At 51.0% G+C, this 53,881-nt stretch overlaps 2 protein-coding genes across 2 annotated transcripts; both read right to left on the bottom strand.

Moving 5' to 3' along the window:
• Positions 1-5,998: 5,998 nt before the first annotated feature.
• KNSTRN (kinetochore localized astrin (SPAG5) binding protein) lies at positions 5,999-16,097 on the bottom strand. The gene is made up of 9 exons (XM_028119386.2): positions 15,874-16,097; positions 15,591-15,685; positions 12,865-12,994; positions 11,538-11,585; positions 10,065-10,170; positions 9,745-9,838; positions 8,220-8,281; positions 7,407-7,481; positions 5,999-6,699 (listed from the first exon to the last, which is right to left on the bottom strand). Exons 1-9 carry the CDS (start codon positions 16,080-16,082, stop codon positions 6,568-6,570), a joined length of 951 nt encoding a protein of 316 aa, XP_027975187.1. The 5' UTR covers positions 16,083-16,097; the 3' UTR covers positions 5,999-6,567.
• A 9,088-nt stretch (positions 16,098-25,185) lies between these two features.
• DISP2 (dispatched RND transporter family member 2) lies at positions 25,186-38,969 on the bottom strand. Its single transcript, XM_028119415.2, has 8 exons — positions 38,857-38,969; positions 31,937-32,260; positions 31,625-31,654; positions 31,357-31,480; positions 30,958-31,073; positions 30,651-30,778; positions 30,205-30,302; positions 25,186-28,446 (listed from the first exon to the last, which is right to left on the bottom strand). Exons 1-8 carry the CDS (start codon positions 38,967-38,969, stop codon positions 25,186-25,188), a joined length of 4,194 nt encoding a protein of 1,397 aa, XP_027975216.2.
• Between the last annotated feature and the right edge of the window lie 14,912 nt (positions 38,970-53,881).

Below are 53,881 nucleotides of genomic sequence, written 5' to 3'. Positions count from 1 at the left end.
AGTCTGGGAAAAAGATGCCCAGTGCTTGTAAATAGTTAAAGCAGATCTGGGGTATCTAAGATTGGGTAAGTGGCGCTGGCTCTGGTGTGCACACTGTTAGAAACCAGGAAAACTTGCTTTATTACATAACAGGGTGTAGTGATTTTGGAGTTTTATGCGAGAGTTGCTGTCTTCCAAATTATTTAATGTTCAAGAAGAACATCAGGACTTTTTTAAAAACAGGGTTGGGGGTGGTGTGAAGATATAGAAAAGGAAAAGTAGTGTGTTACGAGTATTAAAAAGAAAGCCACCGAGCCATGGTGGAGCCACTTAAGGCTCGGAATCAGTAAACCAAGACTTAACTACCTAACTGTAGTTTTCACCGCCCCAGGAATGTAACCTCTAACCACTCGACATGGGAATTTCCTATCAGCACTGGGAAATTTATAGACACCGCCCTTGTGTTCCCCTTAGGATAGACCTTACCTGAAACAATCCTTTGCCTATAATTTCCTTTTTCTATTCTTTTGCTACCTTTTTTTTTTTTTTAAGATTTTCTTTATTTGACAGAGAGAGACAGCGAGAGAGGGAACACAAGCAGGGGGAGTGGGAGAGGGAGAAGCAGGCTTCCCACTGGGCAGGGAGCCCGATGAGGGGCTCCATCCCAGGACCCTGGGACCATGACCTGAGCCGAAGGCAGACGTTTAACGACTGAGTCACCCAGGTGCCCCCAGAGTAGAATTTTAAACCAATCATTTTGGAATTTTGTGGTCAGCACCAATGAGGTAATCTGTCACATGGGTCCTCTCATCCCCCCCCCCCAATAAGTAATCCATGCCTTTCCCCCTAAAGAAAGATGACCTTGCCTGGAACAAACTTTTCTTTTGTTAGTGACTTCCTTGCCCCACCTTCCTTCCTACAAAAACCTTGTATTTCCAACAACTCTTTGGCGCTCCCCTCTACATGCTAGGTGGGATGCTGCCTGATTCATGAATTGATTTAATAAAGCCAATTAGATCTTCAGGTTTACTCTGTTGAATTTTGTTTAATGAGGAATAAAAGAGATAGCATACTTGGTGATAATGATTTCTGTTTCTTCTTACAGCACCCCACTAGTCCAAGGTCTGAAACACAGCTAAGACAAAAGCCAGGCTTTGTGAGCTTGTCCAGACTGAAATGTTGTCACCCCACATATGATGGGTCTCCCCTAAGTGGAGAACAGGTTTCCCCTCCAAACCCCAAATAGAGGTTCTCCTTCTAGACCCCAAGCAGGGTCTTGGCCCCTACCTCATCCTGTTTTCAAGGGCCACAGCTCAGCCAAAGGGGTAGAATGTCTCTCCCCAAGACTTCAGGCCACCAACACAGTGAGAGCCAAGATCCCAAACTCCAAGGAGGTAGTTAATAGTGTCCTCAGCTACTTTGAGTCAAAACAAAGACTGAAAACAGATTTGCCTACAGGCAAGTCATTGGTAACCTTAGTAAAACTATTTTGGTAGAGAAATGAGAAAAAAAGCCAGATTAGCCATAGGCGAAATAAATTATTTGAAAATATTTTGAATGGAAACATAATGCAAATATGACAAAGCAAAACCAGTGGGATGCAGCTATCTAGCCCTTAGAGATGTTAAAACGAAACAATAGATCCTGAATGGAGTCACTTTTTTTTTTTTTAAAGATATTATTTCTTTATTTGACAGAGACACAGCGAGAGAGGGAACGCAAGCAGGGGGAGTGGGAGAGGGAGAAGCAGGCTTCCCGCGGAGCAGGGAGCCGGATGCGGGGCTGGATGCGGGGCTGGATGCGGGGCTGGATGCGGGGCTGGATGCGGGGCTGGATGCGGGGCTCGATGCGGGGCTCGATGCGGGGCTCGATGCGGGGCTCGATCCCAGGACCCTGGGATTATGACCTGAGCTGAAGGCAGATGCTTAATGACTGAGCCACCCAGGCGCCCCCTAAATGGAGTCACTTTTGCTAAGCCCCTTAATAGAGGGAAACTTATAGTTTTAAGGCATATACTGGAAAAGAGAAAAACTGAAATGAAGTTATTCCTATTTTAAGAAAGCAGAAAAAGAACAGTAAATTAAAACCCCAAATATAGAGGGAAACGAATATGAATAGAAATTATGAGCTAGAGATGTACAACAGAGAAAAATCAACATAAAATTGATAAACCACTAACAAGACTGATTAAAAAGAAACTGCAAATCGCTGATACCAAGAATGAAAAAGAAGTCAGCCTTCAGATCCTATAGATAGAAAAAAGACAAGAGGATATTTTGGGCAAATCCATTTATATAAAGTTCAAGAAAAGACAATACCCACAGATGGTGATTTTCTGTCAGAATGGGGGGCAGTAATTTATTGACATGTACATTTAAGGTTACTATACTTCGTGAAGCCTCAAATACATTTTCTTCAAAAAGTAAAATATACATAACAATTTGCCATTTTAACCATGTTTAAGCCTACAATTCAGTGGCATTAAGTATATGCACAGTGCTGTGCCATTATCATCACCACTATCCATTTTCAAAATTTTTTCATCATGCCAGTGTACCCATCAAACCATAATTCCCCTGCTCTTCCCCCTCCCAGCCCCTGGTAACCTGTATTCTACATTCTGTCTGTGAAGGAGAGTACCTCACTCAGGTACTTTAGGTATCTCATATGACAGTTTTTGTCTTCAAGCCAGATTGAAAGCAGAAGAGGACAGACAGTGAAAACTCAGAAATTTGACTGTGGGAGCGCCTGGCTGGCTCAGTCAGTGGAGCATGTGACCTTGATATGGGCATTGTGAGTTTGAGCCCCACGTTGGGTGTAGAGATTACTTAAAAATAAAATCTTCAACAACAACAACAAAAGAGGGGCGCCTGGGTGGCTCAGTTGGTTAAGCATCTGACTCTTGATTTTCACTCAGGTCATGATCTCAGGGTCGTGGGATTGTGCCCTGCCTCAGGCTCTGAGGGGAGGAGTGTCTCCTGGAGAGTCTCACCTTCCCTCTGCCCCCCAACCTCCCTCAAATAAATCTTAAAAAAAAGTAATCTTTTGAGCTTTTACAAGACATAAAAAAGGATAACACCATAAAAACTGTTCGTTCTTGGGGCACCTGGGTGGCTCAGCCAGTGAAGCGACTGCCTTCAGATCAGGTCGTGATCCTGGGGTCCTGGTATGGAACCCCACGTTGGCTCCCTGGCTCAGTGGGGAGTCTGTTTCTCCGTCTTGCTCTGACTGTCCCCCCTTCCCTGGCCTGTGCTCTTGCGCTCTCTCTAATGAATAAATAAAAAATCTTTAAGGCACCTGGCTGGCTCAGCTGGTTAAGCAACTGCCTTCGGCTCAGGTCATGATCCCGGAGTCTAGGATCGAGTCCCACATTGGGCTCCCGGCTCAGTGGGGAGCCTGCTTCTCCCTCTTACCCTCTCCCCTCTCATGCTGTTTCTCTCTCTCTTGCTCTCTAATAAATAAATAAATAAATAAAATCTTTAAAAAACAAACAAACCTGTTCATTCTCCAGAGCACTTTCTTCTTTGTGAAGAGCATGTTTCCCCAGACAGCTGTCCTAATTTGGGCCCTAATAAAACTCCTTACTTTTTTTTAGCAGAGATGGTGGGGGGTGGTGGAGGCACAGATGGGGAAGGAGAGGGACAAGCAGATTACGCTGAGCACACAGCCCAAGGCAAAACTTGATCCCACGACCCTGAGATCATGACCTGAGCTGGCTGCTTAACCTGCTGAGCCACCCAGGCGCCCCTCCTTCTTACTTTTAGCGATTCTAAAAAGTTTGTTCATTTTGTGTGGATTAGTGAATAATTGTAGTTATTTAAAAACGAAATAAAAAATACTTTTTCAAATACCTGCTAAGTTGTTGGATCTGATCACTTAAAATAGAACCACTGATATTTCTTTGGGTGTCATAAATATTACTAGGACATTAACTAGGGGCATCATGAACTGAGAGAGTTTGGAAACCTCTGGCCTAGATGATAAAAATCCACACTTCTTAGCCTGGCATTCAAGGATCAAGACTTCTACTAACACCAAGTACCTCCCACCCCACTCTTCCCTGGCTCAAATTTTTCTCCAATATTTGCTTGTTGACCTTGGGTAAATCAACCTAACATCTCTGAGCGTTATTTCCCCAGCTGTAAAAAGAGGTAATAGTGCTTACCTTGCGATGGTAATGAGGACTACCTGAGAAGTGCAGCAAGGGGTTATGTGTATCTGGCAGAGTACAAGTGCTCAATTAAGTGTCAGACATAATCCCCTCACCTTGAACCTCTGAACAAGCCCAGTTCCCCAACTCACTTCCCCAAGACTCATCCAGATATCCCTTCAGCTCTATTCTTTCCTTCAGCATTTCATGATTTTATTTTCTCCCTGGAGGTTCCAATGGCACCCCCCGCCTCCTTGGGTTTATCATTTGCTAGAGCAGTTCACAGACTTAGAGAAACCTTTTATTTACTAGGTAATCAGTTTACCACACAGGCTGTAACTCAGGAAGAGCCTGGCACAAGAGATGCAGAGGGCGAGGTGTGGGGAAGGGAAGTGGGGCTACCGAGCTTGCTCCTCTCCCCAAACCTCCACGTGCTCACCGACCTGCAAGGTCCTCCACTTTCCAGCTAGCCTCTCCAACTGTTACTCTTCCTTCAGTCTCCAGTCTATGTCTTTCATCAAGCCCTCTGCAACCAAACTAGCCCATAGTGAACTACTAGAGCACACAACTATGCCACACAGCCCATAGTTAGTAAAGTGTTGGTGTTTGTTATTTCACTTATATGTCACCTGCACATGTAAGTTTTACCAAATAGATTGCAAGCACCTTTGAGGTTAAGAATGCCATGCTACATTAAAGTTTCCTAGAGCATCTGGCAAAGTGGAGGGTACAGGTCACTATTTGCTGAGTTTCTCTAACATGGGTTCATCCAGCCTGCAGAACAGATGAAGCACCCACAACACCTCCACATGTACCAAAGGCAGATGGAGCAACAGAGGTCGGAGGAATCAAGAGAAAAGGCAAAGGTGCACCAGTGCCGGCTGGTGCTACAAAGAACTGTGAGGTGAAGGCCCCTTGGGAGCCCAGGCCGCCAGCCACCAGGGTTTCGGCACTGGGCGAGAGGAGTCACAGGCACTGAGAGTTACATTCCTAGGTGTTAACTAGGGAGGCCAGACAAGGAGGTGAGGATCCCACAGCTGGGTTCTCCCCCTCTCCTGCCAAGAAGGAAGTAGAACTTTTTTTGCGGGAGGGCAGAAATGCCAATTACAAATTCATTTGGGTAAACAATCTTTTAAAGTATAAACATGCTGAAAATGGGTACAGGAAAATATTCAGCTCTTCTCACGGGTGAGAGTTATGTAACTGGGTTTCCCCCCTTCCTAATTTTTGGGACATAACCAACTGTGTGAATGTCTGCGTGGAAGGCAAAGAAACAGCCCTGAAAAGTTAGGTTGGGGGTGTTCCTTGGCCTGACTGGGTGGTAGCAAGAGTGGAGGGGGGAGGTTGGTGAAGAAATTGGGAGATGCAGAAAAACATGGAAGAGAGTCAAAGCCAAAGCCAAAGCCTGCCTAGATCAACTAAGAAAGGAAATAGAGCTGTGCCTTTGGTAAACCCAGGGGGAAGCCTACCACGGACCTCAGCTACCGAGGGATCCATGGGGCCAGGCCTAGGATTGGCTGTGCAAAGAGCAGTAGATCAGCAGGCTCAGGAATATAGGGAGAGCACAGGCAGCTAGTGGCACAAAGCTGGGGGATGGAGTCGGGCACCCACTGCCACAAACAGGGGACACCCTCAGAAGACCAGCTACCGCTCCTGGAAGACAGCAGGGCTAGCCACAGAGCACTGAAGTGGAAGAAAAATATTCTGGGTTACATTGGAGTCTTGAACTTGTTCACTGGATTAGGTCAAGAGTATTTGGTGGACATACTTCAGTTAAAAGGTTTCTTTTCATTTCTCAGTGTTGTAGTCTGGATAGTCACAGAAATATTTATTTTAAAAGTAGCACTTAATAAAAAATAAAAGAAGTGATTTAGATTAAAAGCTCCAAAGTGTATTATTTCAGGTAGGTGTTATTGCTATCTATACCTTCACCCCATTTATTAAGCCATTTCAATAACTTCACGTTCATTAATTTACAATGAGGTCTAGAGCCCAACCAGGATGAGACGGAATGTGTTCCAAGTTAGAAGGGGACAGCATCGCTTCTGATGTCTCCCGTGGAGCCTCTGCACTCCAAATGCACAATTAAGGTTTTCTTCCTACACATCTGAATGTGACCTTTGGGATCCTCTGGCTGTGGCTGGTTTAGTCTCCTGATTCTAATAGCCTGCCGCTTTGTTGCCCAGAAGGTCGATCCAAGCTTCTGCACCCCCCACTCCCTTGTCGGCCTCGATTATGTGTGTGTGAGGTCGGGGGAACCCACCAGTCCGAGGGTGGCGTTCGCTTGCCTGAAGGAGGAAGCGCCATTCTATCTGTCCTTAATCCTACTGCAGCAAATGTCTCCATTCTGGGGACGGTGAGTTCTAGAAGGTCATGGCCAAGAAGCAGATGTCCTGAGTGGCTTCCCCTGTGGGAGCCATCTGGTCACTTGCTTTTTATCACATTTCTAATAGCTGCTCCATTTCCTCCAGGGCTGCCGTAAAATCATTTACTTGATTGTTACATAATGTCTGCTGTTCTAGGAACCGGGCCCTCTCTTCTTCTTTCATCTTCAACTTGACTTTTAAGGCCTGCGTGGAAAGACATTCAAAAAGAAAGAAACAAACAAACGAACACCTACAAAACTGATTCACATGAAAGGCAATACCATCTCAGGACATTATGCTTCTCCTTCCTTCAGGAAGACCACTGGAATACTGACACGTGATTTTCTATCTTAGATCTGTATATCTGTGCTGGTTTTAGGAATGGTCTCTCTCTACTACAGACTCCTATCTCTAAACTGGAGCCATGAAATCCTCTAGGATTCAGTGTACTGTCCCCTGATTCTTCCAAGCAATCCAAAGCAGTCCAGACTCAAGAATCTGGGTTTCCTGTTACAGTTTCCTTGAGATATCAAGTTTCCAAAGCATGGCTCTCACATTGAGCAACCTAGTGTTTTGCACATTGCCTCAAGCCCTGTAGATGTGAACACTTCTGAGTCTTTGGAATAGAACATCAGTTGAAAAAAAAATGGTGAGCAGTCTTGCAATTTAGTGAATAGTAATGCATCAGTGTTGGTTTTTTAATTTTGACAAATATACTATGATAATCTATGATGTTAATATTAAGGGCACTAAATTCTCTGTATTTATCTTTGCAACTTTCCTATAAATCTATTATTACAAAGCAGTTTATTAAAAAGAAATAAATTGATAAATAAGAAAGAGTCCTCCAGAGCCCCACCCACTGTGGCAGGAAATGGTAATCTTGCCGCAAGGTGATGCCTGCCTCTCACCTGTAACTCTTCCATCTGCTTTTTGGCCGTTTCGTTAAAAAACTTCAGCTCATCCTGCAAAGTTTCTAACAGCAACTAAGAGGAAAGTACAATGTAGTAACAAATCTTTACTGATATGTGAAAACTTTCTTTATATAAACTAATGTCTTCATATAAAATGAAAGTTGATTAGATGATTGCTAACAACCCTTCCATTCATTCAGGCATTTACTGAGCATCCCCCATGGGCCGGGCCTTCTCCCGGGCACCCCTGGAGGAACACAGTCCACAGGATGGACAGATCACCCCACTTCCATGTGCTCTACGTTACACTGGCAATGTGGACAAACAGAGTAGCCATCAAAGAGGTGACTACTAGCCTGGGGGGCGGAGGAAGGCTTCCACAGCTAGCATTCTATGATTCTAAGGTGACAACTGATCTTTCCGGGGAAGAGGGTATAGAAGCTCAAAGACTTAATCCCAAACGACTACCTTCCTACTTTGGGGAGGGAACCAAAGAGAAGCCAAATTTAGTTCAGGCTGGACCTTTCTTTCATACAGTTCTCGGTAAACAGACAAGGGGAGAAATATGGTAAAATGGAGAACAGAGAAACCAGAAAGTTCTCTCTACAGGTCCACTGTAACATGTGTCTTAAAGTAGCATATTTTCAACTCCAACTCACTCACATCTGTAAGCACAAAGTCGCCTTCCAAGTAGAATATGCTATTTTGAGTACACATCCACTGTTCTCTTCCACTATCATGGAAAACAAAGGCGGCTTCCTGGGGTTTGCTGAGCACTTGGCCCTCGCCCACTCACACCCATGCCCTCACCATAGAGTCCGTGTGATCTGCGGCGGATTCCCGCTGTGATGCCAGGGTCTCACAGCCTAAAACTGACACAAATGACAAAGTCAGCCTTGCTTAGGGAACTGCACCTAAAGCAAAAACTAAAAACCCCTCCCCGGACAAGTACAGGAATATTCATGAGGGAAATTTCTCAAAGAGCCTGGTCCCTGACTTTCTCCTGAGTTTTTACCTTGGCAGGGCCACCCACACCTACCCTCAGAGCTTTATTTTACCTCCCTCCTCTCTAGCTTTGGATATGGTTAAAAGTTCATTCTGCTTTCTCTTCAGCTTAGCAGAAAATTTGTCCAAAGGAAATGTATCGGTTGGATTTTTTTGTTTATAATACAAAAAATTATTTTTATTTGAAAAAAAATTTTAAAGATTTGTTTATTTATTTTAGAGAGGAGAGAGACCACGCGTGAGTGTGGAATGAGGTGAGGGGCAGGGGGAGAGGGAGAGAGAATCTCAAGCCAACTTCCTGCTGAGTGCAAAGCCTGACAGAGAGCTGGATCCCATGACCGTGAGATCATGACCTGAGCCGAAATCAAGAGTCCGACGCTTAACTGACTGAACCACCCAGGTGCCCCACAAAAAGGTATTTTTTAAAGTTTTTTGGGCCTAAAAAATTATTATTTTTGGTAAAAGTAGTGCTTGTGCATTATAAATTAAAATCATACAAAAACATATATGGTGACTATAAAGAATATATCCTAAAATGCACAGGTTAATCAGCAGCGTTCAGAGTCAGTGTTCCTGAATTCAAAGAAGCCTGGGCCCCTTCACTGGGTATTCTCAGGCTCAACTCAGTCTGAAGCTCTTGTACAGTCTTTGGGCAATTCCTTCTTCTACTCCCCTCCTTGCTACAGACTCTGCTCTCTAGGGACAGGGTCAGAACAGAAATCACATTTAACCATTGTGATTCTGCTGATGAGCCGGGTTTAGAAGCCCTTGAAACAGTATCACCTCTGTCTTTTCCCACCTGGGAAAGTTACCGTGTTTGTTATCTGCCTTGGAAGAAATAAAATACTTCTGGTCTATTTGCAAGGTCATAATTGTTGGTACCAAATGAATGGCATAAAAGTGTTCAGATAGGAGATAATCCTCTCTCCACAACCATCTGAAATTCTGTTGGTTAAAGTCAACACCACAAGGGAACACAGAAAAGCTCCTCCAGGGCACCTGGCTAGCTCAGTCTGTACAGCATGTGACTCTTGATCTCGGTGTTGTGAGTTCGAGCCCCACATTGGGTGTAGAGATTACTTAAAAATAAAAAAATCTTGAAAAAGAAAGGAAGGAAGGAAGAGAGAAAGAAAGAGAGAGAGAGAGAGAGAGAGAAAGAGAGAAAGAAAGAAAGAAAGGATCATCCCAATCTTTATTGCTTTGCTAAGCAACCCAACACTGAACGGGCCGGCTGATGCTATGCTGGACTCTTGGCACACAGTCCACAATCCCCCCCAGGAAGGGGCACGTGCATTGACTCCTCTGAAGGCAACCGTGTACTGTCTCTTACCTGGGTTGAGGCCCTTGCTCTCCAAAATTGCCAAGCAGTTGTCCTGAAACTTCTCCAGCAGCTCCACCTTTTGGGTCAGGTCCTTCAGTTCTCCCTATGGAGGTGCCATGAGGACAGATCAGGCCTGTTCCCCTGTGTGTGTGTGTGGGGGGGGTCCTCTCCCGCCCCTGCTCTGACGGTGCCAAAAGCACAAGCCTGGCATCTTCTCTTCCTCCCCTCAGGCCCCCGGGCATACAAGCTTCTCCCCACCCAGGGGCCATCCCTTAGGTGTCCACACATTGCCTAGTGCAGTGACGACAGAGGTCTGGTGGGTCTCCCACCTGAGTTTCAGTCAACTTCTGGTGCAGCTGCTTGTTGATGGCCTCTAAGAGCTGGTTCTTATCCTTGAGCTCTTCCTCTGGTTTCTGCTTACCCGGCGGTTTGCAGCTGTAATGATAATTGTGCTCAGCTGCAGAGGTGGAGGTGTTAAGAAAATGGGCTATAGAGTCATACGAGCAGGGGTTCAAATCTGGGGGTCATTACATAGTGGTATATGACACTCAGTAAGTTACATAACCTCTTTGGGGCTTTGTTTCCTCATTTCTACAATTAGGATAATACCCACATCTCATAATATAATTATTGTGAAAAATAAAGGGAGAGAATACATGTAGAATTCTTGGCACAGCTAGTGACACATAGTAAATACTTAATAAATAATAGCCATTATCATCACTTCTTTTCAGTGCTCTCAGAGTCCTTCGTGAATAGTATTTTATCTTCAGAACTTTTTTTTTTTTTTAATTTTATTTATGTATTTGACAGAGAGAGACACAGCGAGAGAGGGAACACAAGCAGGGGGAGTGGAAGAGGGAGAAGCAAGCTTCCCACGGAGCAGGGAGCCCGATGCGGGGCTCGATCCCAGGACCCCGGGATCATGACCTGAGCCGAAGGCAGATGCTTAACAACTGAGCCACCCAGGTGCCCCAGAACTTTTTTTTTTTATTTTTATTTTTTAAGTCATCTCTACACCCAAAGTGGGTCTTCGAACTCACAGCCCCGAGATTAAGAGCTGCATGCTTGGGGCATCTGGGTGGCTCAGTCAGTTAAGTGTCTAACTCTTGATTTCCGCTCAGAGTCATGAGATCCAGCCCCACATTGGGGTTCCACACTCAGTGGGGAGTCCGCTTGAGTCTCTCTCCCTCTCCTGTACCCCTCCCCAGCTTGCACACACTCTCTTTAAAATAAATAAATAAATCTAAGGGAAAAAAAAAAAAAAGAGTGGCATGCTCTATCGACTGGGCCAGCCAGGGCCCCTATCTTCAGAACTTTTAAGACATGCCCAAATAATAGACTTGGAATTAGAACCTATTTGTATACACTTTCCAGCTTGTATTATTTCTGTCTTCAGAAGCAAAACATCTAAGCCAGCCTCAAACAGAGAGATGGATCCTTCCCTGGGATGTCTACCACCACCGTCTCGAAGTCGCTAACCCACGCGGTGCCTCCTATCCTGAAGGCTCACCCTCCTGTCGATGGGCTATAGCTGGGTTTGAGTTCCAACCAGCAGGGGGCCTGGCATGGAGCCCAGAAAGCTCTTGTCTGCTTCTCAAGATGGGAGCATCGCAGATCCTTGCCCTGCCAGTGGTTCTCCAACCAGGCTGTGCCTCACTCCGGAAATTCCACTCAGATTTCTGGGGTGGCACCCAGGCTGTCAGACACTAAACGAACCCACGAGTGATTCTGAGGCACAACCAGGACTGAGATCCACCACCTTAAAATGGCGGCCAACTTTCGCTTACCCTGATGCTTACCTCTTTCTGATGTTCCTCCTCATGGCAGTGTCTGCAGCTTTTACCTGCCTAGGGAAGCAAAAACAAAGAAATCAGGATGTTCGCTCGTCTTATTGTGATCATTTTGCACTATATACAAATATCTAAGCGTTATGTTGTACATCTGAAACTAATATAATATTGTGTGTTAATAGACCTCAATTAAAAAAACAAACAACAAAGAAATCAGAGACCAGTACCATTGCTATTCTGTGTGTTGTGAACAAGGCAGAACAAAGAGCCTGGTTTTCTGGGGAACCTGGGTGGCTCAGTCATTAAGCATCTGCCTTGGGCTCAGGTCACGATCCCAGGGTCCTGAGATCGAGCCCTGCATCCGGCTCCCTGCTCCACGGGAGGCCCGCTTCTCCCTCTTCCACTCTCCCTGCTTGTGTTCCCTCTCTCGCTGTCTCTCTGTCAAATAAATAAATAAAACCTTTAAAACTGTATATGTATATTTAAAAAAAAAAAAAAAAAAGAGCCTGGTTTTCTGAGGAAAAAACCAGAGACTGCATACAATGCGAACAGCTTCAGAAGCTCTGAAGGCCCGTGCGCTTTTGTTTCAGCCTAGACTATTGGAAAAGGCTTATGAGTAGGGAATGGGCTCCTCTCCTGACCCACCTCAACATTCCAACAGGCCTGCGGCCGCTCAAAATGGTGTGGCTACCTCATGTCAAGCTGGCTTCCATGGGAACTGAGCAGAGGGAAACACTACCCTGGGCGGGACTATGCTCAGACCAGCACCTAGGCTAACAATCAGCCCCACCCACTCTGACCACCACCTGGGGCGGTGTCTGGCCCCGGTACTGCTGTTTGCACACTCAGAGCAAGTGGTGAGATAACAAAGTACCTCTTATCCTAACCCTTGCTGGGCCTCTTCAGAACTGCTCAACACAGAATCTTGATTCTGAGCAATTTCCAGCAAGATGTTCTCATCAGGGCGCCTGGGTGGCTCAGCTGTTAAGCATCTGCCTTCGGCTCAGGTCATGATCCCAGAGTCCTGGGATCGAGTCCCACATTAGGCTCCCTGCTCGACAGGAAGCCTGCTTCTCCCTCTCCCACTCCTCCTGCTTGTGTTCCCTCCCTCACTGTATCTCTCTCTCTCTGTGTCAAATAAATAAATTAAAAAAAAAATCTAAAAAAAAGATATTCTCATCAGCATATTGAATGGAGCACTGGGTGTTATATGCAAACAATGAATCCTGGAACACTACATCAAAAAGTAATGATGTAATGTATGGTGATTAACATAATAAAATAAAAATTAAAAAAAAAAGATGTTCTCATCGGATACCAATGATTGGACTCTCACCCATTCTCTCGTCTTGGTTTGGTGATTTTTGTAACATCATTCTCTGAACCTCCTGAATGAAGTCTGGAAACATCCACTTCTTTGGACTTAACGGGTAATAGACTCTTAGAAGTGGCTCGAGTTTGTGTGTCTGCAAAGGAAGACAAGCGGGTGAAACCTCAAGCATAGTGACCCAACAGCTACAACTCTGTAACAGCTCTGTTCCAGGTTGTCAGAGCCCTGTATTTTCCAGTTCCAGAGCCCTGTATTTTTTTTTTTATATTTATTTATTTGACAGAGAGAGAGACAGCGAGAGAAGGAACACAAGCGGGGGGAGTGGGAGAGGGAGGAGCAGGCTTCCCGCCGAGCAGGGAGCCCGATGCGGGGCTCGATCCCAGGACCCTGGGATCATGACCTGAGCTGAAGGCAGACGCTTAACGACCGAACCACCCAGGTGCCCCCAGAGCCCTGTATTTTCATTCGGGCCCATCTCAATTTGCGAAGATTAATTCAGAAGAATCCGACTTCTAGACTAACTGGGGATGGAAACCAAAATCCTTTGAAGGTGACAGTGCAATGTATTTGAGGATCGCCAAAAGCCTGATGATAGGGCAAACCGAACAGTCAGAGGGTACGGGTGTGAAAGTGGATGTTGATACAAGCGAAGAGCAAAATGACAGGTAGTGTGGTGGTCTGCAGGGCGGCCCACAGTTGGAGCCTTCCTCCAGGACCAGTGGAAGCCGACCACCTTGTGAAGCTCCTCCGCCCTCTGCCCGTTCTCCCAAGGCTATGCTCAACTGCTGCAAGGTTCTCTTTCAACCATTGCATAGTTGTTGCTATCTCTTTATTCATTTTTATTTATTTTTTTAAAGTAGGCTCCATGCTCTACGTGGGGCTTGAACTCACAACCCCGAGCTCAAGAGTCACATGCTTTACCAAGTGAGCCAGCCAGGTGCCCTAGGTCTCTGTCTGAAGTAAAAGGTAACCTTGGGGGAAAATATTTACCTCCTCTTTCAAGTATTAGTAAGTCATACACAGTAACACATCCACCCCCAGGTGAAAAGGTGTTAATAATAAATTGATAAAAAATTAACACTCTTCATTGACTGGAATCAGTTCTTAATCTGTACTTGCTAGAGCCTAAGGACTGCACTTGGGAAAAATTTAGCAGGACTTAACAAAGACTGTCTTCTTGAAATGAGAGACACGGGGCACCTGGGTGGCTCCGTCGGTTAAGCATCTGCCTTCGGCTCAGGTCATAATCCCAGGGTCCCAGGGTTGAGCCCCGCAACAGGCTCTCTGCTCAGCAGGGTGTCTGCTTCTTCCCCCCCCTCCCCAAATAAATAAATAAGACCTTTAAAAAAAAATGAGATTCGCTAAGGAGGGGAATTGGTTGGCTGGTCAAAGAAGGGAAAGAGACTTGTTCTTCACTGCATAATGTTTTCTAACTTTGAATTCTTTTTTACATGTATATGTGATGTAGGCAAAAAACCTAGAGATAGCCTTAAAATGTTAAACTATTGAGGTTATATATGATCATAAAGCTGGGACAGAGATAGAAAGCTGAGATAAAAATTTCCAACTTGGCTGGGGGAGCCAGTCACTCTCCACTCAAGGAGAGGGCACTGCTCTCCAAGGCAAAGACAGTGCAAGGGGCGTGCACCCCCCCCAGCCCCAACTCCTAGGTCCTGCTGATGCCAGATTACCATTTCGGTGTTCTGAGGCCAGGTAAGACAAACAAAAAACCCCTTAAGCCTTTAGAGAAAAGCCTGTTTACTTCACAGATCAATCCGGCTGCTGCTCATCAACCAACTGCACAGAGTCCCCTGGGAAGGAGTCTTAAATAGCTACTTCAAAATCTCCCACCACAGGTTCTGATTTTTGAAGCTTATTTTGTGCCCTGCTCTAGAGATTAGGCAACTTGACAACTGCAGAGCGTAGGAGATGACTTTCAACCACAAGCCCAGTAACACAAAGCAAGATGGCAAAGCAATAAAGGTTATGGAAAACTCTGGCTGGGCCTGGCCCCTCTCTCTCACTTCACCCAACAATTTATTGAGAACTTACTATATAAGAGAAACGGTGCAGAAACAACTGTGAACTAGACATAGTGTGAACTCCAGTGCCTCCCTCTAGGAATCACGCTTCTGAAATGACTCCTCCCTTTTCCCTGAGGACAAACCCAGTCCCTCCAGATAGCCCAGATCTGGAAATCAAACTGGCAATTGTTTAAAAAGGGATTCCTGGGGCGCCTGGGTGGCTCAGTCGGTTGTGTCTGCCTTGAGCTCAGGTCATGATCCCAGGGGCCTGGGATCCAGTCCCACATCCGGCTCCCTGCTCAATAGAGAGCCTGCTCCTCCCTCTCCCTCTGCACCTCCCCCTGCTTGCGCTCTCTCTCTCTCTCCCTGTCAAATAAATAAATAAAATCTAAAAAAAGGGGGGATTCCTAGCTTGAGGCAATAATATTGTGAAACAATAAGCAACTTAAATCTAATTAGTGAATGCAATACGATTAGGTTTGGGAAGAGGAAGGGGGGAGGGCAGGTCTACAATCCTACCACAGGGCCCTTGCCCCAACTCCCATCATAAACCTAGACAGCCCAGTTCTAGGGGAGGTAGCAGGTTGTCAGAACCGATGAATTGCCCTTCCCCTGGCCGCGCCCCCCTTTCCTGGCCACTGATCTGTGCCCTCTTACTCCTCGGTCTGACCACCCTCCTCGGGTCCGTAGGGCTGTGTGGATGCCCACCTGCCGGCAGGCCGCCGCTCTGCACAGCGGGGGGTTGCAGAGTGTATACCGTCTTAACCACGCTGGTCATCGTAACGAGGCGGCACGGCTGGTCCCTGGAAGGTGCAAGGTGAACGTTACCGTGACGGGTCTGGGGGCCCGAGTAGGTGGAGGGCCCCCGGAGAGTGCGACCTGGCCTGTCCCGGCCCGGGGAAGAAGTCTGGAAAAAGAAAATTCTCCATTCCCAGCCCATCCCGCCCGCCCCCGACATCCACCCCCGTCCATCGCCCCGGGAGAGTCGAACCCAGGCTCCTGCAGCTCCTGCCCGCAGCCGTCGTTGCCCTGGTTCAAAGGAGGCTCCTCGGCAACTGCCGCACCAGCTACCGGGTCTGCCGCCCGGCTTTCAAACGGAAACTTCCGGTGATTGGGCGTGAGGGGGAGCGGTTCGCGCTCTGTAGGCGGCCATGTTGTACGGCTAGCAGTGTCGTGGGCCACGCCCTTAGGGGCTGCCATGCTGTACGGCAGGTCAGAGCTGAGCCGAGTGCCTGAGCTTCTAGGCCTTGGGTGTCAGAGGCCCCAGGTATGGGCGGGGGAGGGGAATGGTGAACTTTGCCTGCCTGAAAGGAGCTATGAGCCGCCAGCGTCGTATTCCGGACTTGAGACACAAACGCGGTCATCCTTAGAGTCTGTCACAATCTTCTTTATTTGGTCCGCGATTGTTAGGGATTTTGCATGATGCCTGATTGGCAAGAGCATAAGAGTATTTGGATGGGCAGGGTGGAGAGTAGCAGGTGAGGTTTAAAAAAGGGTCTGTGGGCGGAAATACGGCCTCACCTATGACAAACGAGGGGCTTGGACTCACAACGGAGAGATCAAGTGTCCCACCCTCTACCAACTGAACCAGCCAGGTGCCCCAACACTTATCCAGATTTTAAGCAGAGATTTAGAGTTATTCCTAGAGAACAGGCCAGGGTTCTCAAGCACTTAAGGCACTCATTCATTTTACTTAATGAGTATTTATTGAGCACCAGCTGTGTGCCAGACCATTCTTCTAAGAGGACGGATGGGGGCGGAGCAACAAACAAAGTCTGAACTGACTTTGGCTCTGCCCTGCTGGAGTTTACAATCTAGAAAATGGAAACAAAAAAATCACACAAACTTATTAGTTACATCTCAGTTAAGTGGGAAAAAAACTCAAATAAATATACATTTACCAACTGTAGTAAAACTATGAAGGAAAAGCACAATGTGCTATGAGAAGAGAAAATTGGGGAAACAGTTGAAATTGGATAGTGAGGGAAGACATCTAAGGTGATGTTTGATTAATGAAAGATGAATGGGAGTTTGGGGAGCCTGCGTGGTTCAGTCAGTTAAGTGTCTGCCTTCGGCTAAGGTCATGATCCCAGGGTCCTGGGATGGAGCCCCACGTGGGACTCCCTGCTCAGTGGGGAGTCTGCTTCCATCTCCCTCTGCCCCTCCCCCCTGCTTGTGCCCTCTCTCGCTCTCTCTCAAATAAATAAAACCCTTAAAAAAAGAAAAAAAAAAGGTGAGTGGGAGTTATTCAGTTGAACAATGGGGGAGAGAGGAAAAATGCAAAGTCCCAAAGCTGGTATGACTAGCCGGGAATGAAAGATGGGAAGAGAGATGGGAGGAAAGCGATACAGATAAAGCTGGAGAAATAAGTCAAATGGCAAGCTTTGCAGACCAGAGGTAAAGAGATTCGATTTTATCTTAAGAGTAATGGGAAGTCATTGAAATACTAGAGCAGGAGAGTGTTATACAATTTATATTTTAAGAAACTCATTCTGACTACTTCATGAAGGATTGAAGGGGGGTAAGGGCAAAACTAGGGTGGTAGTTGGGAGGCTACTGTAATGATTCATATGAGAGATGATGGTGGCTTGGCCATGAGGGTGCTGGTAGTACTGAGAGTGTAGAGGCCGCTTTTAAGCAAACAGGCTAGAGTGATAGAATACAGAAAGAGCCTACAGCAACCACCTGGCTGAATACAGATGGACCCAACAGGTGACCCACGTCAAAATCTCCATAGGTCCTAACTGACCAATGGGCTACTACAACTAGGCACAGTTACCGGAAAAGGGAAGATTCCATATGTTGCCATACCCCTTCACCTTCCCTCTTTAAAAACAGCCCCCACCCACTGTCTCGTGGCAGACAGCCTCTCCTTTGTTGTCCTGCCCGCGGCTCCCTTGTGTATTCAATAAACTTCTATCTCTTTTACCACCCATGCCACCGGCTTCCACCTGATCATTGTCCCACATTTTGGGGATTGGACACACACCCCATTTAGACACCACAAGGATGGAAGAGAAGCAGAGACATTTAAGACAGCTTTTGGACATAGAATCTCCGGACTCAGGGTTGGACTGGATGTGGGAGGAGGGCAAAGGGAGAAGGAAAATTTTTTTTAAAAGATTATTTTAAGATTTAAAAAAAATTTATTTACTTGACAGAGAGAGAGAGAGAGAGCACAATCAAGGACAAGCAGGGTGAGTGGCAGGGCGAGGGTGGGAAGAGGCAGAGGGAGAAGCAGGCTCCCTGCTGAGCAGAGAGCCCAATGTAGGGCTCGATCCCAGGACCCTGGGATCATGACCTGAGTTGAAGGCAGATGCTTAACGGACTGAGCCACCTAGGCGCCCCTAAAAGATTATTTATTTTAGAGACAGCACAAATGAGGGGAGGGGCAGAGGGAGAGAATCTCCAAGGAGGCTCCCCACTGAGCGTGGAGCCCAAAGCTAAAGTGGGGCTCGGTCCCACAACCCCTGAGATCATGACCCCAGCTGAAACCCAGAGTTGAATGCTGAGCCACCCAGGCGCCCCAAGAAGGAACTCTTAAGGAGAATTCCCAGGCTTGAATAACTGTGTGGATAGAGTCACTATTTTATGTTGCTGGGAGATTCAGAGCTTAGTGTGGAACACAGTAAACTTGAAATGCCTCTCAGACATTCAAGTGGAGTGGTCAAGTAGACAGTTTGAAATACAGGCTTTGAGCCCAGAGGAGAGTCTGGGTTGGAGATCTACTCTTGAGAGTCATGGGTGTATGGATCTATTAAAAAAAAAAAAAAGCTGCGATACTGGATGAGATCACCAAGGGAAGAAGTGTACAGAGTGTACAGAGAGCATGGGTAGGGATAGCAGCTTTTAGAAGTTGCAGTGATAGGGTGCCAGCCAAGAAACCTGATAAAGAGGTGCTGGAGAAGTGAGAAGACAACAAAGGGCGGTGCTTTAGAAGCCGAGGAGGAGGAAGTGGTAAACTGCAGAAGGAGGGAGTGGTAAACTATTGAAAATAACTGGTAAAGAAGTCATTGGCAAATATAGCAAAAGGGAATTGTGGGGGAGAGGTAGGTCTGAGTGGAAGCCACACTGGAGTGGGTTAAAGAGTACGTGAGAGATGAGGAAGCAGTGATGGCCGATTCAGACATTAGGAACTTTGTGGATGGAGTAGAGCAACTGGGCAGTAACTGTGGAGATGGGTTGTGGGGGTCAAGGCAGGGTTTTCTCAAAGATGGCAGCCGCTAATGGATACATGTGCTCAGGGGAATGAGCCAGCTGAGGGGAAGGAAAGGATACTTCAGGGGGAGAGGGGATGATCAGAGGAGTAAAGTCATACACCGACAGGGAAGGAAGATGGAATCTGGAGTAGCATTTGCAAAATCTGCTCTTTTTTTGTTCACATACCTCTACCGATAATTGAACAAAAACAAAAGCAATGTGCCCTCTCATCCGTTTTTACTTGATGCCTACCTTTCTTCATAATTTTAAATATTTGTAAAGGGTCAACTTTCTTCCTATTATATGTTGTGTACCTCTTTATTCATTTCTAAAATTCTTTTCTTTTGGTGTTTCATTTTGGACAATTTCTATTGCCATGTCTTCAAGTTCACTAATCTTTTTTTCTGCAGTGTCTAAACTATTGTTAATTCCATCCAGTGGTTTTTCATCTCAGACATTTGTTTTCATCTCCGCAAGTTCAATTTGTGTATTTTTAAAAAGATCTTCCAAGTCTCTACTTAGCTGTATGAACATATGGAATACAGCTATAATAATGTCTGCTAATTCTCACATCAGTGTCAGTTCTGGGTTGGTGTCAATTTGTTTTCCTCCTCACTATGGTTCATATTTTTCTGCTTATTTGCATGAACGGTAATATTTTTATTAGACCTCAGACACTGTAAATTTTGTGTTTTTGCGTGCTGGTTATTTTTGTATTCCTGTTAATATTCTTAAGGTTTGTTCTGAGATGCAGTGATATTACTTAGAAACAGTTTGATCCCTTCAGGTCTTGCTTTTAAAATTTATTAGATGGGATGAATAACTAGGGCTAATTAAAAAAAAAAACAAACTGGGGCTAATATGTCCCCACTGCTAAGGCAAGACCCTTCTGAGAACTCCAACCAATGCTACATAAATTATGAGGTTTTCCAGTCTGGCTGATGGGAACAGACATACTCCAGTCCTCTATGAATACTGGCTACTGTTCTCTCTAATCATTTTGGATGATTCTTTCCTTAGTCTCAAGTATTTCCTCACATTTACATGATGAGTAGTGCTCGGCTGAGGGGTGGGGGCCTCTACAGATATCTAGAATTCTCTTTCTATGTACCTTTTTTCTCACCAACAATCTGTTCTGAGCGCTTTAGTTTGGATTGCCACAAACTCTAGCTATCTTCTCAGCTCACGGAGCCTGCATGGCCCTGCCTTGGTTCTCCCTCCCTGCAATATGTCCTGGAAACTCTCTCAAGCAATAAGCTGAGGCAATCATAGGGCTCACCTCATTTGTTTCTTGTCTCTCAAGGATCACTGTCCTTTTTTGTCTGATGTCCACCATCTTGAAAACTGTTGTTTCATAGTTTTTATGTTTAGTTGATTGTTTCAGGAAGGAGGGCAAATCTGTTCCCTGCTACTCCATCTTGTCTGAAAGGGGAAGTTGTATATGTACTCTAAATGTATTTTTGTTCAAACCATGGAGCTGCAGATTTAAATCATTCCATTTTTGGAAAATGCCTACCATATATCCTATGTGCAAAGCTAGACCTCTGTACCTATCAGCCAAATCAGATTGGCTTTCTTTTTTTTTTTAAAGATTTATTTATTTTAGAGAGAGAGAGAGACAGAAAGAGAGAGAGTAAGGGGAGGGGCAGAAGGAGCGGGAGAGAGAAAAAATTCTTTTTTTTTTTAAATATTTTATTTATTTATTTGAGAGAGAGAGAGAATGAGAGATAGAGAGCACGAGAGGGAAGAGGGTCAGAGGGAGAAGCAGACTCCCCCCTGAGCAGGGAGCCCGATGTGGGACTCGATCCCGGGACTCCAGGATCATGACCTGAGCCGAAGACAGTCGCTTAACCAACTGAGCCACCCAGGCGCCCCAAGAAAAAATTCTTAAGCAGACTTCCCACTGGCCATGGAGCCCTATGCGGGCCGATCCCATGACCCCGAGATCACGACCCCAGTAGAAATCAAGAGTCGGATGCTCAACCGACTGAACTACCCAGATGCCCCCAGACTGACTTTCTATCAGAAAAATCTAATACTGTCTTTCAGTCCAAACAAATGTGGTTAATATGCATCCTTTATCAACCTTTCACTCTTGAATTTAAATTCTTAAATGAAGAAGGCACAGAACTGAATAACCACACAGAGGCCTCATAATGATTATAACTTTATCAAGGTCCTTCCAGGGCTTTTCAGCACAGAGTGGCTTTGGACAACCAATCATTTACATATAGCACATAATGGCTTTCTTTTGTTTCTCATCTTCCCATCGAACTGAGTTACAATTTCTTCTCTTAAGCATAAACACCTCCAGACCTTGAGTTATAGTTGTCCCTGGGATCAAGAGTGTGGGTGGAAAGGGTGAGGAATGCCTGTTTTTTCTATCCCCAAGCAAATGGGATCTTGATGGATGGGATGGGGTGTCAGAGAGCTTGTCATTGCCTACATGTATTATCAAAGGCTGAGATAAGGCCACCATGGAAGAAAAGATCAGAAACTCTCCAGATAAATGGGTGAAGGTTGTAAACCAATGAATCTTCTTTCCTGATACCTCTCACCTGCCTCCCTGTCCTGTCATGCAATGGGAGAAGAATGGAATGAGTTAGACGGGGCCAAGGAAATTTGGCTTATAAATCTCTTGCAAGATGTTCTTTCAGAATCAGGCTGAAGCTGGGCTATTGCCTAAATATCATGGTATCACTTATGCCTTGTGCCAGTAAAATCTAAGAGTGCTAGTCAAATCAGTCTTTTGTCAACAAAGCACCACAGCCATGGAAGGATGGGTTTTCCCATAGTAACAAAGTAGACCAAGTTACAATTTAAAAACATACAGCACACTTACTCATACTCTGAGTGTGAGTTCAAGGATCTGTGGCACAAATAGGAGAAATGACCTTAAGTCCCAGATGGGTGTCAACATAGTTCTATTTTAAAGTGTCTCAGTGTTAAGAAAACTTTTCTTGAATTTTTCAGAGCAAACACGAATGCTTTAGCCGGTTTTCCCCTGCTGCAGCATGCTTCTAAGCCATATACTCATTGTAACCACCGATAATAATAATGAAGTGAATAGGTCTGCTGAAACTCACAGGACATTGGAAATGCTTTAAATACTGCTTCCCAAAGTTGGGGCTGGAGAGGCAGCCTGGATTATCCATTCATGTGGGTTGCCTGCTGTTGGTATGGGCCACTCTAGGTGAGAGGTGATGTTTTAGATTACCACTGGGTTCTTCCAGTCTTTGGGTGCCAGCAGTATAAAGAACAAATCCAGTCAGTACCTCAGCTACTCTGGTTCATCTGCCTTCCTGTAGGGTTTTGTGGCTGTGGCCTGCAAGAATGGGACCCAGAAATCTCCGAGTAGGATCCTCAGCTGTGCCCACAGCCCTGATGCCCACCCTACCCACCCCTCCGTATTCTGACATTTCAGTGGTTGTGTTCAGGCAAAGTTTTGAAGCTCCAGTCCCAGACACCATGTCTCCCTTTGCAAGACACAAAAGAGGATGTGGAGGAGCGGGTTCTTTTGGTCCAGGTCCCTGCTGCCCCTCCACAATACAAGGCAGAAGAGCCTTGGTGAGCTGCTCAGAAGCAACTAAGACGCTGGTCTCTCTTTTGAGTCAAGGCCAGACTTCTGCTCATGCTCAGGAGGAAGGGCTCACCTTGTCCTCCCTCTGGCTGATTGTCCCAGATGAGACCAGGGCTCTCAAGTCATGGCTGTGTGATACAGAAGGGCATATGGTCCACGGTGTAGAGAAGCCAAGACCCTGATGAGCAGCCCCAGGCCAGAAAGGTGGAATTCCACTTGGACATGAGGATAGAGTGGTCCCCACAGACCTCCCAGAGGACAGGTCTAGTCCCTGCCTCCTCTTCCAGGTGTCAGGGGTCAAATGGCTTTGATTTTCTTATCTTGCAAAGGAGCCGAGGTATCCTGTCATTCCCACCATGGTCTTCCCTCTCTCCCACAACTCCTGCGTGTCATTTGGGTTTCTGCTCCACTTCTCATGGGCTGCTTGTGGCGGGAGGTAGGTCTCAACAATATAGGGAAAAAAACCAAAATGAAACACCTCTTGATTTGCCTCCAGCTCGATCACAGACTGTCTGTTTGGCCCTAGAAGAATCCCTTTCCCTCTGTGATACTCATCTGTAAAACGGCCTGGATCAGTGGTTTTCATACCACATTCTGTGGAGCTGCCAGGAGCTTGAGGGGGCCCCGAGAGGCACAGTAGAAAGGGAGGCTGAGCTGACTCTGTACACCCCCCCACTCAGCACCCACCAGAGTAGCTGCTTTTTATCTGTTTTACGTACTGTGTTTTCACACAAGGATTCTTTGAAGAAAGGATTCTGAGGCTGCAAAGTTTGAAAACTGCTGGAACAAATGGTCATTAAGGTCCCTTCCAGTCTGAGATACTTGGACTTCTGAAGTCCAGCTCAAGTTGTCTCCCCTCTGGGAAGCCTTCCTGGTTACCCGATCTTGGGTACTTGACCCCTAGCAGTATGAATGGTGACAGTCATGGTACCATCAGTGACCCATTCGTGCCAGCTTATGTGTGTGAGCTGCTCCCCCAGCTAGCACGTGAGCTCCTCGAGGGCAGATGTTCAATTTCCCCTCCATGCTTCTGTCTCCTTGTGGTTCCACATGACAGTAGGTATTCAAGTAAATTTGCTCCAAGCGCCAGGAGCTCTCACATGGCGTAAACCCTTGCAGAGAGACTCTTTGCTTTGGGGACAGGGAGTCACCTTCTGGTCTCCTGAGTGCCCCCAGACAGACTTGTCCATAGGAAGCTGGGGACCCTGACCCGGGGAACAGTTTTGGACTCACACACTCCCAAAAAGGGCCGGCCTGAGTTCTCGCCTTAGCTGAATTCTCTAGTACCCTCTGTGCCTCTCCTGGCAGGGACTCTCCACACACTGTGGCCATGGAAGAAGCATGCCCCTGAACCTGGGAATTGGCTCAGCCAGGAAGCCCCAGAGCTGGTAGGTTCTCAGTGGATCTGGAGGGAAGCACTGGGCTGGAGCAACTGCGGGCTTGCTCAGAGTATCGCTCTGTCTGGAGATGGAGGTCTGAAGAGGGGAAGGCCGGGAGTGTCCTCAGAGACACCTGCTAGGTGAACCAGCAAGTTAGCCACAGGCCAATGCCCTGGGGCAGGTAGCCAGGAGTGTGGGAGTTCTAGTGGTGGAGTGAGCCAGGAAGCCTGCTCTCGCACTTATGAGCTCTGTGACTGTGGGTCAGTCACTTAACCTTACTTATTCTCAATGACTTTAACTATAAATCAGGGGGCAAAAGGACCCAGCTAATTGCAGGCTACCCCAGAATAAAATGGTGAGATTCCAGGGAGACATGGGTATGCAAGTTAAGTATTGTGTAAAGGAAGAGATGCAGGATGTAAAGCATTCTTATTGTTTGTTTACAGGGGAGAGCACTCTTCCTATGCCAGAGCAGCTCCCCACGAGGGACCATCCTGCGACTTAGAGACACTCTAGGACTGACCAGCCCTCCTCCCCCTGCTTCGTTCCCAGCAGCCGTCTTTGCCCGGCCTTGACAAATTGCTGGTCAGACTGGGGAGTGTGAGGGTGTAGCGCCATTCAGGAAAGAGGCCTCAGCCTAATTCTGGCCCAGAGAAGCTCCCCAAAGAGAAGGAAGTGTCCTGATAAAGAGCCCCTGAAAGGTGTGAGGTCCCGGAGGCTGCTGAGGTTCCCCAGGGCTCTTTTGGTTGGTGAGACGCCGTGCAGGGTCCCAAGGACTTGACCCTCATGCCCACTTAGCGTGGGGGCCAGGTCAGCCTCTCCCTGATACCTGGGGCTACACATCTGGCCTTCCCTCTTCCAGAGGTCCTGGTTGGCACTACACAGGGCAGATGAGAGCTCAGCAAGTCACAGGACATGAGCTTGCGACTTTTCACTCCAAAGATCCATCCCACTGAATCCTCCAGATGTGGGGAGTAAGCAGCAGCCTGGACCAAGGCTGACACATGTGGCAGAGTTTAAAATCCACAGCTGGGCGGTGAAACCTGTCCATGCTGAGGTGGGGAGACACCATCAGGCTCCATCTGGGGCTGCCTCGTCACCTCTGACAGGCTCTGCACCATAGTCCGGCCTCCCGGGGCCTCCCTCAGCTACTGTAGCCGGAAGTGTGGGTGCTGGGCCTGCGGAGCCAAACATCTGGCAGGTCTGGCTGGCTGTTGGGCAGCACCACAGGGCTGCCATCCCCCGGGGCCCCACGGCCCTTCCAGGACGAGCTGCTCTGGTGGGAGGCAGGCAGTGATGGATCGTACGCCGTCTCCCTCAGTGCCAGCCACAGGGTGTCCCGCTTCCCATTCAGCTGGCCCCGCTCAGGTACTGTTGGCTCGGTTTCATCCAGGTCGTCTGGGGAGGCACCTGCAGAATCTGGTACTCGGGCACTGGGCTCTGACGTGCTCAGGCAGGTCTCATCAGAGACGCTGAGCCCCTCCAGGGTGCTGGCTGAGGAGGAGAGGCAATCGGGAGGCTCCACAGCCCTGGCTTTGGGAGAGTGGGCAGGGGCTTCTGCTGAGGCCTGCACAGGCTCAGCCTTCTGCCCTGGGGAGTCCTGCCTGCCTTGGGTCTTGGGGCTGGGGCCAGCCTGCTTATAGGGGGAGGAGGTCTGCAGGGCTGGGCACTGGCTGAAGACAGCCTGGTGGTCCAGGAACAGCTCCCTCGGGGATGCAGGGGCCGGTGGGGGCCGGGAGCAGTAGGGGCCATCGTGCAGCTGGAGATCCTCAGAGAGCACTGAGGGCCGGTGGGACAGTTTGCTCGTGGCTGTGCTGGTGTCAAAGCTGGGGCTCCGGCGCCGTGCCAGGGGCTGGAGCTCGTACTGTTCCGAGCAGGATCCGGGTGCCCCTCCTACCGGCCCTGCTCGTGGGCGGCCTGCCTTCTCCCCAGTTGGCTCCCCGGTTCCAGCGTCCCACGGCAGGTGGGCACAAGGCCAGAGGATCTGCCCACAGTTCTTCTCTGGCCCAAAGAAACAGCATAGAGATTGGAAAAAGAAGCTGGCAAAGCCGCAGCTGACACACTTGACCATCATCAGGACGATGCCCAGCTTGCGATACAGCAGCACTGTTGCAGGTAGCATGAGCACACCGGCCGCAAACAGGGCCGCAGCCCCCACTGCCGTGGCACAGCTGGTCTGGCGCAGGGAGAAGGCCACGCGGCTCAGGCGGTCAGGGTGTGGGCACAGGTGATAGGAGATACAGTAGTTGACGGTGAAGTCCACCGAGAGGCCCACAGAGGCAGAGAGAAAGAGGGCTTCGGCAGTATTGAGCTGCCATTCGAGGAGAACCAGGAGCCCCACGGTGAGCAGGACGGTGCCTGCCACAGCTGCCACGGAGAACAGGCTAAGCGGAACGTTCCAGGTGCCCAGCAGCAGCGTGGCGAAGGCCAGCGCCAGCGCCAGGCCCAGCACCACAGCAGGTTCTGTGCTCAGGCTGTGCTGCAGGCTGTAGAGCTCCAGATGGCTGGTAAACCAGCCCCGGTGGAGGCCGGTGGGTGCCCGGCCCAGCTCAGCCGCCAGCCAGTGGCTGACCTCAGTGTAGAAGCGGTGGGCCTCGCTGTAGTCCGGACTATACTGGAAGTTGGTCTGGAACTGCAGAACCAGGGCGGCCAGGCTGCCGTGGGCATTGAAGCGGGGTCCTAGATCGCGGGTGCTGTTGGGGCCTTGCTCCAGAGCCATCATCTTGAGGCAGTGCAGGAAAAGCTGCGGTGCCCAAGGGAAACCTGAGTGGCCACAGCAGAGGCCCGGCCCCAGGCGGCCACAAGCAGGGCTCTGCACCCAGCGCTGGAGGGCCTCCACGAAGCACAGTGTGGGCCAGCCCTCTGGCTGGGCTCCAAAGAAGCTCTGATTCCGAGCTCTGTGGCAGAGGGCCAGCAGCCAGCGCTGGGCCTCGGGCCCGCCAGCCGAGAAGGCAGGGTCGCTCACCAGCGAGCTGGCGCTGCGGGGGTCCAGCGGGTCGCCGGTGTCCACGGGCAGGATGCCCCACACCAAAACCACGGGCATGTGGCCGCCCTCGCCCTGAGGCAGCCGCTCGAACAGGAACTGCTGGCGGTACTCGGCGTCAAAGCGCTCGAAGGGGTGGCTAGGCCGGAAGACCTGGCCGCGGGCTGGCGGCAGGGTGGGCAGCCGCAGGCGGGGACTGACGCCCGCGATGTAGGCGCCCCCGGCCGCCAGCGCGGCAAACCAGCAGATCCAGATGTAGCGGAACTTGATGACCCCACAGGGCAGGAGGCGCTGGAAGAGCAGGCGCGAGGTGCCGGCCGCCGCCCTGCGTAGGCCGCGGAGCCGCCGGTGCAGCGCCAGTGCCAGTCGCCGGGGCGCACTGCCGCCCCGTGGGCCCTGTGCCCGGGCCGCACAGCCGCGCGCCAGGTAGCGCTCATGGAGCACGGCGGAGGAGGGCAGCCAGGCCAGCGTGAGCGCCAGGTGCGCCAGCACGGCCGTGCCCAGGTAGAGGGCGAAGCAGCGCACGGCCGGCAGGCGGCTCAGGTAGCTGGCATAGAAGGTGGCGGCTGTGGTTAGGCCCGAGACCAGCAGCAGGTAGCCGAAGTGGTGCATGGTGCGGCCCACGCGCTGTGCCAGCCCCGCGGACGGCAGCTGGCTCTTGCTGAGGCGCCACAGGTCGAAGAAGATGAGGGTGTGGTTGGCACAGACGCTGCTGAGCAGGACGAAGGCTGCCAGATTGACGAACGGGAAGTAGGCCATGCGGAAGGCCACTCGGTAAAGAAAGAAGGCGACCAGTAGGGAGCCCAGCACCCCCAGCAGCACCATGAGGGTGAGGAAGAGGGAACGTAGGTAGAGGGCGATGCCAAGGAAGATGGCAGCCAGGGCCAGCAAGGGGTACACGGTGTCCTGGGCCAGGTAGTGCCTCAGCAGCTCCTGCTTGAGGCCCAGGTCCATGCCAGTGATGGATGTGTAGTTGTCAGAGAGCTCCCAGGGCGTGGCTAGGCGGTCCAGGTAGATGCCCATCATGGAGGCCCCCTTTGGAGTGGGCAGGAAGAGCAGGCTGTACTTGAGGGAGGGCACCTGGTAGTCAGCAGTCTGAGGACTCAGAAAGTCCCTGTCCAGCACGAAGTGGAGCAGTTGGTAGATGGCGCTACTCCCGGAGCACTTGGTGGGAACCTGGGCGCAGTGTGCGGGCTTGTCCTGTCCAGGGCCCAGACAGGAGGGCACCAGGGCACCACGGTGGTAGTAGATGGCGCAGGCCCGCAGAAGGGCCAGCGTTCGGGCTGCATCGGCTTGAGTAGTGTCCAGGCAGGAGGAGCGGTTGGAGAGCACGGCCACGTAGTTGCCCAGGGACCAGCTGGGGCAGCACCTGTTGGCTTCCGTACGCTGGCACAGAGCCCCAAAGTGGCTATGGGAGCGGATCTGTACGGCACACAGGGCAGGAGAGAGCTCAGGGGCAAGGCAGGGGCCCAGGTTCCCCCGGCCCTGTCCAGGGCCCTCTCACCTCCCGTTAGGCTCAAGGGCAGAGGTGGAGAGGTATCCTGACAGCCCAGCAGCCGAGGCTTGTCTCAGAGCTGCATTTGGATCCTGGCCATGTCTTGACTCCACCAAAGGGAGGGGGAGTGGGGCTCAGGAATGCTGCCTGAGGCCTCAGCCTGAGAGGTCCTGCCCTAAGGTCCCCTGCAGGTCACACACCCCAGTTCTGCCCTGCCTCATCCGGGAGTGGAAGGGGCAGTGTCGGCCACAGATGGGTCAAGGGTCCAGGGAACTGGAAGCCAGCAGTGGGAAAAGTGGGGGCCAAAACATTCCAGGGTCAGGGTCAGCCCCCTACCTCTGTCCACTGGGCTGCTTAAACCGTCTTAGGGACAGGGCTATTTCTTTTTCAGACCTCACGCCTCCTTTTTTCTCCCACCTGCTGTTGACATGACACATCACAACAGCAGGTGTAGCTCTGGAGGGCACTGGCCTGGGGATCTGAGGCCCTGTTTTGCTACCAACTGGCGGTATGGCCTTGGGCCTGAGATCATGGTGACAACAGCAGCATTTATTGAGAGATTTCTATTGCCAGTCTTTATGGCAAATTCTATCTTGTTTAATTGTCACAACATCCTTATGAGAAAAGTAACATTATTTGCCCCATTTTCTATATACAAAGCCCGAGGCACTAAGAGGTTTAGAAAGGTGCCTGCAAGTCACACAGCTAGGGAGTATTAGAATTGGCCTTGGGGCACCTGAGTGGCTCATTTGGTTGAGTGCCCAACTCTTGATTTTGGCTCAGGTTGTTATCTCGGGGTCATGGGATGCAGCCCCATGTGGGGCTCTGTGCTCAGCGTGGAGTCTCCTTGTCCCTCTCCTTCTGCTCCTCCCCCTGCTCTCTCTCTCTCTCAGATAAAAAATAAATAAAATCTTAAAAAAAAAAAGAAAGAAAGAAAGAAAGAAAGAATAGACCTTGAATTCAGGAATCTGACTCCAGGGCACATGTTCCTTACCAGTGTCTTTTGGTACTCGAGATATGCTTGTGTGGAGTGCCTTGGGCTACTCAGTGGTGTTTACACTGTTTTTAGCAGCAAACCTTTCTTTCTTTCTTTTTTTTTTTAAGATTTTATTTATTTAGTAGGGAGAGAGAGAGAAGAAGCACAAGCAGGGGGAGTGGCAGGCAGAAGGAGGAGCAGACGCCTCGCTGAGCAGGGAGCCCGATGTGGGACTCGATCCCAGGACCCTGAGATCATGACCTGAGCCGAAGGCAGACACTTAACCAACTGAGCCACTCAGGTGTCCCAGCAGCAAACCTTTCTTCAGATGTTATGGTATAAGGCTCTCCAATTAGCATGACTGGATTGGCACTGCTTGGGTTGATGGAGGTGGGGGCCTTGGGCTGGGGCCTGCTTAACAGCTCTTGAGACTCCTTTTCAGGACCTTTTGAAAATCCTCAGACTCTGCATAGTCTCTGTTGTCTTGGCTGTGTTTGGCTTTTCTAAAAACAGCTAACTCTTCTTTCCCCACCCCAATATGGAACCTTTCAACAGGGGTTGGAATACTTTTCTAAGCAAGGAGTACTCTTCCCCAGTCCACCCTGGCAGTCCTGGCTTGCTGTATTTCCTGGGGATTGGGTCCCTCATGTTCCTGGCCCGCCCCCCATCCCCAACCTCCCAAACCCTGGCACCTCCCCAGTCGGCTCACCTGGTCCTGTTCCATGCGACACATGGAATGGATGGCGTGCAGGTTCCACAGGCTGCCCGCTGAGGTGGACATGAACACCAGCTGTGCATAGCTCTTCTCTGCAACACACGCCCCAGAGCTCAGCTCTTTGGCATCAGGTCCTGGGCCCACTGGAGGGAAGACGCTTGCCCAGGGCCATATGAGGTTCAGAGTCTCAGGAGTCTGAGACCTGTGCCTGGCTGCCTGATCCGGTGTCCCGCCGCCCCCACCCAGCCTGACTTTGTGTGGCTGGAGCACCTGAGACCTACCTCAGCCTCCCAACTATAACCCAACTTCCTTGGCTTGAACGTGGCCAGCCAGCCTCCTTCCTTTCTGTCTGCCCTGATTTGTTCTCCTGCGCCCTCCTGTTCTAGTAGGTACAATGGGGACCATCATTAAAGGCAGGAACTGGCCAGGATGCTGCTTACCAGGCGGGCCACAGAAGAAGTTCTCCCGCCCTCTGTCCTCCAGGGGCTCCACCATCCTTCGAGGCCGGACTAAGCCCTCCTGGGCACTGCTCCAGGGTGTAGGGCTCAGAGTGGTGTGGGCGTTTGAGCTGAGGTAGAGAGAAAAATCTATGCCAGTCACCATCAGGGGGTGGGGGCTCAGAGGAGGCCAGACACCACTTCCCAGGGGACCCCAGCAAGTCCCTCTGACCTGCATTTGGGGAGGTCACCCGATGCCCTCTCACTTTCCCCCATTCCCTTCAACAGTGGAAAGAGGGAAACCCACTACCTGTTCTGCTCAAGGTCTGGGGAAAGAGAAAGCAGCTTCCTGGGGCCCGTGAGGGCTTGCAGTGTTCTCCAGACCACTAGCTTGCGCCCAATGTCTGTGTCTCGAGGCTCAAAGCCCTGAAGGGAGGGAGACAGAGAAGATCAGGTAAGCAGAAGGAGGAGTGCTCCTTCTGGCCCTTCTTGGCTCTGCCCCTTTGGGTCCCTGGAGCGGGGAAGGCCAGCCCGCCTTTCTGGATTGTTGGACGAGAGTATCACCTCTGTGCCATCTCCCCAACTCGCTCTAGGGGTCAAGAGCCCACCACTGCCATCCCACTGCCAGCTGGGTCGCTTCAACTTTCTGCCCCAGACTGAGCTGAGTTGGCCAGGCCGGGGGTCCCTGTCCCTCCTCTTAGCCTCTTACCAGCAAGGGCTTGGAGAAGTCAGGCAGCTGGTCCCCCAGCAGGGCGGCCAGGGTGCAGAGGAGGGTGACAGCCAGACACAGCAGGAGCACAGCCACTGGCCACTCGGCGATCAGCTGGGAATAGCTGGGGAAGAGGAAGAGAAGCCACTGGAACGGTGTTGGGCGTGGTAGCAGGGCACGGTGAGCTTAGGAGTCACCAGGAAGGGGTGGTAGGGCCAGACTCGGCACCAACCTAGTCACCCCTAGGGGGCCAGAGGCCCAGGCCTACCTCTTTGGCATCCGGAAGGTCCGCTCCTGCCTGTGGAAGAGAAGAAAAGACACTTGCTTGTCAGAGCCGTCTTGTAGGGTGGGACGTAGGGTGTGGCGACAGGGCAATATGGTACTAACCATTTCAGGCTGTTCTACTCCCAAGCTCCAACCCTTACTTCCTCCTCCATCCAGGCTGCCTCCTCCATCAGAGACAGGGGACATCCTGGGCTGCTTCTTAATGAAGGAATCCAGAGCCCGGGGGGCTCACCCCACTTTTAAGCCCTGCCCCATCTTCCAACGGAAGCTTGCAGGCTGCTGGCCCCTTCCTTACCTGACGCTGACCACATGGTGCTGCACAGATGGCGGCTTCCAGGCCCCATCTCGCTGTGAGGGGGCTGGAGAAGGGCTGAGGCTAGAGCCATGGGAGCATAGAGCTGCCCGGTCCCCAAGCCCTGGCAGGGAACTGTCCCCCCGGTATTCCTGTGGTGCCCGGGGATAGGTGAAGTGTGCAGGGGCTAGGGGGCTGGACGGGCCCACAGGCTGGAGGGTGGAAGTTGCTGGTGGGGGTCCTGAAGAACTGGAAGGGTCTTCCAAGGGGCCGCTGTGGAGGCAGCAGCTTTTCTCTGGGCTTGCCTCAGGGGCCTTGCTCTGGGCCCTGGGGAGAGAAGAGACAAGGGTGATGGGGTGGGGGGATGGTGTTGGGCTACCCCATGCCCCAGCATTGTTCAGTAGTCTGAGACAAGGAGACGAGGGCCTGGAGTTGTTCTTATTAGTCCTGGGGGAGAGGTGAAGAGGGTGCAGCCTCTAGCTGTACATCCCCATCCTACCTCTTGGGTACATTGTCTCATTCACTAATCTGTCCATGCACTCAAAAAACATTATTGGCAGCCTGCTACATGCCAGACACTGTGCTTTTACATATATGATCTTGTGTACTTCTCACAAAACCCTACAGGGGAAATACTTTCCTTGTTCTATATTTGAAAATAGGTTCAGGGAGATATGAAGAGCTGAGCCTTAATCCCATTCTGACTTGTAGTCCTGCGCTCGCTCTTTCTTTCTTTTTCTTTCTTTCTTTCTTTCTTTCTTTCTTTCTTTCTTTCTTTCTTTCTTTCTTTCTCTTTTTTTCTTCCTTCCTTCCTTCCTTCCTTTTTCTTTCTTTCTTTCTTTCTTTCTTTCTTTCTTTCTTTCTTTCTTTCTTTCTTTCTTTCCTTTCTTTCTTTCTTTCTTTCTTTCTTTCTTTCTTTCTTTCTTTCTTTCTTTCTTTCTTTCTTTCTTTCTGATTTTATTTATTTGTTTGAGAGAGAGAGAGAGCACGAGCAGGGGGAGCAGCAGGCAGAGGGAGAAGCAGGCTCCCCACTGAGCAAGGAGCCCGATGTGGGGCTGGATCCCAGGACCCTGGGATCATGACCTGAGCTGAAGGCAAATGCTTAACTGACTGAGCCACCAGGTGCCCCTTAAGATTTTATTTATTTATTTATTTATTTATTAAAAAGATTTTATTTATTTATTTGACAGAGGGAGAAACAGCAAGAGAGGGAACACAAGCAGGGGGAATGGGAGAGGGAGAAGCAGGCTCCCTGCTCGGCAGGGAGCCCGATGTGGGCTGGATCCCAGAACCGTGGGATCATGAGCTGAGCCGAAAGCAGATGCTTAACCGACTGAGCCACCCAGGAGCCCCAGTCCTGTGCTCTTTCTGCTGCAGCCACCTGTTTATTCTCTTGGCAGACACTCATTGAGCACCTACTGCAATCTTCTTCCCACCTTAGAGCCTTTGAACTTTCTCCTCCCTCGGCTTGGGGTCTCCTCCCCAAGATAACTACATGGCTCACAGCTTCTCTTTAGTCTCAGTTCAACTATTACCTTCTTAGAGAAGCCTTCCCTGACTACCCTTTCTAAATAACCACCTGCCAGCTCTCTATCCCCCTACCCTGCTTTATGTTTCTTCACAGCATTTGATGCAAAGGGACATTGTACAGTTGTCATGTTTCTTGCCTGCCTCTCCTATGGAATGTGAGCTCTGGGAGAGCAGGGTCTTGTGCCTTTGTTCATCTCTGTAGCCCGAGGGCCTTGAACAGTGCCTTGAACTCAGAAGGAGCTCGGGAAATGCTTGTTGAGTGAATACTGAGCCCTAGACAGGCTACTAATGGTGGTGCTCGGATGAATAACGCCCATCTTTGTCTTCCAGGCACTCATAGTAGGTGGGAGATGTTGACAAGAGTCCAACATGTTGAGTGCTGTGAGAGAGGAAGTCACAGGGCTTCCTCCGACGGCTTCCCGGAGGAAGGCCCAACTTTGACAGGGGTGGGGGTAGTCAGGGAAGGTTTGGCAGAGGCAAGTGCTGCCCTTCCACTGCCCTTGGGCCATGGGGCAAAAGGTTTGCTTTGCAAGAGTGTGCACAGTTGGGAGAGGGAGTTGGGACCCCCAAAGAACTTGCCAAGGTGGAGTCAGCAATAGATTCTTCTTTCAAAATTACTCATGAGGGGGGCGCCTGGGTGGCTTGGTTGGTTAAGCGTCTGCCTTCGGTACAGGTCATGATCCTGGGGTCCTGGGATTGAGCCCCGCATTGGGCTCCCTGCTCAGCAGGGAGCCTGCTTCTCTTTCTCCTCCCCACTCATGTTCTCGCTTGCTATCTCTGTCTCTCTCTCAAATAAATAAATGAAATATTTTTTAAAAAATTACTCATGAGGGCCGTACTCAGTACATGGACCCAGCCTCACTCCCTGGGTGCAGGGGGAGTCAGGACTGCCAGACCTGGGACAGGAGTAGATGGCTATGGGGTGTTCCCAGAGAGGTTCTGGGCTGGGAAGCCCTGGCAGAGCCCTGTCTCCTCCCCGCATTCACCAGACTCACCTGGCCTGCCAGAACTTGTGTAGCTGTGTGGTTTACGCCGAGCCAACACTGGCTTTCAGCCCTGCCTTCTGCACTCCCAAAGTGGTGAGAGGCCAGAGTTCTGGCCCTGGTGGCAAGCAGACAATTGCCTAGGGAGGCTGGGTTCTGCCCAGAGATGAAGTAGAGGAACTGGGAAGAAGAGGCAAGCTCTTCCTCCTCCTTGAGGAAGGATGGCTGGCTGGCATAGCAGTCTGGGAAAGCATGACCTTCATGCTGAGGGCAGAATGGGGGAGCCCTGGAGATGGGGTCCCGGCTCTATCATCCTTTAGCTCCAAGGCCTTGGGAAAGACACACAATTCTTGGGGTGCTGGCATCCTTGTCTGTTGAGTGAGAGTATGATGATAACGCCTCCTCTCGGGTTTGGTACAGGAATTAACTGGTGTAACGTACGTGAGCTGCCTGCCATGGAGCCTGGCATGTGGAAGACACATTTGCCTCCCCACCCTCTATTGCACTCAGTGCTGCAGGGAGCATGCAGTTTAAGAAGTATATTTATATTTACAATTTGACCTCTTTAGGCACCTCAGATAGTATATCTCCATTTTAGAACTACTCACACCTTGAGAATCTCACTACATATATAATTATAAATACTTTCCTTTTTGTTACTCAAAAGCTGCATCAGCATTTGATCTCATGATTGAAATCACTGATACTTATTTTTTTAACTAACTCAGCATTTAGAAAAAGAGGAATTTGACCAAAGTTGTTCTAAAGCAAGACCTCAGATGACCCATGAAGTGGATATAGCAACCAATGTCCTGGCAGATAATAAACCTTATTGGCCCATCCCTGTGGGCCAAAGGGAAGCTGGATAGATGGCCTGGGTTTATGTGCATAAGTGTTGACATTTACTTCTTTAAAGTTTTTATTCTGCAGGTCTTTTTTTTTTAAAGATTTTATTTATTTATTTGACAGAGAGAGAGAGAGAGAGAGAGAGAGAGAGGCAGGCAGAGGGAGAAGCAGGCTCCCCACGGAGCAAGGAGCCCGATGCAGACCTCGATCCCAGGACCCTGGGAATCATGACCTGAGCCGAAGGCAGATGCTTAACCGACTGAGCCACCCAGGTGCCCCTTGCAGGTCTCTTTTGAGCACCTATCACATGCTGGGCACCACTCTTGGTCTGGGTTATCCTGAAGGCATGAAAATGACCCATTAGTCTTGGTCTCCCCTTAATTTATTATTTTTTTAAGATTTAATTTTAATTTTATTTTTTTGAGAGAGAGAGAGCATGCGCACATCATGGGGAGAGAGGGACAGAAGCAGAGGGAGAGAGGGAATCTTAAGCAGGCTCCACACCTAGTGCTGAGCCCCATGCAGGGCTTGATCTCATAGCCTTGAGATCACTGGGGCGCCTGGGTGGCTCAGTCATTAAGCGTCTGCCTTCGGCTCAGGTCATGATCCCAGGGTCCTGGGATTGAGCCCCACGTCGGGCTCCCTGCTCAGCGGGAAGCCTACTTCTCCTTCTCTCACTCCCCCTGCTTGTGTTCCCTCTCTCACTTTGTCTCTCTCTGTCAAATAAATAAATAAAATCTTAAACAAACAAACAAACAAACAAAAAACCCTTGAGATCATGACCTGAGCCGAAATCAAGAGTTGGATGCTTAACTGAGCCACATAGGTGCCCCAAGATTTAATTTTTTATTTTTTTTAAGTAGGCTCCCCATGCCCAGTGTGGAGCCCAACATGGGCCTTGAACTCACGACCCTGAGACAAGACCTGAGCTGAGATCAAGAGTCGCATGCTTAACTGACTCAGGCACCCAGGTGCCCCAAGATTTTATTTTTTTAAAGTAACCTCTACACTCAACGTGGGGCTCAAACTCACAACTCCGAGATCAAGAGTCACATGCTCCACTGACTGAGCCAGTCAGGTGCCCCTTGGTCTCCCTCCTTAGAGCAAAGCCTGCATTCCAGGGCTTAGGAGGGTGGGGCAGCCAGGGTGTCTAGTCCAGCTGCCCATGGCCTTAGAGCACTCACTGAGTACTGGGCTTTTCCTAGAGCCAGGCTCCCCCTGCCCCACTTGGAATGTTTTTTTTTCCATTAAGGGTAGCTAGCACTATGGGGGTGCTGGAGGAGAAAGGGAGCACTTCCCCTTAACGAGTCTGCCAAAGCTCATAAGCCTGCTCTGTTCTTGAGCTGGCTTCTGTTCCAGGGGGATTCCAGCCTCTACTGTTGGTTTGCTTCTACTGAGGTCTCCCTGGCCCCAGCCCCTTCTTCTCAGTCCCTCTCATCCCTCTCCAGAGACCTAAGATCAGCTGCTCCCAAATCTCATCCTTCTTGACAGTGCCCATCATTGTCAATGTGGCAGAATTTGAAATCCTTCACATTCTAGCTGCTGTAGAACTGGGCCTTGGTCTCAACCCTCCCGAGGAGAAGAGCCAACCTCTTCTGAGAATAAAAGCTTTCTCCTGCCAGGGCCCCCTGCCCTTGGTTTTCCAGAGACCTAGTAGTAATACAGGTTAAACACCCCAGGCCTTGCCGCCCCAGGAAGCGTTTATTCTCACCCCCTCAGTTCCATGGCTCTGACAAGGGTGAGCAACCTCCTAGGCTGGCCTGTAACCCAAGTGACTGGGGCAGGCAGGCAGGGGGATGGAAAGTGGTGACATAGGCTTCCTCAAGAGGCCAAAGCTAAAGCAGCCAGGGCCTGGCTGACAGCGCCCCCACCCCCACACACAGCCCCCACTTGGGAGACTCATAAGAGGTAAATGTACATGCGCATTAACGGCACCCCCAGGCCCACAGACACATAGCCATATGGCCATCCATGTGATCCTGCAGAGTGGCCAAGGCAGATGAGGGAGAAGTTCATGCCACTAGGAAAATAAAAAGGTAATTTTTAAAAAACACAGTGAATGAACTATTTCAAATTGCTCTGGAGTCAGTAAAGGACCATGGCTGTGCTTACACACGTACACTGTTTTATTCGCTGTGTATCTAACTCCAGAGTACTACTTAGCTCAGCAGGAACATATTTGTGTTTCTTGAATTGAACTGTGTCCCTTTGCCTGATTAGTGTGCAGGGTCTCTGGAGAAATGCAGAGAGATGCCAGAGGTCCCAAGGAGTTGCTGAAAGAGAACAAGTGGTTTCTGTGCTCAAGAATGACCCCCATGTGCAGGGGAAGTGATCAGACCGGACAAGGCTTATCCTTGATGAAATATCCAAGGCAGGAAATGACTCTCCAGCCCCTTCTAGGGATACCCCTGGCCCCAGATCTCCACCCTGGCCTGGCCTGTCCCTGCCCTGTCCATCCTTGGCTCTTTGGTCAGGCAATAGTCTCAGGCAGCCCCCTGGTCAGGGAACACATCCATCCTGTGTCTCACTCCCTTGAAGAAAGCTCTGTGCCTTTCACAGTGAGAGGTGGCTAAATCTATCCAGGCTGATGTGTTAACAATAAAGGGAAGAAAACATTTTTCTCTACTTGTGGGGCCTCCTCTTTGCTCTGAGGTGCAGAACGTACATTTTAACTGGGGCAGTGAATGTCCACCTCCGCTTTTTGCCCCCAGAGAATGCCTCTTATTTCAGTCCAGGCAGGAGAGAGAGAGGCAGTGTCATGTCAGGGGAGGGATTCTGAGGGTGGCAGACCAGGCAGGGCACAGAAATTTTGCCATATTGCTACCTGGCTGGGCTGTTCCCTCACACATATGGTGGAGGAAGGTGGAGGAGAGGTACTGAGATCTGGGCCCTCACTGAGAAGGTGCTCCTCTTGTCCTGCCAGCCTGGGACTCCTTCAGGGATGGTAATGACCGCAGCCTGAGCCTCAGAGCCTGCCCACCCTTGCGCCTCCAGCGAGTGTGCTGGTAGTCACCACACGCGGGGACTCAAGCCGACACGTGTGCAGCCAGCTATGGAGGCAGACTGGAGACTGATGGTGATGGACAAAGACAGCTCCTGGCGTGGCGGCGACTGTCTGCCCTCCCCAGGACACACACCTGGGCGATCCTCCTGTCTATGCCACACGCGCACCTTCAAGCACACTGACATGCTGGAACCCAGACTAAGGTCTCCGCGGGCTTGGGGCTTACTGAGAAGATGCGGGGGCAGGGCCTAGAGGGAGGGGTTCCGGAGGCAGAAGGGTCGGCGGAATCCCCGGCCCTAGAGGTAAGGTAGGAACAGAGGATGGGGCAGGTATTCGGGCAGTGAGGGCGATGGGGACTGACAGTAGGGGGTATCAGGGAGGAGAAAATTGACCCGGCAGAATGAGGGCGTGGCCAGGGGGCCGGTAGCTCCGAGGCGCTGGAAGGGGGTCTTGGAGGGGCTGGGGAATGAATGAGCGAGACATATGGCGGCTACCGGGATACCTGGGGCGGGGGTGCTGGGAAGGTCTGCGAGCTGGGTCTGCGGAGAGGTCCGCCCTACCTGTCCGGGGAGCTGCCGTCTGGGGCCAAAGTCTCCCCCTTGGGCCGCTGCTCCCCTTCCGGACCCGGGCCGGGAGCCGGACCGCTGCTGCTGCTGCCGCTGCCAGCGTCCATGCCCGTGGGCGGCACCGCTGTCCGGGCGCTGGTGCTGAAGCCGTGGTGGCGGCGGGCTCCCGCGCATGCGTCAGCGCCAGTCGGACAGATCGCTGGGCGGGGCCGACAAGAAGCCCAGCCAATGGGCGCGGCACGGGGGGGCGGGGACAGAGGCTCCTTGCGGCGCGGCTGCCTAGCGCAGGAGACTTGCTGTCTTTAAGGCCCCGGGGCCGGTAGAGGTGGGCCCCTCTACCCAGGCCAGGTCTGAGAGCTACTGTTAGGAGTCCGGCCGGCTGGCTGTAGTCTGCACATTGGCCTTTCCCAGGGGGACATCGATCTTCCCGTAAGGGACCAGGAAGCGCGACTCCAGGCACCGTGCAGAGAGCATCATTACTTAAAACGCACTCTTCCAGCCGGAAAGAGGGAGAAACTTCCACACGCGCACGCACTTCACTGGGCGGGAAGCCGAAGGGTTGAGAGGTCGGACAACTAAGTCCCACATTTCTCCCGGCTTTGCTCAGCAACCCCCTCCTCCCCAATGGGACCAGGCACTGTTCAGGTTGCGTTTGTCCTCACATTTGTCTGGACCTGGACCTGGGTTTGCACCCCTCAGACCTGGAGCCTGGCTTCTGTTATTTAAGTGTGGAGTATGGGGCATGGGGAGAGGGAGAAGAGAGAATTCGCAGCTCTTTTTCTTATAATCACCCCACTTCAGCCTCGGAGGTACCCAAGAGTCACTCATTTTAAGACACTTGCTGCTCCACCATCAGGGAATGGCTATGAGGGAGGGGATGGGATGATGGGCGTGGTACAGGCCTGGGTAGAGGGCTAGAATAGATGTGGGTGGTGTGAGAGGCCTGGGAGTTGGGGAGTGGAGAGGGTTCCAGATGTGGGATTTGGATGGAAAGTGTTTCACAGCAACCATGCTGTCTGAATGTGCAGGGAGGTGCCATGGCTGAGGAATGGGGCTGGGGAGAGAGTCAGAACCCAGAAGCATTGAGGATATAGGTATCGCTACACTGTGTGCAAATGTCACTCTACGCAAGGCATTGGTCACTAGGTGGGAGAATCTAGAGGTAGGTGTAGAAGTGGTGGGCCTGAGTAGCTTACAGTTTGGCTGGAGATATAAAAGGCCAGCCCATAAATTAGTGCCAATTGGGTAGGGTGTGGTCAGGCCCATGCGATGGTTGATATAAGCTACAGAGAAGGGCGCAGCATACAAAGAGGACCTCTCTCTTCCTAATGGGCTTTAGGGAAGGCTTCATATTGATGGTGGAGCTTCAATATGGGAGGGAAGCTGGCTGGAGATGGGGAAGGGATGGTGGTGGTGGTGGTGAAATCAGCAAAGTTAAGGAGGCTGGAAAGTTCAGTGTCTTTTTAGGGAACGGTGAGAAATACATCTGGACAGTAGGGATCCATTGAAGGCTTTTGATCTGTAGAGCGAGGCATCTAGATGGAACCTTGGGAGGCCCATCAGGTCTTGGTGTATATGATAGGGTTAAAGTGATGAGGACATGGTTGAGGCTGTTTGATGGGAGAGGGCAGAGGTGAAAAGGAAAGGAGTGGTGGTCTCATGCAACCTTGTGCTATGGGCACCACTGAGTCAAGCTTCTGAGAATGCCTGGCTAGGTGCTCATTTTTATAATTAGGGAATTCAGGGACCACCAGGGCCCCTGGGTACCAAGTTGGATATGGAGGAAGATAGGCTCTTTAAGAGTAAAATAGGGCCTCTGGGAGGCTGTTTATTAGGAAGAGAAGATTCTGCTTCAGGCTCCATGCTAGGTCAGCAGGGCAACCCAACTCAGGCTCTCCATTCTTGTGTCCTCTTTCTTCTGCTTCCTTAGTGAGGTGGACCAGGGTGGTGCCCACAGGGCCCTGGGGGATTTTTCCCTCCAGGATCATGCCCTGGGTCATGGCTGGGGGGTGCCCACAGGGCCTTGGGGGTGGTTTCCCTCCAGGACCATGCCCTGGATCATGGCCAGGGGGGTGCCCACTGGGTCCTGGGGGATGGCGACCACCATGGCCATGCCCCTGTGGAAAGCCCAGTGAACAATGTCAGAGTCAGAGGTCAGTGCCAGTCTTGCCTGAGATCAACTTTCGTCTTCCTTCCACCTTCCCTCCACCTTCTGTTGTAGAGGATTCTGGATTCCCAGGCACTAGCAGGGGATGGTGGTGGAGGGCTGGGAGGCAGGGACAGCAAGTGATGAAGCCAGAGCACTGAGTAGACAAAAGGGGAAGAACCTAGATTCATTGGTTTCCATTCCTTGAGCCAAGAAATGACTCCTACTCCCTGGACCTTGGTTTATTTCTGTAACTAGGGAGCAGAATTATCTCATCTTCTCCCTTTTCTCACCCAGGAACCCTTACAGAGTCATTCGAGACTTTACCAGTCTAGGAACTGCAGGCTGACTACTCACAAGTGAGGGTGGGGCTGGAGGCGGCTATCAAGGAGCTCACTGAGGGCCAGGAGCAAAGAGGAGACAGGAGGCAGGGTTAGGGGAGATGCAGGAGCCAAGGAGGAGGAGGAGAAGGGTAGCTAGAGGGTGGGAGGAGACCCAAAGCAGGTGGCAAGGTGAGGACGTGCATGTTCTCTATATGAGTGTGTGTGTGTATGTGTGTAGGCATAAGGGTATGTGCTCCATTTACATGCGAATAGTCATGTCCACATATCTGTGCACAGGTGGGTGCCACCCCATGCACAGGCACACAGATATACGCACATCTGCCTGCTGTGCACACAGATATACACATGTAGGTGCGTGTGCACGCTTGTGTATATGTGACAGTGGGAGCGTGTGTGAGCCCATGCCTGTCCCTGAGCAGGTGCTAGACTCAAGAAACCATGAAGAATAAAAATAGTAAAATCAAGGCTTTATTGCCTCAGCCAGAAGAGGCCGGAAAGAGTGCGGCTTAACCTTCTCTCTTGGCTGGAACAACTCCTGAGGCCCCAAGGCCAGAGGAGTTTCTTTGTCTCTTGCCACAAGCCCAAGGAAGAGAAGAGAGACACCAACCACCTTGCTTCTGGTGCTGGGGCACTGGGGGCCTGGAGCCCTGAGGGAGTGGGGGTGGGGCTATGCCCCTATTCCCAGTGGCTTCTGCCTCCCAAGCCCCAATGAGGGCTTGGCATAAGAAAGGAAGAGGCAGGCTCCAGGGCTCGGGGCCTTCCTGTGACCATTTCAGAGCAGCCCCTTCCTCGTCCAGGCTCAGTGATGCCTGCAAACAGCCGCTTCCCACCCTGCCCGCGTTTCTTCTACGACTGTCTTTGGGGTGGGGCCAGTTCCAGGCCTAGGAGCTGGGTCTGCTGGTGGGAGCCAAGGAGGGGAGGGGAGTGGGCAGCCTCCCTTCTCTGGCAGAGGCAGGTCACTGGGGTCCTGCAGTGTGGTTGGGGTTTGGGAGCAAGGCAGCCATCCAGGGAGGCTGTGGGGGTAGCCAGGAAAGCAGAGAAGCATGGAACAGGCGGGGAAGCAGCAGGAGAGAGGCTGAGACAGGGAGGGGGTGTGAGGAAGCTGGAGAGACAGATGGGAAAACAGGAGAGGAGCCGAGGAGATGGCTGCAGCCGGCAGGGGGTGGAGGAGCGCTGTGGTGTCCCTGCCTGCCTGCCTGTGGGGCTGATGGCCAAGCCTGCTCCCCACTTTTCATTTCCGGAAGGTCATGGCTGCTCCCTGAAGGTTAAGGAAGGGGCCTGGAAGTCTGGAGGACATGGCAGCGGGGAGGAGATACGGAGACAGCCGGAGAGCTTTCCTACCCTTGGACCTGTGGGAGAGGAGAGGAGAAAAAGAAGTAGCTTCGGTCATTTGGTTCTGCAGTGACATACCTGTCCTGTCTCTGTGGCCCCATTTTGTGGCCACCAAACCCTGCCCCACCCCCACCGCCAAGCCCCTCAAAGGCTCTTCAGGCTTGGTTCTTGCCTGACCATCATTGCTTCTCTCAACAATGGATATAGATATATTGAAAGTCAGTACAAAGCTAAGTTGTGAAGTTGTGCATCCCTGTTTGCTCAAGAGCTGACGGAGTCCTCCAGGGTGGGGCGAAGTCAAGGAGTGTGGGTTCTCATCCCCAGCCTGTGGGCTGTCGGCCCTCTCAAACTTGGCCAAATTCCACGACACTCAGGGAGGCATTCCACGGTGGCAAATCCTGATTTCTTCTGCTTCCACCTCCGGACAGTCCTTACCCTGCCTCCCCACCCACCCCCTCCCCCAAATCCTACTTTTTCCGACCCAATCCCTGCTCAGACTCTTAGCTGTTTGGGCGTTCCTGCTTATGACCTTCTGGTCCTAACTCTTAGACTTTGCTCATGTCTCCTGCCACTTGGACATCTTTCTTGCTCTGTTATGTGTGCCTTCCTACAGAAAGTGTGCTTATACTGGGCCATCCTGCTGCTCTGCTTGCCAACGGTGGGTCCAGTGGGCTTATTCTGCAACAACCAGTCAGAGGGGTCCTGGGCATTCTGAAGTGCTCCATTGGTGGGAATCATCTGCTCGATGAGATTGCTATTTCTTGAGGGCCAGGAGAGTCTTTTGCTCCTTTTGAGGGGCGCCAAGGGCACAGCTACCAAGAGCTGATTTCTGGGCTCCAGGCCCTCTATATCTCCACAGCCTCATCCTGAGCGTGGCCTCCAATTTCCCTGGGCCTCCTGTGTACAATGGGAGAAGCACCTATCTGTTTTACTCTTGAGGGTGAAGACCTAGTGAGATGTATGAGCATGTTTCCTAAACTGTCAAGTGTTCTACAAAATCTAAGAGATTGTTTTCCTTTTAGAACCCTCTGTCACCTTCACACAAACACACGTTCTTGGCATGCAGTAGATATGGCTGACTGATGACCTCCGCCCTCACCTCTCTCCTTCCTTCTTCACCCCACAGCCTCCCAGCCGCAGCACTTACCTGGATCCATCTGTATCAGCAAAGCACAGGGAGGGATCAAAGGAACACCTGTGGTTCAGTAGGCCAAGTTTAGTTGGCCGTGATCTAAATCTCAGTCTCTCCTTCTTCCTTCCCGGGGATGTATACATACAGCCCCTTCAAGGGATAAAAGTGCTCCCTCTGGCTTAGCTTGGTACCCAGTATGGAGCTGGGCACGAAGTAGGTGCCACGCATGGGTGCTGAAGGCACACAGTGGGTTCACCCACATGGTGGGGTAGACAGGGACTTAAAGTATCAGGCACTGGCTCCCGAACCCCACACCCTCACACTTGACCCCCAGAACCACCCCCAGACTCCCAGTCCGTATTAACTCAATTCCACTTGGTCAAGGTCAGTCTTGTTAATTATTCACATGTGCCTACCATGTGCCTGGCCATGGTACCCAGTCCCTATAGATTCTTGTCCCTGCGTAGACACCTGGCATAAACGTGGGAGAGGGAGGCTTGAAGACAGCAGTGTACCCAGAGGAGAGAAGAGCAGGCTGGGGTTGTAAGGGCCTCCTCTGGGGGACTCAGCACAAGTGAATGGAAAGCCTTCCAGGACCCTAGCTGCTTGTTCCTACCTCCTCCCACCAGGGTTGGAAGTTGTGGCAGGCTTGGAGTCTGAGCCAGTTTGCCATTCTCCAACGGGTGTACTCTCATTGGATGGAGCTGCTGATGTGCTCTGGTGCCAAGGCTGGCTTGCTTGGGGCTGACCCATAGGTCACAATGCACAACCCCAGAATGGACCTTGTGCACACACAATACATTCATTTTTTCTTCTGACCCCCAAGTCAGACTATAGTATATGAGAAAAGGACCAAATACCTGACATCAGGGTGCTCTGGTACTCATATGGTTGCTGAACATGCAAGCACAAATGTTCATACACACACACACACACACACCCCTATTACAACAGCCCCAACCCCTTGTACCTCTTGAGTCACCCATTTTTGTTGGCTTCTACTTCTACCACAAATGTTCAGCTAAGGTCATCCTCTGAGCTATGCCCATGGTCCTTCCCAACCCCTGAGCCTTCCCCTAGTGAGTATTGAGTCTGGAAGAGATCCATGAGGCTGGGGTTAGGGAAGGGGGTGATAAAGAAAAGCTTAAGGCTAGTTAGGTTGGAAGGAGGAGAAAAAACCCAAGCCTGTTAAAAAATGGGCAGCAGATCTGAATAGACATTTTTCCAAAGAAGATGTACAGATGGCCAACAGGTATGTGAAAACATGCTCAACATCACCCATTATCAGGGAAATGCAAACCAAAACCACAATGAGAGATCACCTCACACCTGTCAGAATGGCTAGTATCAAAAAAATGAGAAATAACGAGAGTTGGTGAGGATGTGGAGAGAAGGAAACCGTCAGGTACTATTGGTAGCAATGTGAATTGGTGCAGCCACTATGGAAAACAGTATGGAGGTTCCTCAAAAAATTAAAAGAACTACCACAGGATCTGGAAATTCCAGTTCTGGGTGTTTATGCAAAGAAAATGAAGACACTAATTGGAAAAGATATGTGCACCCCCAGGTTCATTGCTGCATTACTTCCACTTAAGTGGAAGCAACTTAAGTGTCCATCAATAGATGAATAGACAAAGAAAACATGGTACGTGTATACAGTGTTCTATTTTTTTAGATATTATTTATGTATTTATTCATGAGAGACAGAGGGAGAGAGGCAGAGGCAGAGGGAGAAGCAGGCTCCCCGCTGAGTAGGGAGCCTGATGTAGGACTCGATCCCAGGACCCTGGGATCATGACCTGAGCCGAAAGCAGATGCTTAACCATCTGAGCCTCCCCCACCCCCCATACAGTGTTCTATTACTCAGCCATCAAAAAGAAGGAAATTTTACCATTTGCAACAACTTGGATGGACCTTGAGGGCATTATGCTAAGTGAAATAAGTCAGAGAGAGACAAATACCATACGATCTCATTTATATGTGGAATCAAAAAAAATCCAAAAAACCCCCTTAAAGGCCCCCAACCTCATAGACACAAAAAACTGACTGGTGGTTGGCGGCCAGTGGGTGGGGGTGCAAAATGGGTGTCACAAGGTACAAACTGGGGGGCGCCTGGGTGGCTCAGTCATTAAGCGTCTGCCTTCGGCTCAGGTCATGATCCCAGGGTCCTGGGATCAAGCCCCACATCGGGCTCCCTGCTCCGTGGGAAGCCTGCTTCTCCCTCTCTCATCTCCCCCTGCTTGTGTTCCCTCTCACTCTGTCTCACTCTCTCTGTCAAATAAATAAAATCTTAAAAACAAAAAACAAAAACAAGGTACAAACTGGGGCGTCTGGGTGGCTCAGTCGGTTAAGCGTCTGCCTTCGGCTCGGGTCTCGTGATCCCAGGGTCCCGCTCAGCAGGGAGTCTTCTTCTCCCTCTCCCACTCCCCCTGCTTGTGCACTCTTTCTCTCAGATAAATAAAATCTTTTTTTAAAAAAGTACAAACTGCTGTACACCTGAAACTAACATAATGTTATGTCAATTAAACCTCAATTAGAAAAAACAAGATGAGCCTTGGACTTTCTCTCCTCAGTTCAGGCCAAGGAGCTTGAAGAACAGGCGTTGGGGTGCAGGTTCCTCTGAGAAGGACCCTGCACACCCGAACCCCCTCGGTGCTCAGTGAGACCCCTCTGCCTGTGGCATGGCGGAGGCACTGGGGCTGGGGAGGCGCATATGCAGATACACAGACACACGGCACACAGACCTGTGCTGTGCTCATGAGAGACAGAGACCAACACTCCCAGGTGTATGCACCCACACAAGCAGAAACAGAGGCACGGATACCAATTCAGTACACATGCACACACACCAGAGAAAGCACGGCCACACAGACCCACCACACACTTGCACAGAGAGCCTCTCCTGTCCCTGGTCTGCAGCCAGCTGAGCCTTACCTGAGAGCACAGGGTAAGGAGCTGGAGCAAAAGTCTGAGGCTCCATCTGCACTCAGGTGTATTTGTATAGGGTAGGGAGGGGCTTGATGGATCAGATACACCGGGAGGGTCACAGACAGAGGGTGTGGAGGAAGGAGGGAGGATGGGCTAATCTTTATCTGGGCAAAGAGCAGCTGGAAGCGGGATGGGGGTGGGGGTTAGGGAGCAGGTGGGGGATGGGAACCACCCTTTACCCCATCCGTCTGGTAAGGAAATGCCACAGAACCAAGGAGGGTCCCAAACCTCGGGGACCCTCAGGCTCCCAACGCTGGGCGAAACTGAAGCCTGCTAACACTCCCATCCTCAGCTAGACGAAAGGGCTCGGTTGGCCCATTTGGATCAAGGAGAACAAGAACCCTGAGCAATCGGAAGCACGCCAGAGAAAGCAGGGAAGTTATAACAGCCACTGTTGCCAGGCCTCCCAGTAAAGAGCCTGGACGGACTGGTTGCAGCTGAGCTGCATTAAATTCATTTTTATTTTTATTTTTATTTATTTATTTTTAAAGATTTTATTTATTTATTTGACAGAGAGAGAGAGACAGCGAGAGAAGGAACACAAGCAGGGGGAGTGGGAGAGGGAGAAGCAGGCTTCCCGCCGAGCAGGGAGCCCAATGCGGGGCTCGATCCCAGGACCCTGACATCATGACCTGAGCCGAAGGCAGACGCTTAAAAACTGAGCCACCCAGGCGCCCCTAAATTCATTTTTAAAAAGTAGCATGCCCGATTTAAAAAGAGAAAAAAAAAAGTAACATACCCTAGAGAAATGAAAACAGGTCCTCACAAAGGATTGTACTTGAATGTTCATAGTAGCTTTGTTTGCAATAACTAAAATCGGAAACTGGAAATTTCTCAAATGTCTATCGATTGGCCGAATGGATAAACAGATTGTGGGGCATGCATTCAATGGAATAGCACTCGGCAATAAACAGGGACGAACTGCTGATACACGCCAAAACATGCCTGCATCTCAAAATCACTGTGCTGAGTGAAGGAAGTGAGACATAAAGAATACACATTTTGTAAATTTTGTAAAATTCTAGATAATGTGAACTAACGACAGCAGATCAGTGGTTGCCTACGGACAGTGTGGTAGGAATTGGGAGGAGGTAGAAGCCATGAGAGGCGCCTGGGTGGCTCACTCAGTTAAGTGACTGACTTGGTTTCAGCTCAGGTCGGGATCTCAAGGGTCCTGAGACCCTATGCTTAGTGCATTGTCCGCTTGGGACTCTCTCTCCCTCTGCCCCTCCTCCCTATGTGTGCACCCTCTCTCTAGTAAATACATAAATCTTAAAAAAAAAAAAGAAGGGGTGCCTGGGTGGCTCAGTCGTTTAGCATCTGCCTTTGGCTCAGGTCATGGTCCCAGAGTCCTGGGATCGAGCCCCGCATCGGGCTCCCTGCTCAGCGGGAAGCCTGCTTCTCCCTCTCCCACTCCCCCTGCTTGTGTTCCTTCTCTCGCTGTGTCTCTCTCTGTCAAATAAATAAAATCTTTAAAAAAAAAAAAGAAGAAGAAGAAGAAGAAGCCATTAGAAGGGACATGAGGACACTTTAGGGTTTGTTGGCTATGTTCCTTATCTTGATTGTGGTGATGACTTTATGGAGTATACACATGGCATGTAACAAATTGCACAATTTGTGCAGTTTATGGTATGTCAATTTGGTCTCTGTTCTGTTAAGAGCTGTAAAAACAGAAGTAACATAACCACATCAGAAAATGCTTTGAGGGGCGCCTGGGTGGCTCAGTTGGTCACTCTTGATTTCGGCTCAGTTCATGATCTCAGGGTCTTGAGATCAAGCCCCACGGTGAGCTCTGCGCTCAGCAGGGAGTCTGAGATTCTCTCCCTCTGCCCCTCCCCTCCCCTCCCATGCACATGCGCGCGCGTGCGCGCGCGGGCGCACGCTCTCTCTCATAAATACGTAAATCTTAAAAACTAAAAAAGAATAATTTGAAAAATGGAGAGAAGGGAAAAGTGATTCTCCTTTATTTCCATGGTAGACAGGAAAGGAAAGTGTCCCTGTGTCAGGTGCTTTTACACTATCAATGATCTCCTATCAGCTCTTGGAGAAGGGTGATATTTCCCCCTCTTTTATAGATTAAAAAAAGCCAGGACTCAGAGAAGTTAAGAAACTTGCCTGAGGTCCCCGAACCAGTGTGTAGTTGGTACCAATCAGGACCTCCGGATCTGGAGCCTGAGCCTCTTTTCCTTACGTTGCCTTTCCTTTCAGGAATGCTCTTCAGAAAAATTCCAGCCTGCTCTAGTAACATCGTGGGCACAGGGCTTTGGTTCATGAGCAGGTGGGGTGTTATTAATCCATCACGTACACAGTTGTGCAACTTCAGGGTGTCAGAGCACAGAAGACTGCCAGAGTCCCAGGAAGCTGACAGAGGTGTGGTGCCTGCAGTGTCCCACCTTCCAGCCCACACCTCGGGAATGGCACTGCCTGCATCCACCCATGCCCCGTCCTCCGCAGCCCTGCAAGCCCCCCTCTTCTGGGAATCCTCCTTTTCCCCTTCGGGGGACCCCGGTGGTATCACTTCCCCACCCTCACCCCCAGTCTTTGGCAGGAGGCTGAAAGGAGAAGGCCTGCATCCTCAGGGACCCCCCAAAGGAGGCAGTGGGGCTGCAGGGCTGAGGTGTGCAGTGGGGGCCCAATGCCCTGGGCTCCACGTTCCAATCTCACCATCTCTGGAGTCAGGGTCTGAGTCCTACAGGCAGGTTGTGGGAGGCAAGGAGGCTTTGGGCAGAGCAGGTGGACCTGTCTTGATGGGGTGGACAGAGAAGCTAGGACAGAGTGGCCGGGGCCGGGGTGGGGCGGGGGAGACTGCAGCAGGTGAGGATGCCCATAGCAGTGATGCACACAGCAGGGTGAATTTACAGCAGAGTAGGATGTACGTGGATTCTTCCCTGCCCAACCTTAAGATGTGAGTGATCAGAGCCTCAACCATGGGTGTGTCCCCTCTTTCCTTGGGTACAATGCCTTAGAAATGGTGAACTTGGGGTGCCTGGGGGGCTCAGTTGGTTAAGTGTCTGCCTTCAGCTCAGGTCATGATCCCAGGGTCCTGAGACCGAGCCCCGCGTTGGGCTCCCTGCTCAGCGGGGTGCCTGCTTCTCCCTCTGCCTGCTGCTCTCCCTGCTTGTGTGCTCTTGCTTTCCCTCTCTTTCTCTCATAAATAAAAAATCTTAAAAAAAAATGGTCAACGTTCAAGTGCTTGGACTTACTGTGGCTGAGAGAGGTGGTCTTCCCTGCCAGAAAGTCATGAGTGGAGAAGAAAGGACTCTGAGGAGCAAGAAGAGACGTTTTTGGGAGGGGAGTGGCTGGGCTCAGGGAGAGGAGAGGCGGAAGGGAGTCTCCCTTAGCCATAGAGGCTGTGGGTGGGGGTTCTCAGGGAGGGTGCTGACTGACAGTGAAGGCCAAGAAGGCAGGCAGGATGTCACTCTCCGTGACCTCAATCCCTGCCAGCAGAGCCAGCGAGGCACCGCCCTGCCCCTGGGCTGCCCTGTGGCTTGGGGAGGGAGGCAGGAGAGCCAGGCGTCTTTACACAATTCGAGTGGACGGGTTTCTCACGTCAACAGGGCAAAGGTGGCTGGTCCTGGGCATGGGCTGGAGAGAGTGTGCAGGGCTAGGCATCAGCCTCACTGATGCAGCACAGGTGCACTGGGGAGACCCCCCCCCACCCCACCACAGAGACTCCTGGGCAGGTCACTGACCCTGATCTCCAAAAAGGAGCTAACAACACCTGCCCTAGTTAATTCACAGATTTCTTTTTTTTTTTTTTTAAAGATTTTATTTTTATTTATTCGAGAGAGAGAGAGAGTGAAAGATAGAGAGCACGAGAGGGAAGAGGGTCAGAGGGAGAAGCAGACACCCTGCTGAGCAGGGAGCCCGATGTGGGACTCGATCCCGGGACTCCAGGATCACGACCCGAGCCGAAGGCAGTCGCTTAACCAACTGAGCCACCCAGGCGCCCCTAATTCACAGATTTCAAAGCTTGATGAAATCAAATGACATCACAGGTGTAAGGCCTTTGGCAGGGTTGTATGTAAGTGCATGGTATTCTTTCTTTCTTTTTTTTTTTTAGAGAGAGAGAGAGCACGCCCCCCGCCTTGCCCCCAATATGCATGCATGGTTGGGGAGAGGCTGGGGGAGGGAGAGAGAGAGAATCTTAAGCAGGCTCCATGCCCAGCTCAGAGCTCAATGCAGGACTCCATCTCACAACCCTGAGATCGTGACCTGAGCTGAAATCAAGAGTTGGACGCTTAACCAACCAAGCCACCCAGGCGCCCCAACATGGTGTTTCTTATTATTGTCAGGATTAGCCCCGATGACCTACTGTCTTCCTGGCCTCATCATTCCTGCCCTTGCTCGCAGTGGGATCTTCCTGCTGGAGATGTCACCATTTCTGGCTTCTGGCATCACTGAGTATTTTACTGAGAGGCTCCCAAGACATTCCCTCTTTGCCCCAGCCGCTTGTAGCACCCTCCTTCCCCCTAAGGAGACCAAACATCTGGGTTTGCCTAGGACTCAGGGGTGTTCTGGATGCGGGACTTTCAGTGCTCAAACGGGATCAGTTCCAGGCAAGCCAGGACAATTCGTTACCCTACTTCTCTCCCCACCCCAAGGACGCTTCCTCTTCCCTGTGGTGACCATGGTGTCCCAGGCATTTCAACACATTCTCTTTCACCCAGGCTGTTCTTTCCCTGTCTTGAAGCCACCAGGCTGGGTGATGCACCTGGCCATTCCAAAGGCCCTTCCCTGTCTCAGTGGGACAGGCCAACTCTCAACAATCCTTCTGCCTTCTGTTGGGCCTCTGTTCTTCTTTCTACCCCTCGAAACCTTGCCAGACTTTTCCCCTATGCCTAGAGGGTATGCCCCCACCCACACCTCGCCTCCCTGAGAGGCCCTTGTGGTAAGCGGCAAGTGGGCGGCCAGAGCCTGCCCGTCTGGTGCCAGCATTCCAACCTCTCTGCCTGCCCTGAGGCAAGAGCCCCCTGGGTGCAGGTGGGCAAAGCTGGCCTGCTCCCCACGTCCGTGAGGACCCCTAGGCCTGAGTCCTCGCTGCTGTCTTAGTTCCTCCCCTCCCCACCTTGCCCATCCCCATGCTACTGCTCCGAGGCCTCCTGAGGCCCCCCTGCTCACTCTTCCCTGGACCCCATGGCTCTGCCCGACCCAGACCCCTCCCTCCAGGATCCGAACACACCCTCCTGTTTGTGCCATGGCCACTTCCCGTGACTCATTTATGGAATGCCCTCTCCCAACCATCCCCTTGCTGAACCCTGCTCATCCCCTTGAAGCTCAGCTGGAAAACCCCTTGGTTGGCCTGAGCCCTGTGCTGCCCTGGCCTCAGGCTAACTGCAGCCTGGTGTTGGCTAGTGCCTCGGAGGTGGAGTCGGGGTCCTCGCTTCTTGGTTCCCTCATCGTCTGGGCCAGGGAAAGCACACAGGAGGTGCCGTGTTAATGTTGTGGGCGAGCACTTGACAGGGCAGCACTCAGCTCCTGGTGGTGGGCAGGCCTGGGTCCTGGGAAAACACTGGGAGTCACCTTTGCACTCATGGTGGAGAAAAGGGCCCCCAACAAGGGGAGACCCCAGGGGTTCGGTCACACACTAGGGTTTATCTCTCACAGCCGCTGGGCCAGGAGCTGGAAAGCTTGTGATGTCCCAGCCTTAGGTGTGCCCTGGAAAGCAGAACGGAGGAGAGGGTCCCCCAGAGCAGCCTTCCTTCTGCCTCCTGATGCCTCAAAGGGCTTCAGTCCCACCCTGCTCTGGCATGTGTGTTCTCGGGAGGGGCAAGGCCCAGACTGTCCCCCGTGGCTGGAGCCTGGCCAGGGCCTGTCCCTTCTGCCGTACCTCATGTACTCTGAGTCCCCCCCACCCAGGCATAGCCTGGCCTGCCCTGAGAGGCTTCCACACAGACCTCAGGTCAGGAGGAGTCAGGAGAGCAGTTTCTTGAGCCAGGACTGGCCCTGATGGGGATTGGGTTTGCAGGAAAGGAAACCCAGGAGGCTTTAAGCCACCCTCTTGACCTTTCCCATTTGGACGGTCACCTGCCTATTCTCTGGCTCATGTGATCCAGCCTTGCCCATCCTCTTCAATACTCATCCGCACACCCAGAGCTGGGAAGGCGATACTGGTGACCTCTACGTTTTGGCCCCTGCCAGGAATGGTTCCTGGGCACTGGGATGTGAACTCGGAACTGGGCCCTCTTGTTCCCCTGCTGGAACAGAGGCAGGTGAAGCACAGAGACTGCTTCCAGAAGCACCAGCGCTAGCTGGCCGGAGATGGCAGCCGGAGCCTGGGACTTCAGAGGGGACAGGCACGGGGTGGGGGTGGGGGAGCAGTTGGGGTGGGGCAGGACCCTGGCCTTGCAGGCTTTGTGGCCAGGGGTCAGCATGAAGGGAGGCTCAGAGAGGATGCTGAGGGGGTGCCTCAGGATCTCCCCACCAGGTTACAAGTGAGCCTCATACTTCAGAGGACTTCAGTGTGTCCAGATCCCAGCAGGCTAGCAGGAGGCAGCCTTTGGGGCCCCTCAAAGGATGCTGCAGTGGTAGCATCCAGAAGGCAGCTCCCATGCTTACCTGAGGCAAGAAGAAAACTATGTTGAACTCTACTCTGGGTCGCACATTGTTCCAGATGTGGATATTACATGTTATTTCATTTCACCTGCCAATGACTTGGAGGAGTAGGTACACCACATTTTGCAGATGAGGACCAGAGAGATAAGGGACTTACCTAAGTCATATAGCCAGTGAGGGTGAAGTTAATCTGGACTCCCCCATGCCACTCTGCCTCATTTTATGACAAGGTTCAGGGCGGGCAAGGGCCGGAGTGCTTAGATGTTATTAATCAGGCACGGGCAGGGACAGCCATTCTGGAAGCAGTGAACGAGGCCCATGAGTGGGGCCTCTGTCAGGTCTGTGCTCCCAGTCTCAGTGTGTGGTCCAGAGACCCTGCAGACCTTCTTCCCCTGCAGACCTCTCTCCTCTTTCCTCCTCAGTGACGATCCCCAGACTTGCAGCCATCTTGTCCTCAGGATGAGCTCGGGGTCTGTAAACCACAGACCACAAAGGCCACCCAAATATGGTCAGCTCCCGGTG

The sequence above is a fragment of the Eumetopias jubatus genome, unplaced genomic scaffold (genome assembly GCF_037043125.1).
Source record: "Eumetopias jubatus isolate StellerSeaLion01/CBP00866 unplaced genomic scaffold, mEumJub1_p1.0 scaffold_7, whole genome shotgun sequence".
Classification (NCBI taxonomy): Eukaryota; Metazoa; Chordata; class Mammalia; order Carnivora; family Otariidae; genus Eumetopias; species Eumetopias jubatus.
Note: the sequence above shows the minus strand (reverse complement) of the source record. Positions and strands in the feature narration are given on the sequence as shown.

Excerpts from the sequence above, each read along its gene's own strand:
- KNSTRN (XM_028119386.2), bottom strand. The coding sequence starts at position 16,082 with ATGGCAGCCCCTAAGGGCGTGGCCCACGACACTGCTAGCCGTACAACA. Across the intron at positions 11,586-12,864 it reads AAACCAAGACGAGAGAATGG|GCAGGTAAAAGCTGCAGACA; the intron begins GTGAGAGTCCAA and ends TTGCTTCCCTAG. Across the intron at positions 10,171-11,537 it reads AGGAGGAACATCAGAAAGAG|CTGCAAACCGCCGGGTAAGC; the intron begins GTAAGCATCAGG and ends TTATCATTACAG.
- DISP2 (XM_028119415.2), bottom strand. The coding sequence starts at position 38,969 with ATGGACGCTGGCAGCGGCAGCAGCAGCAGCGGTCCGGCTCCCGGCCCG. Across the intron at positions 31,655-31,936 it reads CACCATGTGGTCAGCGTCAG|GCAGGAGCGGACCTTCCGGA; the intron begins GTAAGGAAGGGG and ends TCTCTTCCACAG. Across the intron at positions 28,447-30,204 it reads GTCGCATGGAACAGGACCAG|ATCCGCTCCCATAGCCACTT; the intron begins GTGAGCCGACTG and ends TGTGCCGTACAG.